This window comes from Manacus candei, unplaced genomic scaffold, assembly GCF_025592945.1.
Source record: "Manacus candei isolate 608988 ecotype Guabito, Panama unplaced genomic scaffold, ASM2559294v1 h1tg000174l, whole genome shotgun sequence".
Classification (NCBI taxonomy): Eukaryota; Metazoa; Chordata; class Aves; order Passeriformes; family Pipridae; genus Manacus; species Manacus candei.
The window spans coordinates 911,798-975,507 of NW_026138222.1; the positions used below are offsets into that span (position 1 = coordinate 911,798).

The 63,710-nt window shown below is 48.6% G+C and overlaps 1 protein-coding gene and 4 long non-coding RNA genes across 30 annotated transcripts; 3 read left to right on the plus strand and 2 right to left on the minus strand.

The window, feature by feature from the left end:
* Nucleotides 1-20,730: 20,730 nt before the first annotated feature.
* UBE2H (ubiquitin conjugating enzyme E2 H) lies at nucleotides 20,731-38,533 on the minus strand. 5 transcript variants are annotated; one of them, XM_051773755.1, is made up of 6 exons: nucleotides 35,075-36,646; nucleotides 34,276-34,350; nucleotides 31,820-31,859; nucleotides 31,471-31,523; nucleotides 27,876-28,004; nucleotides 20,731-22,281 (listed from the first exon to the last, which is right to left on the minus strand). In XM_051773755.1, exons 3-6 carry the CDS (start codon nucleotides 31,852-31,854, stop codon nucleotides 22,157-22,159), a joined length of 342 nt encoding a protein of 113 aa, XP_051629715.1. In that variant the 5' UTR covers nucleotides 31,855-31,859; nucleotides 34,276-34,350; nucleotides 35,075-36,646; the 3' UTR covers nucleotides 20,731-22,156. The 5 variants fall into 5 exon arrangements, 4 of the variants coding, with proteins under 4 accessions (XP_051629715.1, XP_051629718.1, XP_051629716.1 ...); XR_007901016.1 differs by lacking the exon at nucleotides 20,731-22,281 and having other exon boundaries at nucleotides 27,909-28,004; nucleotides 35,075-35,686; nucleotides 35,947-38,508; XM_051773758.1 differs by lacking the exon at nucleotides 35,075-36,646 and having other exon boundaries at nucleotides 34,239-34,279.
* Nucleotides 38,534-40,983: 2,450 nt separating this feature from the next.
* LOC127463843 (uncharacterized) lies at nucleotides 40,984-43,447 on the plus strand. Of its 3 annotated transcripts, XR_007901040.1 has the most exons (6): nucleotides 40,984-41,110; nucleotides 41,365-41,468; nucleotides 41,649-41,802; nucleotides 42,158-42,344; nucleotides 42,500-42,636; nucleotides 42,756-42,864. It is a non-coding gene; the product is annotated as an uncharacterized LOC127463843 (long non-coding RNA). The 3 variants fall into 3 exon arrangements; XR_007901039.1 differs by lacking the exon at nucleotides 40,984-41,110 and having other exon boundaries at nucleotides 41,337-41,468; XR_007901041.1 differs by lacking the exons at nucleotides 40,984-41,110; nucleotides 42,500-42,636; nucleotides 42,756-42,864 and adding an exon at nucleotides 43,313-43,447 and having other exon boundaries at nucleotides 41,337-41,468.
* Nucleotides 42,440-52,389, minus strand: LOC127463840 (uncharacterized). Of its 19 annotated transcripts, none has more exons than XR_007901017.1 (8): nucleotides 52,320-52,389; nucleotides 48,180-51,873; nucleotides 47,544-47,743; nucleotides 47,229-47,447; nucleotides 46,931-47,118; nucleotides 44,771-46,546; nucleotides 44,114-44,667; nucleotides 42,440-43,771 (listed from the first exon to the last, which is right to left on the minus strand). It is a non-coding gene; the product is annotated as an uncharacterized LOC127463840 (long non-coding RNA). The 19 variants fall into 19 exon arrangements; XR_007901020.1 differs by lacking the exon at nucleotides 42,440-43,771 and having other exon boundaries at nucleotides 43,811-44,667; nucleotides 47,229-47,351; nucleotides 47,384-47,447; nucleotides 47,699-47,743; XR_007901021.1 differs by lacking the exon at nucleotides 42,440-43,771 and having other exon boundaries at nucleotides 43,811-44,667; nucleotides 47,229-47,415; nucleotides 47,635-47,666; nucleotides 47,699-47,743.
* On the plus strand, nucleotides 52,001-53,070 carry LOC127463841 (uncharacterized). Of its 2 annotated transcripts, none has more exons than XR_007901037.1 (3): nucleotides 52,001-52,190; nucleotides 52,427-52,723; nucleotides 52,962-53,070. It is a non-coding gene; the product is annotated as an uncharacterized LOC127463841 (long non-coding RNA). The 2 variants fall into 2 exon arrangements; XR_007901036.1 differs by lacking the exon at nucleotides 52,962-53,070 and adding an exon at nucleotides 52,812-52,944 and having other exon boundaries at nucleotides 52,427-52,663.
* A 4,006-nt stretch (nucleotides 53,071-57,076) lies between these two features.
* Nucleotides 57,077-57,525, plus strand: LOC127463842 (uncharacterized). Its single transcript, XR_007901038.1, has 3 exons — nucleotides 57,077-57,216; nucleotides 57,257-57,355; nucleotides 57,396-57,525. It is a non-coding gene; the product is annotated as an uncharacterized LOC127463842 (long non-coding RNA).
* Nucleotides 57,526-63,710: the final 6,185 nt, after the last annotated feature.

Genomic DNA, 63,710 nt, shown 5'->3' on the forward strand with positions numbered 1-63,710 from the left:
CTGGCGGCCTGGGGGGGGGGTGAGAAGAGCGAGCAGGGACGGCTGGAAGGACAGACAGAGGGAGGGAAGGGAGGACAGGGGGGACGTGGGTGCTCCCCGGGAGCAGATCCAAGCTCCAAGCCTGGATATCCAAGATCCTGCACCAGCGGGGAGGTGATTTGGGGTCCGGCACCCCCGGGTACCCCCCCGAGGGGCTGCGGCAGCAGGGCCGGGGGAGGCGGCTCAGCCCCGGCAGACGCTGCGGGCACTTTAATCTCCCTTAATCGGCCTTAATAAGCAGGTCGGGGCCTCCCGCTGGGACGGCTCCTGGAGCTCCGCAACCTCCGCTTCCCACCGGGATGGGCCGGAGGGGCCGGGACCCGCTCCCCCCGCCCGGCATGGGCACTGCGGGGCGGTTTTTTGGGGTCCCCGGGTGGGTTTGTTCCTCTCACACTCCCCCCCCATCCCGGCGCTGCTCCGCCCTGAACTGCACGGTGGGGACACAAATTGCGGGGTCTGAGCCCCAAAATGGCAGGGTTTGAGCTCAAAAACTGCAGGGTTTGAGCCCCAAAATGGCAGGGTTTGAGCCCAAAAATGGCAAGGTTTGAGCCCAAAAACTGCAGGGTTTGAGCCCAAAAACTGCAGGGTTTGAGCCAAAAAATGGCAGGGTCTGAGCCCCAAAATGGCAGGGTTTGAGCCCAAAAATGGCAGAGTTTCAGCCCAAAAATGGCAGGGTTTCAGCCCAAAAACTGCAGGATCTGAGCCCAAAAATGGCAGAGTTTGAGCCCAAAAATGGCAGGGTTTCAGCCCAAAAACGGCAGGGTTTGAGCCCAAAAATGGCAGGGTTTGAGCCCAAAAACTGCAGGGTTTGAGCCCAAAAACTGCAGGGTCTGAGCCCAAAAATGGCAGGGTTTGAGCCCAAAAATGCAGGTGGATGCTTGGGATGAGCCGGACTGCTGGGAAAGGGCAGGATGGAGGGGGGCCTCGGGGGGCTTCCCAGCGGGAATGTTGGGAATGTTGGTCCCGGTGGGCACCGGCTCCATTTTTGGGTGGTTGGGGGGTGGAGCCTTTTGGGAAGGGGTGGGGTTTGGGTGTGGGTGTGGCCTGTTTAGGGTGGGGTTCGGGGAGGAGGCTCCACCCCTGCTCCCCCCACAGCAGGGACCCCATGGAATAATCCCAGAACTGGGGGCAGGGAGGGAGGGAGGGATGGACTGGGAGAGGGATGGGTGGATGTGAGGATGGATGGATGGATGGATGGATGGATGGATGGACTGGTGGGTGGATCACTGTCTGGTTAGATGGACAGATGGATGGATGGAAGGATGGACAGACTGACTGGTAGATGGATCAAAGTCTGACTGGACAGATGGATGGACACTTACATGGAAAGACTGGTGGGTGGATGGACAGATGGATGGATGTGGACAGACATACAGACTGGCAGATGGAGCAACGTCTGGACTGTCTGGAAGCCTGGACAGACGAGTTGGTGGATGGATGGACAGAAGGATAGAAGGATGGATGGATGGATGGAAGGATGGATGGATGATGGATGGATGATGGATGGATGATGGATGGATGATGGATGGATGGATGGATGGATGGATGGATGGATGGATGGATGGATGGATGGATGATGGATGATGGATGGATGATGGATGGATGGATGGACGGAAAGGATGGATGGATGGATGATGGATTATGGATGGATGGATGGACAGAAGGATGGATGGATGGATGATGGATGGACGGATGGACAGAAGGATGGATGGATGGATGGATGGATAGGCAGGTAGGTGCCTGGATGGTTCCACAGCTGGACAGACAGACAGCTAAAGGAGGACGGATGGCTGGACTCACACTGGATGTGTGTCTGGAGGAACAGACAGACGGACCTTTGCTCCCTGGGCGAGCAGACGGATGGATGGACACACGGACAGACACACGGACAGACACAGGGCCAGCCTGAGCCCCCTGCAGCCCCCGCCTGCCCCGGGACCCCCGTGGGTCCCTCCCCACCCCCAGCCCGGGAGGATGAGCCGAGCGTGCAGCCTAATCCCGGTGATCCAATCTGCGCGGGTTTATCTGGTAATCGCCCCGCGCTGCCCTACATACCCAACACACCCAACCCCGGCCCGGGGGCCCGCCGGGGGGGACGGGGCGGGCACAGCCCCCCGCCCCCGGCACGGCAGCCGGGGCTGCCCCTTCCCCTGCCCTTCCCTGGAGCCCCCAAAGAGCCGGGACCATCCCTGCCCCTGCTCCTGGGGACGGGCGGGGACACGCGGAGCTGCCACCGGAGCTGCTCCACCTCCCTCGGCTGCCTCGGGCCTGCCCGCCCCACAAACAGGGGGACCAGTCGCGTTTGGAGCCGGGGACGGATCCAGGAGCAGGGGATGGATCCAGGAAAAGGGGCCGGATCCAGGAGCAGGGGATGGATCCAGGAGCAGGGGATGGATCCAGGAGCAGGGGATGGATCCAGGAGAAGGGGAGGGATCCAGGAGCAGGGGAGGGATCCAGGAGCAGGGGAGGGATCCAGGAGCAGGGGAGGGATCCAGGAGCAGGGGTCGGATCCAGGAGCAGGGGATGGATCCAGGAGCAGGGGATGGATCCAGGAGCAGGGGATGGATCCAGGAGCAGGGGATGGATCCAGGGCTGGGGGCAGGAGCTGCTCCCTAATCCCACCCCCGCCCACGGCCCTGCCCGGATCGGGGCCCGGAGTCAGGCGGGGACACGTGGCCCGGCTGCTCCAATGACCGGGATCCCGCAGGTCCCTGATCCCGCTCCTTGGAGACACGCTGGGATGTCAGACCCCCCCTCCCCGGGCCGGGCATCGCGTCCCCCCCGCCCTGCATGGGCACAGACACCCCCCCATCCACCCCCCAAATCCACGCGGGACCCTCCCAGCCGGGGGTGGGGGGTGCTGGGGGGGTCCTGGGGGGGTGCTGGGCGTCCCCCGGGGCCGGGGGGGGTCCCGTGTCCGTGGCAGTTCCCCGGGGCTGTAGTTGGCAAGTCTAGAACCACCGGATCCTGCTACTGCACCAGTGTGAGTTCTACCATTGCCAAAGGCAGCCCCGGGGCCGGGCCCTGCTCGGGGACAGGGGGGACACAAGGCTGCTCCGCCGGGCCTGGAGAGCTGCAAAAACGGGGGAAAAACAGGGGGAAAAGAGAACATCGTTTCACCCCCCCCGCCAGAAACCCCCCCGTGTGGCTCCTGATCCCCGGGGGATGCTCAGGAGGGGAGGGGACAAGGAGTGTGTGTGGGGGGTCCATCCGTGGGGATGTGGCCTGGCTGGGATGTCCCCGTGGGCTGGGTGGGACACCACATTGGGGTGGACACCCCCTCAGTGACACCAGGGGTGGGGTCTGAGGGACATCCCTGGATGGGGCTGATGGAAATCCCTCCCTGGATGGGGTCTGAGGGACATCCCTCCCTCCAGGGATGGGTCTGATGGAAATCCTTCCGTAGTTGGAATCTGAAGGACACCCCTCCATGGACGAGGTCTGAGGGACATCTCTCGATGGGGTCTGAGGGACATCCCTCCAGGGATGGGCTCTGATGGAAATCCCTCCATAGATCTGAGGGACATCCTTCCCTGGACGGGGTCTGAAGGACATCCCTGGATGGGATCTGATGGAAATCCCTCCCTGGATGGGATCTGATGGAAATCCCTCCCTGGACGGGGTCTGAGGGACATCTCTGGATGGGATCTGAGGGACATCTCTGGATGGGATCTGAGGGACATCTCTGGATGGGATCTGATGGATATCCCTCCATGGATGAGGTCTGAGGGACATCCCTCCAGGGATGGGATCTGATGGATATCCCTGAATGAGGTCTGATGGATATCCCTCCCTGGATGGGGTCTGAAGGACATCCCTGGATGGTGTCTAATGGAAATCCCTCCTTGGATGGGGTCTGAAGGACATCCCTCCATAGATGGGCTCTGAAGGACATTCCTCCCTGGATGGGCTCTGAAGGACATCCCTGGATGGTGTCTAACGGATATCCCTCCCTGGATGGGCTCTGAAGGACATCCCTCCCTGGATGGGGTCTGCAGGACACCCCCCCACAGCCAGAACCCCGCGGCCGCCCCCCCACTCCCCCTCCCCGGCAATCCCAGGGCGTTTCCCCCCTTCCCACCGCCCCGTCCCCGCCCTGCCAGCCCTGCCCGCACCCCCCACCCCACACCCCCCACCCCGCCGCCCCCAGCGCTGCTCTCTCCGCCTCCTCCCATCTTGGCACTACACATAATTGCTCCAACGCTACGGACCAAAGCAAAAATGTGCTAGTGCCAAAAGGGGCCGGGCGGCGCCGGGCGGGCCCCGCGGGGCTCGGGCTCTGTCTCTGCTCTGTTTATGGCCCTATGGTAATTCACTGACCGCGGCGTTGCACAGTGAATTCTACCAGTGCCATACACAGGACAGGAGTAGCGAGCTCCATCTCCCTGCTCCCGCCCCGATCCCACCCTCCCGACCCCGGGAAAAAACGGGAATCGAGGATTTATCCATCGGCAAAACGCTCCCCCGACCCCGGGAAAAACGGGAATTGATGATTATCCATCGGCAAAACGCTCCCCCCGACCCCGGGAAAAACGGGAATTGATGATTATCCATCGGCAAAACGCTCCCCCCGACCCCGGGAAAAACGGGAATTGATGATTATCCATCGGAAAAACACCCCCCCGACCCCGGGAAAAATAGGAATTGATGATTATCCATCGGCAAAACGCTCCCCCGACCCCGGGGAAGGGAAGCGCCCGGTCCCGCGGCCGCCTCTGGGGGAGGAAGAAGGGGGGAAAAATCCGCTGGCCGGCTCGGTTGGGGTTTTTTTGGGATCGGGGTGTGGGGATTCGGTGCTGGAAGGGATTTCCCCCCAGCTCTGCCCAGCTCCGGGTCTGCCACCCCCCCAAAACAGTCACACCCCCTCCTCAAAATGCTGGAGGTCCACGGATGGTTTTCAGCCCCCCCGAAACGGTCACAGCCCCCCAAAATGATACGAACCCCACCGATGGGTTTTGAGCCCCTGAAAAGGGTCCCAGAACCCCAAAATGTTGTAAACCCCTCCCCCAGGTTTTAAGGTCCCGAAAAAGGTCCAACACCCCCAAAATGTTGCAGATCCCCGGACGGTTTTAAGCCCCCCAAAATGGCCCCAGACCCCCGAAATTATGCAAACCCCACGGGTGGTTTTAAGCCCCCCAAAAACGGTCCAAGACCCCCAAAATGATGCAAATACCCGGACGATTTTAAGCCCCCCCAAAATGGCCTCAGACCCCCAAAATGCTGCAAACCCCAGGGGTGGTTTTAAGCCCTCCCAAAATGATCCCAGACCCCCCCAGCAGCTGCAAAGCCCCTGGATGGTTCCACCCTCTCCGAAAACCTAATTTCTAATCAATTCCAAACTATCCAAGCGCCTGCAACCCCACTAAAAATGTTTCAACTCCCTCCCAAAAATGTTGCAAACCCCTCCTAGATGGCAGAACCGCACCCCAAAAAAATCTGCAGCCCCTGTGGATCGTTTCAATCCCCCAAAAGGCCTCCACCCACCCTGGGTGGTTACAGAACCCCCCAAAAAAGTGGTGACCTTCCCTGACGACCTGAATAAACCCCCCAAAAAACTACTGCAGCTCCCCCCAAAATTCCCCACCCACCCTGAACGGCTGAATCCTCCCAAAATCTTGCAAAGCCTCTCGATGGCCTCAGACCCCCCCAAAAAAACTTTGCCACCCCCCGAAAGGAGGCAGCCCCTCCAAATGGTGGTGAGACCCCCTGGGATGGCTGCAACCCCCCCCCAAAATGCCACAACCTCCCCCCAGGTGGCTGCAAAAGCCCCCCAAAAATAGCAAACACTCTTCACTGCTGCAGATCCCCCAAAAAGGTGAAAACCCCCCCCAAAAGATGCGGATCCCCCAAAAGGATGAACACCCCCCTCCCAAAAGATGCGGATCCTTCCAGAGGATGCAGACCTTCCAAATGGTTCCAGACCCCCTGGATGGCTCCAGACCACCCAAAAAAAAAGCTTCCAAGCCCCTCGGACGGTGGCAAAGCCCCCCCAGGTGGCTGCGACCCCCCCCCCCCCAGACCTCGCACGCCTTCCTTGTCACTGCAGATCCCCCAAAAGGACGGACCCCCCAAAAAGCTGCGGATCCCCCAAAAGGACGGACCCCCCAAAAAGATGGACCCCCCAAAAAGCTACAGATCCCCCCAGAGGATGGACCCCCCAAAAAGCTGCGGATCCCCCCAAAGGACGGACCCCCCCAAAAAGCTGCAGATCCCCCAAAAGGACGGGCCCCCCAAAAAGCTGCGGCTCCCCTGGGAAAGTGCAGCCCCTCCCCACGGGAGAGCCCCCCGGGATGGCTGCAGGACCCCCCCAGACGCCTCCAAGCCCCCCCCGGGCGGCCCCGGCCCCGTCCCAGCGGCAGCACTGCAGGAGGAGGAGGAGGAGGAGGAGGAGGAGGAGGAGGAAGGCACAAAGTGTCCTTTGTGTGGGCAAAGCCGAGGCCCCAACGCGCCGAGCGGGCCCGGGATGAGCCGGGGATCCCCCGGATCTGGGCAGAGGAGCTGACCCCCCCCCCCGAGGACGCAGCCGGGACCCCCCAGCCCGCCCGGCCTCGAGTGTGGGGCGCAGGAGGAGCGGTGGGGCCGTGGGACCCCCGGTTGGGGTGTGACACCGGAGGGGACGGACGCGTGGCCCCAACCCACGCCCACCACCCCACCGGCAGCACCCCGGACCCCCCAGGGAAGGGGAGCCCCCCGAGGCCTCGTGGCCGCCCTCCTCACCTGGGGGACCCCTCCTCACCTGGGGGACCCTCCCTGCCAGCCCCGGGGACGCCGCAGGGACGAGGCCGAGCCGGCGCCATCCTCGGCATCGGGACTTTGGGGGCCGCGGTGACCCTGAACCGCTCCCGGCGGGACCGGCCCTTCCCGCTGCCCCCCGGAGCCCCCGGGGAGGGGGTGGCAGCGGCGGGGTGCCCCCGGTGTCCCCCCGTGCCCCCCGGGCGGGCACTGCGGCAGGGCAGGCCGCGGGCCGGCCCCTGCGGAGCCGTGACGTTGGGAGCTGCCGCATTGCGGATGTGCCCCCCCCGGGATCCCCCCCCGGCCCCGCTGCCCCTGCCCCTGCCCCACGCTCCACAGCCTTCTCCTGCAAGGCCCCCGACCCGCCCTGGGGGCACACGGGGGGCTCCCAACCCCCCGGACATGTTTTGGGGCCCCACGAGGCCCAAGGCCGTGGTCGGTGCCGAAGGCGCCGGAGGCATCCAGGGATGCTCGGGGATGGCACCAAGATGGTGCTCGGAGCCGGGGGGGGACAGGGATGGGGTGGCTCGGGGCGGTGGCACTGCCAATGTCACCCCCGGCGTGGGGGGCGGGTGCCCAGCTGTGCCCACACCCCAAATCCCGCGGCTGCAGGTCCCGGTCGGTGGGAACGGCCAGGTGGGAATGGGAATGGGAATGGGAGGGAAATGGGAATGGGAATGGGAATGAGGACAGAGACAAGGGCAGGAGGGGAAGGAGACGGGGATGGGAATGGGATGGGGATGGAGAAGGATGTGAGGATATGGACAAGGGCAGGAGGGGAAGGAGATGGGAACAGGAGGAGGATGGAAATGGAGGTGGGAATGAGGATGGGGACGAGGGCGGGAGGGGAAGGACACAGGGATGGGGACAGAGGTGGGCATGGGAATGGGGTTGAGATGGACATGGGGATGAGGATGGGCATAGGAATAGGGAGGAGGAGAAGGAAGACAGAGATGGGGACAGGGACAGAGATGGGGATGGAAACGGGACCAGGGGTGGCGACAGAGATGGAAACAGAGCCAGGAGCGTGGTCAGGGACAGAGACGAGGACGGGCTTGGGATGGGGACAGGGATGGGGACAGAGACGAGGACAAGGACGGTGACGGTGACAGTGACAGTGAAGGAGCCGCCCGCGCTCAGCCGGGAGCGCCGTTTTGGGGTCAGACCGGGCGGGTTTGTGCCGCAGAGCCGCAGCCACCGGCCATGGCCCCCCCAGGGACCCCCCTCCGCCCACAGCACCCCCGGCCCGGGCGGGACCCGCCCTGCCCCTCCCCACCGAGCTGTCGGTGCCCCCACGCAGGGCTGGGGACACTCCTGACCCCGCGGGTCCCCAAACTCCCCGCGGCTCCGGGCGGGGGGGGCGGACAGGGGGGCTCTTACCGCGGCGCTGGGGGGCTCGGACACCCCCCAAAGCAGGACCCCCCCGTGCCAGGGGGTCTCCTCAGCCGGGCTTTCGTTACCGGCGCTATTTGGTGCCGCCGGAGCCGCCTCCGGGGCTGCAAAGCGGCCCCACATCGCTCCGGGGTGTCGGGGGGGGCACCCCTGAACCCCAAAATACCCCCCCCGGGCCGGGGGGCGGCGGCGGCCGCGGGCGGCGGGGCCGGACCCCGATTTCGTTGTCAGTCCCTTCGCCCCGGTGGGACGAGACCGCTGCGACCCCCCCCGACGGCAGAGGTTTGGGGGACCCCGGGAAGGGTGGGGGGCGCCGGGAGGGGGGGCCGAGGCAGGGGGGGCTCAGCCCGAAGGGGTTCGGGGGACCCCCCATCGAGGAAAAGGGGCGACAGAGGGAAAAACCCCGCCCCGGGGCCGGACCCTGCCGGGAGGGGCCCCGGGGGGAACGGACCGGCTCAAATGGGGGGTCCCCGAGCCCCGGGGGGGTCCCAACCGGACCCGACCCCCCTCCCCGGCCGCACTTACCTCTGCTCCGGGCGCTGCCTCGGCTCCGGGCGGCCGAGCCGGGACCCGACGGGGGGGTCACCGCGGGGCTGGGGGGGGGACAGACGGACACGGGACCCCCCCCCGCCACCCCGCGTCCCCCCGGGGGGGTCCGCACCGCCGGCCGCCGCCCCGGCGCTCGCCCGAGTGGCGGGGAGCGGCAGCGGCGGCGGCCTTAGCCCGGCCGGGGGACCCCCCCTGCGGCTCCCAATTGGCCCAGGTGCCCCGGAAGGTGGAGCCGGGCCCGGGGCGGGGAGGGGGGGGGGGACGGGCTCACCTTGGGCCACCCCCCCTCCCACCCACCGCACCCCCGGGGCCGCCCCGCCGCCGCCCGGCTCGGTCCGTGCCCCCTTCCCGGGACCCCTTCGCCCGCCCCGGGGGATGATGGTGGGACCTTCCCCACCCAGCGCGGAGCGCGGGGCCGGGGGGGGGCTCCTAAAGCTGCTAAACAGGCGGAGAGACCCCCCCGCTCCATCCTTCGGCGAGTGGGAGGCGGTGCCCGCCCATCCCCGCGGCCTCGGGGCGGCTCGTCCGGGCGGGCAGGAGCGGGCAGGGCGCGGGCAGGGAGCGGGCAGGGAGCGGGCAGGGCGCGGGCAGGGCCGAGCCGCGGCCGGCGGCTCCTTCCCCCTGGGGGGGCACCTTTATAGGCGGCGCGGGCCCGCCCCGGGGCCGCCGTCGGGGCCGCTCACCGGCTGTCGGACACCGGACCCCGCGCACCTGAGCCGCCCCTCCAGCGCCGATCCGGTTTCCCGCTCCCGAAACTCCCCCCGAGCCCCCCCCCCACCCTCCGGGGGTTGTAGGGGGGGGGATGAAAACGATCCCGAGCCCCCCCCGCCCCCCCATCGGCGCAACTCGAGAGGCGCAGCTGCCGCCGCCCGCCCCGGGGGGACGGAGAGGGAGGGGGGGGGCGCGACCCTCGGGGTGATGGATGCGGGCCGGGGGCGTCGCGCCCCGGTGGTCCCCGGGGCGGTGGAGGGGTCCCCGGGGTGAGGGACGGGTCCCCAGGGTGGTGGGGCGTGTCCCCAGAATGGTGGGGGGGTCCCCAGGATGATGGAGGGGTCTCCAGGATGGTGGAGGGGTCTCCAGGATGGTGGAGGGGTCTCCAGGATGGTGTAGAGATCCCCCGAGGGACGGAGGGGTCCCGGGGGTGGTGGAGGGGTCCCCAGGAAGATGGAGGGGTCCCCGGGGTGATGGGGGGGTCCCCCGAGAGACGGAGGGGTCCGGGGGTGGTGAAGGGGTCCCGGAGGTGATGGAGGGGTCCCGGGGATGGTGGTGGGAGGTCCCCAGGATGATGGAGGGGTCCCCGGGGTGGTGAGGGGTTCCCCGGCTGATGGAGGGGTCCCAGGCTGGTGGAGGGGTCCCCCGAGGGACGGAGGGGTCCCGGCGGTGGTGGTGGGGTCCCGGAGGTGGTGGAGGGGTCCCCTCCTTGCCTCAGCCCTGCAGCCGCACCGATGGCACCGCTGCATTCTCCCCCCCCCCGCCCCTCCAAAATTCCCTCTCTTCCCCAGATTAAATCCCACCCCCCGCCCCCAAATCGCACCCGAACACCCCCAAGACCCCCGCCCGGGCGGAAAACACGGATCGGAATAGAAATAGAGATATAAATTTGGGAGGGGGGTCACCGAGCGCCCCCGGCCCCAGAGCGCGTGTGCGGCGCTGGGCTCCAAACCAGCCCGACCAGTTTGGGGCCAGGTGCCCGCTGGGACCGGGATCGGGTTGCCGCGGCCGCCGGGACGGAGGGTGGGAGAAACCGGGATGGAGGGTGGGACAAGCCGGGACGGAGGGTGGGAGAAACCGGGATGGAGGGTGGGAGAAGCCGGGATGGAGGGTGGGAGAAGCCGGTCGGGGCTTCCCGGTTTTTTTTAAGGGGGGTTTTGGGTGGAGCACAAGGGGCTGATGGGGGGGGAGAAGCCCCCCCGGGAGAGATGGGGGGAGTGGGGAAGGAGGGACGAGGGTGGGAAGAAGGGGTCGGTGTGGGGGTGAGGGTGATGGATCCTGGGGATTGGGATGGGATCGGGATGGGATCGGGATGGGATCGAGATGCTGCTCTGTGGGATCCCGGGGTGGTGCTGCAGAAAGGAGGGTCCGGGGTGGTCCCTCAGGATGGTTCCCAAACCCTGAGATGATCCCAAGTGGGACACCCTCTGGATGGTGACCCAGAGCCCGGGTGATCCCAAAGTATGGAGGCACCTCCCGTGGTTCCCAAAACCTGGGATGGTCCCCGAGATCCCAGCATGGCTGCCAAGCAAAGAGGGGTCTGGGATGGTCCCCAGACCCTGGGAATAAGATCCCAGGAAAGCTGCCGAGTAGGGAAACACCTCAGGTGGTCCTGAAGACCCTGTGATGGTCCCCGAGATCCCAGGATGGTCCTCGAGTAGGGACGAAACACTGGATGGTCCCCATAGGCTGGGGATGATCCCTATGCCCTCGGCTGGTCCCCGGGATCCTGGGATGTCCCTGACACCCCGGGATGGTCCCCAAGCAGGGAGGGACCCCAGATGGTTCCCAAGAGCCTTGGGATGGTCCCTGAGACCCAAGGATGGTCCTGAAACAATGAAACCCCTGGGATGTCCCCAGAGGTGCAAGGATTGTCCCCAAGGGCCCGGGATGGTCCCTGAGATCCTGGGATAGTCCCTAAGCAGGGAGGCACCTTGGATGGTTCCCAGGAGCAAGGCTGATCCCCAAGAGTGCTGGGATAGGTCCTGGAGACCCCAGGAGAGCTCCTGAGACTCCAAGATAGTTTCCAAGAAGGGAAGCACCACAGAAACCAGGATCATGCCCAAGATCTCGGCATGGTTCCTGAGACTCCCAGATGGTCCTCAAGAGGGGAAGCACCCAAGGTGGTTCCCAGAAGCCCAGGATGATCCTTCCCCAAGACCCTTGGAGAGTTCCCAAGCAAGGAGGAACCTGGGATGGTCCCCAAGAGCCTGGGATGGTTCCCAAGACCTCAGGATGATCCCTAAGCAAGGAGGAACCTGGGATGGTCCCCAAGAGCCTGGGATGGTTCCCAAGAGCCTGGGATGGTCCCCAAGAGCCTGGGATGGTCCCCAAGAGCCTGGGATGGTTCCCAAGAGCCTGGGATGCTTCCCTGAGCCCCCAGGATGGTCCCCAAGCAGGAAAGGACCTTGGATGGTCCCCAAGACCCCAGGGATGGTGCCCATGCCAAGGGACACCCCTGACACCCTGGGGGTCTCCCATCCCAGCCTGGGGATCATATTCCCGGGATGGTCCCGCAGCTGGGAGGCCCCTCGACGGCCCCCACGGTGCCAGCCCCTCACCCCCGTCCCCGTCCCCGTCCCCGTGGGCATTCCGGCCCCGCGGAATTTGGTGGGAGGGCCGGGCCCCGTAAGGCGAGCGCAGCAAATGGCCCCTGTTTAAAAATTTACGGCGGCTTCTTGGGTTCCTCGGCCGAATACTGGATGTGGAAGGACCCGGAGAGGAGCCTCTGGAAAGGCGGGAGGAGGGGGGGGGAAAGTCGGGAAAAGCGGCCGGGGTGGGGTGGGGGCTCTGCCGGGGCCGCCTTTCCTTCGGCGGCTCCTGCCGGGCTCAGATGGAGCCGCGGGATAATGGAATATCGACGTGCAGGGATGAGGTGCATTAGCCGGGAAAACCATCCCACCACCCCCCCCCGGCACGTTTATGGCGCTGGCAAAGTCCCCACACCCCCTTTTCCATGAGATCCCGGTTTAAAAGGGGGATTTGGAGCTCAGGGACGGGGAAGGGGTCGCTGCGGTTCATCCCGGGGGGCGTCAGCCCAAGGTGGGATGTGCCGGGATGAGATTCCCACCCCGGGGGGGGGGGGTTGGGACCACCCTGGGTTTTTGGGGAGGGGAATTCGGTCTGGGGGGTGGGCGAGGGGGGAGGTTGTTGGGTTGGGCATCGAGGTGGGAAAAACTGGGGATGAGGAAAACTGGGGGATTTCGGGAAAAAGAGCTAAAAACCGGGAAGGAGCGAAGCGAGGAGGGAGAAGCCCCGGGTGGGAAAGGCTGGGAATCACCAGCCGGGGGGGAAAACGGGGAAAATGCCGTCAAACAGGGACTGTGAGCGTTCCCTGCGGGAGCGCTCCTGCTCTCCCGGGATGCTCCTGCTCTCCCGGGATGCTCCAGGGCCGCTGGAATCCCGCTGGGAACGGGCACTTCGGCGGCAGAGCACGTGTCACCGGGCCGCGGCTCCTTCCCTGGGAAAGGCGCATCCAGCGCTATCCCGACCCTGGATTTGGGGTCCGGATGATGCCAACCGGGAGCGAGACCCTTCCCGAGGCCGCGTCTGTCCCCCCCTCCCGGGGGGGCACGGGCCCATTCCCGCTCCGGGGGGTGGGTGCCGGCCGCGTCCCTGCCGCTGGAATCTCATGCATTAGTAATGGCCACCGATCCGCCGGCGCTGACGGCATTTCTTCCAGCCGGGAGGAACAATTCGGGCCGTAACCGGAGCCAGCGGGGCCCGGGGGGGAGGCTCAGGTGTCCCCCGGGGAGAGCGGGGTCACCGCCAGCGGCCCCCGCCCCGTCTCGGTGCCCGCTCGGGGGGTGCTCGCCCACCCCACCCCTCCATCCCTCGGGATCGCACCCCCCTGGATGCGCGGCGGGAGCGGCCCCGAGGGTTTTTTGGGATTCCGTGAGGATGGGGAGAGGTTCCCGCGGTGGGAGATCCCGGCACCGGGCACAGGGACGAAGCCGGGAGGGGGGGAATGTCCTGCTCGTCCCCGGGACCCCGCCAGGGCTGGATTGTCCCCTCTGTCAGAGAGGGGGATGGATTGTCCCCATCCATGGGAGTGGCACCTACCAGGGCCATGGGGGTGGCCCCCAGAAATCCCTGGGGATGGCACTGACTGGAGCCAGGTGGGAATGGCACCCAAAATCCCCCGGGGACGGTACCCAGGGCTCGGGGGAAATGGCTCCCAAATCCGTTTGGGGATGGCATCCAAAGCACCACAGGGATGGCAGCCAGGGCCCAGTGAGGATGGCACCCCAAATCCCTGGGGATGACACCCAGATCTCCACAGGGAAGGTGATCAGAACTCCAGAGGGATGGCACCCAAAATCCCTTGGGGATGGCACCCAGAACTCCATGGAGAGAGCACCCAAAATCCCTTGGGGATGGCACCCAAAATCCCATAGGAATGACACCCAAAATCCCTTAGGGATGGCACTCAGAACTTCATGGACAGGACACCCAAAATCCCTTAGGGATGGCACCCAAAACACCTCAGGGATGGCACTGGGAGCCCGATGGGAACAGCACCCAGAGCCCCTTGGGAATGACACCCAAAATCCCTCCGGGATGGTACCCAGGGCCCAATGGAAGTGGCACCCAAATCCCCTTGGAGACAGGTGCCCCAGGGACAGGGTGACAGCCCTGGGTGTCCCTGGGGCAGAGTGACAGCCCTGAGTGCTCCAGGGACAGGGTGACATCTCTGGGTGCTCCAGGGACAGGGTGACAGCCCTGGGTGTCCCTGGGGCAGGGTGACCCCTCTGGGTGTCCCAGGGACAGGGTGACACCTCTGGGTGCTCCTGGGACAGGGTGACAGCCCAGGGTGACCCCTCTGAGTGTCCCAGGGACAGGGTGACACCTCTGGGTGCTCCTGGGACAGGGTGACACCTCTGGGTGCCCCAGGGACAGGGTGGCACCTCTGTGTGTCCGAACCCCTGTCCCCACGTCACCCGAAGCCCTGAGCCCCCCCGAACAACCCCCAGGCCCCTCCCGGGGGTGGCACTTGTCCCCCGGGGGACAGCGGGGCCAGGCAGGGCCGTACTGGGCAGACTGGGAGGCCACTGGTGTGGCGCGGGGGCCACCTGCCGGGCGGAGGGGACAGTGCCACCCCCGCTGGCCCCGGGAGGGCTGGGACTGTCCCCTCTCCTTCCCCTCCTCCTGCAGAGCCCGCAGCGCTGGTGGCCCCCGGGGGTGGCACTGGGACAATGTACCCCCCCGGTCCGGTGTCCCCGGGGGGTGGCACTGGCACAGTGTGTGTGTCCCCCCGGTCCGGTGTCCCCAGGGGGTGGCACTAGCAAAGTGTGTCCCCCCCTCGGTCCGGTGTCCCTGGGGTGGCACTGGGACAGTGTCGCCCCCCTTCCCGGTCCGGTGTCCCCAGGGGTGGCACTGGCACAGTGTGTGTCCCCCCCGGTCCGGTGTCCCCCCATGTCGCCCCATGTCACCCTGTCCCTGGAGCACCCAGAGGGGTCACCCTGCCCCAGGGACACCCAAGAGGGGTCACCCTGCCCCAGGGACACCTGGAGATGTCACCCTGCCCCAGGGCAGGTGGCACTGGGACAGCGTCCTCCCCCCCCGGTCCGGTGTCCCCAGGGGGTGGCACTGGGACAGTGTGTGTCGTCCCCCCGCAGTCCGGTGTCCCCAAGGGGTGTCGGTGGCACTGGCGCGACACGGCCCCGCCCTCCTGTCCCCAAAGTGGGGACAAACAGCCCCAAGGGGAGGAGGAGAAGCAGGAGGAGGAGGAGGAAGAGGAGGAGAAGGAGGAGGAGGAGGAAGGTCTCGCTCGCCTCCAGGGAATTTGGGGCGGGAATTCAAAGCGGGATGAGCGGGACAAGCCCCGGCCTGGGCGGTGTCACCGTCACTGTGTCACTGTCACTGTGTCACTGTCACCGTCACTGTCACCTCCCTGGGGACACCCTCGGCCCCAACACCCACTTCCCACTCCCCCTCACATTCCCCGCGCGCCTCATCCCAATCCCTGTAAGACGCGGAGCCGGAATTCCGTGGGATTATCCCGAAAACCCCCCCGCTCTCCACCCCTGCCGGAATTCCCAGCCCTTCCCGACGCTGCGGAATCCCGGGATTTGACGGCTCAGCCCTCGGCCGGAGGGATGGATTCCCCCATCCCTCACTTCCAGCCCCAAATCCCAAAAATCAGCTTCGGGGCGGCCACCGGGGCACTGGAAAACGGCCGGAGAAGGAATGTTAAGGTTGGAAAACACCTCCAGGATCATCAATCCCAACCTTCCCACCTTGGCCGGGCACAACCGGGGAGATTTGGGGGAAAAAAAAAGATTGGGAAAAAAAGATTTGGGGAAAAAAAGGAGATTTGAGGAAAAAAGAGGGAGATTTGGGGAAAAAACACTGGGGGGGGGAAATGATTTGGGAAAAAAGAAGGAGATTTGGATAAAAAGAGAGAGATTTGGGAAAAATGATTTGGGGGAAAAGGGAGATTTGGATAAAAAGAGAGAGATTTGGGGAAAAAAAGATTTGGGGAAAAGTGATTTGGGAAAAAGGAGAGAGATTTGGGGAAAAAGAGGGAGATTTGGGGGGAAAAATGGTTTAGGAAAAAAAAGAAGGAGATTCGGATAAAAAGAGGGAGATTTGGGAGAAAAAGAGAGGGACTTGGGAAAAAGGAGAGCGACTTGGAAAAAAAGATTTGGGGAAAAAAAGATTTGGGGAAAAAAAGGGAGATGTGGATAAAAAAGAGGGAGATTTAGGAGAAAATAGGGAGATTTCGGGGAAAAAAAAGAGGGTGGGAAGCAGAGCCGATTCCACGCGGTCCAGGGGCTTCCAAAAGCGCTGGGGGGGGGTGTCAAAGAGAAGCCAAAATTCCAGGTTTTATTTAAAATAATAATAATAATTTTTAAAAAAAGGGGGTTAAAATGCTCTGGGATTTTACCCAACCCCGGGAGAGGGGATTCCAGGGAACAGGGGAGATGATCCCGACTTTCCAATTCCCGCTCCGTGACAGCGCGAGGGAAAAGGGGAGGGAAAAGGGAAATAAAGGAAGGAAGATCCCGAACAGGGGCGGGAGGGTCGTGGCCGTTCCCAGGACGTGGAGGAGGGGAAAAAAAACCCCAAACATGGAAAAAAAAGAGGGAAAAACTGTTTAAAAAGTGTGAAGCGGCTCCCAGAATTCCCAGGCTCGGGAATTCCCGGGAAGGAGGAGAAGGGAAACACCCGCCAGGGGAGAGACAAAAACCTCGGGAGGCTCCGGCTTTTCTTCAGGGAAGGGGGGGTTTGGGAGTCAAATTCGGGAATGTTCTTTGGGAAAAAAGGGGTAGGTTTGGGGGGGGGAAAAAAAGAAGGAGATTTGGGGGGAAAAGGCGGAGATTTGGAACCAAAAGAGGGAGATTTGGGAGAAAAGGTTTGGGGAAAAAAGAGGGAGGTTTGGATAAAAAGAAGAGGACTTGGAAAAAAAAAGGGAGATTTGGGGGAAAAGGGAGATTTGGATAAAAAGAGGGAGATTTGGGGGAAAAGGGAGATTTGGGGGAAAAAAGGGAGATTTTGGGGAAAAAGAGGGAGATTTTGGGGAAAAAGATTGGGGGAAAATGATTTGGGAATAAAGGGGATTTGAATAAAAAGAGGGAGATTGGGAAAAAGGGAGATTTGGGGGGAAAAGGAGATTTGGATCAAAAGAGGGAGATTTGGGGAAAAAAGATTGGGAAAAAAAGGAGGGAGATTTGGATAAAAAGAGGGAGATTTGGGGAAAAAAGATTGGGAAAAAAGATTTGGGGAAAAAAAGGGAGACTTGGGGGAAAAAGAGGGAGATTTGGGGAAAAAAGATTTGGGAAAGAAAGGAGGGAGATTTGGATAAAAAGAGGGAGATTTCGGGGGAAAAAGAGGGAGATTGGGAAAAAAGATTGGGGAAAAATGATGTGGGAAAAAAAGAAGGAGATTTGGATAAAAAGAGGGAGATTTAGGAGAAAAGGGAGATTTCAGGAAAAAAAAGAGGGAGATTTGGGGGGAAAAAAAAGATTGGGGAAAAATGATTGGGGAAAAAAAGGGAGATTTGGATAAAAAGAGGGAGACTTGGAAAAAAAGATTGGGGAAAAATGATTTGTGAAAAAAGAGCGAGGTTTGGGAGAAAGAGGAAAATATGGGGAAAAAATGGTTTAGGAAAAAAAGAGGGTGATTGGGGAAAAAAGATTTGGGAAAAAAGATTTGAGAAAAAAGAGAGATTTGGATAAAAAGAGGGAGATTTAGGAGAAAAGAGGGAGATTTCGGGAAAAAAAGAGATTTGGGGAAAAAGGATTGGGGAAAAATGATTTGGGAAAAAAGAGGGAGATTTGGGAGAAAGGAGGGAGATTGGGGGGAAAAGGGAGACGGGAAAAAAGATTTGGGAAAAAAGAGGGAGATTTGGGGGGAAAAAGGGAGATTTGGATAAAAAGAGGGAGATTTGGGAAAAAGGAGGGAGACGGGAAAAAAGGGAGAGATTTGGGGAAAAAAGATTGGGGGAAAAAAGAGGGAGAATTGGATAGAAAGAGGGAGATTTGGGAAAAAAAGATTTGTGAAAAAAGGGAGAGATTTGGGGGAAAAAAGTTTGGGAAAAATATTTGGGAAAATAATTGGGGATAAAAGAGGGAGATTTGGATAAAAAGGCAGATTTGGATAAAAAGAGGGAGATTTCGGGGGGAAAAGAGGGAGATTGGGAAAAAAAGATCTGGGAAAAAAAAGAGGGAGATTTGGATAAAAAGAGGAAGATTTGGGAAAAAAGAGGGAGATGTGGGAAAAAAAAGATTGGGAAAAAAGGATTTGAGAAAAAAAGAGGGAAATTTGGGAAAAAAATAGGGGGACTTGGAAAAAAAGGAGGGAGACTTGGGAAAAAAGATTTGGGATAAAAAGATTTGGGATAAAAAGATTGGGGGAAAAAAGGGAGATTTGGATAAAAAGAGGGAGATTTAAGAGAAAAGAGGGAGATTTTGGGGGGAAAAAAGGAAGATTTAGGAAAAAAGATTGGGGAAAAATGATTTGGGAAAAAAGAGGGAGATGTGGGAGAAAAAGATTTGGGGAAAAAGAGAGATTTGTGGAAAAAAAGAGGGAGATTTGGGGGGGAAAAAAGAGGGAGATTGGGGAAAAGTGATTTGGGATAAAAAGATTTGGGGAAAAAAGAGGGAGATTTGGATAAAAAGAGGGAGATTGGGGAAAAAAGATTTAGGAAGAAAGAGGGAGATTTGGGAAAAAAGATTTGGGGGGGAAAAAAAGGAGATTTGGATAAAAAGAGAGAGATTTGGGAAGAAAAGAGGGAGATTTAGGGAAAAAAAGGAGGGAGATTTGGATAAAAAGAGGGAGATTTGGGAGAAAAAATAATTTAGGAAAAAAGAGGGTGATTTGGGAAAAAATAGGGAGATTTTGGGGAAAAAAGATTTAGAAAAAAAAGAGGGTGATTTGTGGGAAAAAAAGGAGATTTGGGAAAAAATAGGGAGATTTGGGGAAAAAATAGAGAGATTTGGGGAAAAAAGAGGGAAATTTGGGAAAAAAAGAGGGAGATTTGGGAAAAAAGAGGGAGATTTGGATAAAAAGGAGGCTTGGGAAAAAAAGGAGCGATTTGGGGAAAAAAGATTGGGAAAAAAGATTTGGGGAAAAAAGAGAGAGATTTGGATAAAAAGAGGGAGATTTGGGGGAAAAAAGACTGGGGGAAAAAAAGATTTGGGAAAAAAGAGGGAGACGAGAAAAAAGGGAGAGATTTGGGGAAAAAAAAGATTGGGAAAAAAAAGATTGGGGAAAAAAATGATTTGGCAAAAAAAAAAAAAAAGGAGATTTGGATAAAAAGAGGGAAATTGGTGGAAAAAAGGGAGTTTTGGATAAAAAGAGGGAAATTTTGGGGGAAAAGGAGGAGGGAGAGGCCGGAGGGGAACCCGCCCCAGCTCTGCTCCATCCCGAGGGTCTCCCCTTGGACACTTTTCCAGGATATTTTTCCAAGCGGAGTTCGGGCGGATTTTCCTGGTCGGGAATCTCCGGGAAAAGCTCCGGGATCTTCTCCCGCGTTCTCGCTCCCCCCTCAGGAACCCCCCGAGTTTATTTTTTTTCGGGAATTCCCGAGGGGAACAGGGAGAGAAACCCCCCCCTCCCCTTCCCGAGGGAACGGGAGCGCCGGGATTTATCCCACGGGAATTCGCCACCTGGTTTTTATTTGGAAAAATACAATTTTTTATTGCGGTTTTTCTCTCTCTTTTTTTTTTTTTTTTTTTTTTGTTTTTTTGGTTTTTTTTGTTTGTTTGTTTGGTTTTTTGTTTGTTTGTTTTTTGTTTTTTTTGTGTGTTTTTTTTGTTTGTTTGTTTTATTTTATTTTATTTTTATTTTTATTTTTTTTGTCGGTTTGGGGTTTTTTTTGGAAGTTTTTCCAACCGGGATCTCCCCCCCCAGCCCTTGGATCTATCCCTAATGGGAATGTGGAAAGCACAAGTTCATTAAAAGTTCATTAAAAGCGGCCCCTCCCGCCCCCCAATTAACGAGCCCAGCGACACCACCGCACGTTAATTAGTTCATTAAGAGTTAATGAGCCTCCAAACAAGCCACGAACGCTCCGACAGCAACTCCAGCACAGGGAAAAAAAACCGGGAAAAAGGGAAAAACTCTTTGCTCCGGGGCTGGAATGGCCCGGGAAGGGAATGGGGGGGGGGGGAGGGAAATGAAGGAAAATCACGGGAAGGGAAGAGGGATTTGGGAAAAATTCGGGATTTGGGAAAAGTTCGGGGTTTACCCCCGAAGGTCAAAAAAAAAAGGGATGGATTTTGCCGCGGGAATTCGGGATATCGGGATGTTCCCACCCCCACCCCGGCGGAGTTTGGATGGAAAACTCAAGGGAGCCCCGGGAAAATGAGGGATAAGGGAGCGGTTGGATATTCCAGAGGCTGCTCCAGGGCTGGGATATCCCACCCAAACCTCTCCAGGGAACCTCCCAAAATTTCAGGTCCTGCTTGGCTTTGAAAATCCACCTGAGTTGGGATCCCAATTCTGGGATCCTGGTGGGGAGAGACAGAGAAAAATTGGAATTTAAGGGACAAAAAAAAACCCCAAACCCATAAAAATCCGAGATTCCCATTCCCAAACATCCCAGAAAAGGCAAACCCACCAACCCCCCTCCCTCCAATCCCTTCCCACCCCACGGAAGAACAAAGAGAAGGATCCATTCTCTTCCTCCACTGGTGATATTTTTTTTTTTAGGCATTTTTTTTTTTTATTTTCATCTCCAATTTTTTTTTTTTTAAATTTTTTTTTGTGTTTTTTTTTTTTAAATGATTTTTTAAATTTTTTTTGCGTGGGTTTTTTTTTTCCTTTTTTTTTTTTTTTTATTATTCCTTCTTCTTTTTTTTCTTCTTCTTTTTCTTCTTCTTCTTCCCCGGATCATTTTTTTTTTAATTATTGTTTTTTTTTTTTTTTAACTCTTCAGGAATTTCTCGTTTTCCCAGTTTTTTTTTTTTTTTACACACACAAGCAAGATGTGGGAACCAAGCTGGTGCAAGAAAAAGGGGGGTGGGAAAAGGGGGGGAAAAAAGGGGAAAAAAAGGGAAAAAAAACCAAAAAAAAGAGAAAAAAACCAACCAACCAACAAAAAAAAAAATCAACTCAACTCAAATCAGCTCCGAGGGATTCGTGGATTCCGGATAATCCCTGTGGATCTGCAGCTCCTGGATGGGTTTTACCCAAATTCCAAGCGGGAAAAAATCCGAAAAAAAAACAAAAGGAGGAGGGCAAAAAAAAAAAAAAAATAAATCTAAGAGAGAACAACCCAAAAGCCAACTCGAAGCCATTCCAGGGCAGCAGGTCCCGATCCCAGGGAAAGGGTTCTCCCAATTCCAAGCGCTCCCGGGGAATTCCAAAGCGTTCCAAGAGTCCGCCGGGGCCTTCCCTCCCAGCACAGGGAACAGCTCCTGGTCCATCCGGCCCCGAGGGAGCAGAAATGACAACAGCAACATCCCGAGGTTTTTTTTTTTCCAGAGGGACAGCGACATCCCGAGGTTTTTTCTTCCGGAGGGAATCCCGCCGGGGGTCGGCGCAGTCCCGACAGCTCCGGGAGGGATCCGCGGAAAACGACGGGCGAGGAATCCAAGTGGAGACACTTCCAGGCCGTGGGGTGGGATTGGACTCGTTCCCTCTCTTTTCTCCTGGCTGGAGGAGCCCCTTCCATCCCTGTGCCTGCTCCTGCCACCCCAGAAATCCCGGGATCCGGAGGAGGGCGACGCCGTTCCCGCAAAAAGCAAAGACACATCCCAGGTTTTCGTGGTTGTTTTGGGAGGGGGGAGGTTTTTGGTTTTTTTTGGCTGCTCATTCCCTTCCCTCTCCTGGGATAGATAGCCCAGGGAACACCCCCTGGGATCTGCACTCCTGTATTGCTACCAACATGGAATGTGGGAATGCCACCCGCCCCTCGGGACACTGGCTGGGAAAAGAGGGAAGGAAGGAAAGGAAGGGAGGGAGGGAAAAATCTCAGGCTCTAAAGGGGTGAGGTGAGAGAGAGAGAGAGAGAGAGAGATATAGATATAATATATCAATGCTATAATCCATAAAAACCTTGTTTGTTTTTTTTTTTTTTAGTAATAAAAAAAATTGCTTTTTTTTTTTGTTTTTTTTTCTCCTTTTTTTTTTTTTTTTTTTCTTCTGGTTTAAATATGAATATTATAAGTTCTGCTTCTCATGGTTAGGAAATTAGAGTGTCTCTGAAAAGCACGGGAGGGGGGGGGGGCTGCTCATTATTCCTCCTCTTCCTCCTCCTCCTCCTCCTCCTTCCTGCTCATCCCAACTACAATTCCATGTCCTGGGCCTCGTCCTCGGAGAAGTCGGACATGGAGCTCTCGGAGGAGCTGTCCCCGGTGCCTTCCTCCTGCTCCTTCAGTGCTTCTTCTGTTGCATATTTCTGGATGTACTCTGGGGAAAAAAAAAAGGGGGAAAGCAGAGAAAACAGGAAAAAAAAAAAAGGGGTGTTTAGTGTGGGAGGAGGAGGAGGAGGAGGAGGAGGGGGAGACACGGGTGGGGCTGCCCCTGGGTGGGGATTGGGGCTGGGGGAGAGGGGAGTTAGAGCTGGAGGGGAGAGAAATTGTGTCTGAATTGGATAGGAATTGTAGAGAAATTATATAGAAATTGTATAGGAATTATACTGAAATTATATGGAAATTATATAGAAATTATATAGAAATTATACAGAAATTATACAGAAATTATACAGAAATTGTATAGAAATTATATAGAAATTATATAGAAATTGTATAGAAATTGTATAGAAATTATACGGAAATTATATAGAAATTATACAGAAATTATATAGAAATTATATAGAAATTATACAGAAATTATACAGAAATTATATAGAAATTATATAGAAATTATACAGAAATTATACAGAAATTATATAGAAATTGTATAGGAATTGTATAGAAATTATACGGAAATTATATAGAAATTATACAGAAATTATATAGATAATTATATAGAAATTATACAGAAATTATACAGAAATTATATAGAAATTGTATAGGAATTATACTGAAATTATATGGAAATTATACGGAAATTATACAGAAATTATATAGAAATTATATAGAAATTATATGGAAATTATATAGAAATTATATAGAAATTATATGGAAATTATATAGAAATTATATAGAAATTATACAGAAATTATATAGAAATTATACAGAAATTATATAGAAATTATACAGAAATTATACAGAAATTATATAGAAATTGTATAGAAATTATATAGAAATTATATGGAAATTATATAGAAATTATACAGAAATTATATAGAAATTATACAGAAAATATATAGAAATTATATAGAAATTATATGGAAATTATATAGAAATTATACAGAAATTATATAGAAATTATATGGAAATTATATAGAAATTATATGGAAATTATATAGAAATTATATGGAAATTGTTCAGAAATTGTATCTAAATTGTATCTAAATTATATATAAATTATATAGAAATTGTGTAGAAATCATATAGAAATTGTATCTAAATTATATAAAAATTATATAAAATTATATAGAAATTGTATAGAGATTGTATAGAAATTGTAGAGAAATTATATAGAAATTGTAAAGAAACTATATAGAAATTACACAGAAATTGTTCAGAAATTGTATCTAAACTGTATCTAAATTATATAGAAATTGTATCAAAATTATATCTAAATTGTATCTAAATTATATATAAATTACATAGAAATTGTATAGAAAGTATATAAAAATTGTATAGAAATTATATAGAGATTGTATATAAATTATATAGAAGTTGTATAGAAATTATATAGAAAATATATAGAAATTATATAAAAATTATATAGAAATTATGTAGAAATTATACAGAAATTATATAAAAATTATACAGAAATTATATAAAAATTGTATAGAGATTGTATAGAAATTGTAGAGAAATTATATAGAAATTATATAGAAATTCTTCAGAAATTGTATCTAAATTATATCTAAATTGTATCTAAATTATATATAAATTGTATAGAAATATATAGAAATTGTATAGAAATTATATAGAAATTGTACAGAAATTGTAGAGAAATCATATAGAAATTGTATAGAAATTATACAGAAATTATATAAAAAATTGTGTAGAGATTATATAGAAATTATATAGAAATTGTAGAGAAATGATATAGAAATGATATAGAAATTATATAGAAATGTATAGAAATTGTATGGAAATTGTACAGAAATTGTATAAAAATTGTATAGAGATTATATAGAAATTGTAGAGAAATTATATCTAAATTGTAAAGAAATTGTATAGAAATTTTAGAGAAATGATATAGGAATTGTATAGAAATTGTGTATAAATTATATAGAAATTGTATAGAAATTATAGAGAAATTGTATAGAAATATAGAGAAATTGTCTCAAAATTGTATCTCAATTGTATAGAAATATATAGAAATATATAGAAATTGTATAGAAATTATACAGAAATTGTATAGAAATTGTATCTAAACTGTATCTAAATTATATAGAAATGGTATAGAAATTAAACAAAAAATTATATAAAAAATTGTATAGAAATTATATAGAAATTGTGTAGAAATTATATACAAATTGTATATAAATTGCATAGAAATTATACACAAATTGTATAGATATTATATCTAAATTGTATAGAAATTATATAGAAATTATACAGAAATTGTAGAGAAATTGTATAGAAGTTATATAGAAATTATATCTATATTGTATCTAAACTGTATATAAATTATATAGCAGTAGTACAGAAATTATATAGAAATTGTATAGAAATTATATACGAATGGAATAGAAATTATACAGAAATTATATATAAAATTGTACAGAAATTGTATGGAAAATGTATAGAATTGTATAGAAATTGCACAAGTTGTATAGGAATTGTACAGAAATTGTATAGAAATATATAAAAATTGTATAGAAATTGTATCTAAATTGTATCTAAATTATACCTAAATTGTATCTAAATTATACCTAAAATGTATATAAATTGTATAGAAATTATATCTAAATTACTGAGAAATTGCATAGAAATTATATAGAAATTGTAAAGAAATTATATAGAAATTACATAGAAATTGTATCTAAATTGTATAGAAATTACATAGAAATTGTATAGAAATGTATAGAAATATATAGAAATTATATAGAAATTTATAGAAATTGTATAGAAATTTATAGAAATTGTATAGAAATATATAGAAATTATATAGAAATGTATAGAAATTGTATCTAAATTATACAGAAATTGTATAGAAATTGTACCTAAAGTATATCTAAACTATATCTAAATTATAGATAAATTGTATATAAATTATAGATCAATTATAGATCAATTATACCTCAATTCTACCTAAAGTACACACTTATAAATTATAAATTCTCTCTTGCCCAGAGAAACTTGGAATTCCCATCCCTGGAATTCCCCAAGGCCAGGCTGGAGGAGGGACAGTGGAAGGTGTCCCTTCACTTTAAGGTGATCCCTAAATTCCCTCCCATCCCAAACCATCCCGGAATTCCGGGTTTCCCAGCACTGTCCAACACACTGGGAAACAGGGGGAGACCTCCTGGATGTGGAAAACCCTCGGGAACAAGGAGATTCCCAAGGATTCCATCACAGGCGGAGCTGGGAACAACCGAGTCCTTCCCAGGGGGATGGACCTCAGTGAACAGCACTGGATTGACTGATTCCTAAAATTCGGGATTTAGGACAAATCCCAAAGCCATGGAAGGGCCTGACTTGAGGAAATGAAGATCTGAGTTTAACCTGACAGGGCAGAACCATCCCAGCTCAGAGCCAGACTGGAATTCCAGACTAAACTGGAAAGGAGGAGTTGGGATGGACCTCAATGAACAGCACAGGATTGACTGATTCCCAAAAATTCGGGATATAGGACAAATCTAAAAGCCACTGCGGGGCCTGACCTGAGGAAATGAAGATCTGAGTTTAACTGACAGGGCAGAACCATCCCAGCTCAGAGCCAGACTAAAATTCCAGACTAAATTGGAAAGCAGGAGTTGGGATGGACCTCAATGAACAGCACAGGAGTTGATTGATTCCTAAAATTTGGGATTTAGGACAAATCCCAAAGCCATCAAGGGCCTGACTTGAGGAAATGAAGGATTTAGGTGTCCATTCCCTGATCCCAGGTTGGTTCTGAGTCCCTTCCTGGTCCTTCCAACCCTTCCAGGACCTGCCCCGGCCTCTCCCTCCCTGCTCCCCCCCCTCCTGCTTCCAGGGGAAACCATTCCCTGCTTTCCTGAGGGCACTTCCCACGGCTCCAGGCTCAGGATCCCATCTGGGCCTTCAAACTCTTTCCCTCTCTTAAAATTCCAGCCTTTATAAACCCTCTGCAGCTTCCCAATGGGAATTCCTGACCCCCCTTGGCTGCACTAGGAAGTGGCAAGGAAGGAATTCCCTGGGGTTTTCCAGGAATTCCTGCCCTGCCACAGCACCTTTTGCAACAGCACCACCAATCCCTGGATTCCTGCTCCCAGAACTTCCCAAAGAATCCCCAACAAGCCCCTTTTTATCCAGTGATTTTTTCCTGGATGCTCCTGACTGGAATTTTCCTGATATTTTTTCCCATCACACACTGAATCATTCCCCCCATTCCTCAAAATCCCAGGCAATCCTATCCCACTTTTCCTCCAGCTTTCCCTGTTTAGCACCACCAATCCCTGGATTCCTGCTCCCAGAACTTCCCAAAGAACCCCCAACAAGCCCCTTTTCATCCAGGGTTTTATCCAGGAACATGCCTGGATGCTCCCGACCGGAATTTTCCCACCCCTTTTTTTCCATCACACACTGAATCATTCCCCCCATTCCTTAAAATCCCAGGGAATCCCATCCCACTTTCCCTGTTTAGGGTGTGCTGATGATTCCAACCCCTGTCCCACACATGGATCACCCCCATTGGAGCTGGAAAAATGGGGAACCAGCCTTGGCTCTTGGAAAACCTGGCTGGACTAGGAAGTGGCAAGGAAGGAATTCCCTGGGGTTTTCCAGGAATTCCTGCTCTGCCACAGCACCTTTTCCAACAGCACCACAAATCCCTGGATTCCTGCTCCCAGAACTTCCCAAAGAACCCCCAACAAGCCCCTTTTTATCCAGTGTTTGTGCCCAGGATGCTCCTGACTGGAATTTTCCTGATATTTTTTTCAGTCACACACTGAATCATTTCCCCCATTCCTCAAAATCCCAGGGAATTCTATCCCAGTTTTCCTCAGCCTTCCCTGTTTAGCACCACCAATCCCTCGATTCCTCCTCCCAGAACTTCCCAAAGAACCTCCAACAAACCACTTTGTGTTGAATCCAGTGATTTTTTCCTGGATGCTCCTGACTGGAATTTTCCTGATATTTTTTTCCATCACACACTGAATCATTCCCCCCATTCCTCAAAATCCCAGGGAATCCTATCCCACTTTCCCTGTTTAAGGTGTGCTGATGATTCCAACCCCTGTCCCACACATGGATCACCCCCATTGGAGCTGGAAAAATGGGGAACCAGCCTTGGCTCTTGGAAAACCTGGCTGGGCTAGGAAGTGGCAAGGAAGGATTCCCTGGGGTTTTCCAGGAATTCCTGCTCTGCCACAGCACCTTTTCCAACAGCACCACCAATCCCTGGATTCCTGCTCCCAAAACTTCCCAAAGAACCTCCAACAAACCACTTTGTGTTGAATCCAGTCATTTTTTTCCTGGATGCTCCCGACTGGAATTTTCCTGATATTTTTTCCATCACACACTGAATCATTCCCCCCATTCCTCAAAATCCCAGGGAATCCTATCCCAGTTTTCCTCCAGCTTCCCCTGTTTAGGGTTTGATGACCATTCCCACCCCTGTCCCACATCCCACATCCCATTCCCTACTCCACCTCACCCCCGTTTTCCACCGGAAAAAGGTCCCCGGAAGAGCGGGAAAAAGCGGGGCCGTGGCTCCTGGATTTTTCCAGGGCTGGAATCCTGGGAATGCCTCACCTTTGATTTTCTGTTTGTACTCTTCTGGTCGGTGGAGGTACATGGCAGCGGCGTCTCCGTTCAACGGATCGATGGGATTGGGATACGCCAGGAGCTGGGGCAGGAACGACTCGAAGATGTTGGTGAGATCTGCGGGAAAACACAGATCCATTGGGAAAACACAGATCCATTGGGAAAACACATTCCAGGGGGGAATGGGAGAGGGAAAACAAGCCTGGAAGTGTGGGAATGAGGGGGGGAAATGGGAATAAAGGAGAGGAGAGGGCTGGGGAACGCACAGGGAGCTGCTGGAATTCCTGACCCCCACACGTGGGATGGGAGAGCCTGGAGGTCCCTCCCAACCCAATCCATCCCAGGATTCCGGGACTAAATCCAGGGATCTGGAGCACAAAGTGTCTTCCAGGGCGAATAAAATATCAAGCAATCATAAAGGGCTGAGCAGGGAGTGGCTCTCATGGAACTATTCCCCTTCTCCTTCCTCCCTCTGTTCCCATTTTCCAATGTTTCCTGCTCCATGGAAGTTGTCCCTGCTCCTGGTAGGGCTTGGAGATCCTGGAGGTCCCTCTCAACACAAACCATCCCAGGATTCCAGGACCAAATCCAGGGATCTGGAGCACAAAGTGTCTTCCAGGGGGAATAAAATAAAATAAATAAAATATCAGATAACAACAAAGGGCTGAGCAGGGAGTGGCTCTCATGGAACTATTCCCCTTCTCCTTCCTCCCTCTGTTCCCATTTTCCAGTGTTTCCTGCTCCATGGAAGTTGTCCCTGCTCCTGGCAGGGGGTTGGAGATCCTGGAGGTCCCTCCCAACCCAAACCATCCCAGGATTCCACCACTAAATCCAGGGATCTGGAGCACAAAGTGTCTTCCAGGGGGAATAAAATATCAAGCAATCATAAAGGGCTGAGCAGGGAGTGGCTCTCACTGAATTATTCCCCTTCTCCTTCCTCCCTCTGTTCCCGTTTTCCAATGTTTTCTGCTCCATGGAAGTTTTTTCCCTGCTCCTGGTAGGGCTTGGAGATCCTGGAGGTCCCTCCCAACCCAATCCATCCCAGGATTCCGGGACTAAATCCAGGGATCTGGAGCACAAAGTGTCTTAAAGGGGGAATGAAATAAAATAAATAAAATATCAGATAACAACAAAGGGCTGAGCAGGGAGTGGCTCTCATGGAACTATTCCCCTTCTCCTTCCTCCCTCTGTTCCCATTTTCCAATGTTTTCTGCTCCATGGAAGTTTTTTCCCTGCTCCTGGAAGGGGGTTGGAGATCCTGGAGGTCCCTCCCAGCCCAATCCATCCCAGGATTCCAGGACCAAATCCAGGGATCTGGAGCACAAAGTGTCTTCCAGGGGGGATAAAATAAAATAAATAAAATATCAAATAACAACAAAGGGCTGAGCAGGGAGTGGCTCTCATGGAATCCAACTGGGAATTCATCCAGGAGTGTTCCCATCAGGAATTCCATCAGGAGCGTTCCCATCAGGAATTCATCCAGGAGTGTTCCCACTGGGAATTCATCCAGGAATGTTCCCATTGGGAATTCACCCAGGAGTGTTCCCATTGGGAATTCCATCAGGAGTGTTCCCACTGGGAATTCATCCAGGAGTGTTCCCATTGGGAATTCATCCAGGAGTGTTCCCACTGGGAATTCATCCAGGAGTGTTCCCATTGGGAATTCACCCAGGAATTTTTTGGTGGCTGTCCTGGCTCATTCCCACCTTGGGTTGCCTCTGGAATGATCTGATCCACACCCTCTGGAATGCTCTGATTCCCAGGGGTGACGCTCCAAGAACTCACGGGATGTTATTCCTTCCCTCTTTTCCCGTTCCCATTCCATGGATTTCCAGGCAAACCCCCGGTGTAGGAACAAATATTTAAGGAATATTTTTTAAGGAATATTTAAGGAATATTTAAGGAATATTTTTTAAGGAATATTTTTAAGGAATATTTTTTAAGGAATATTTAAGGAATCTTTTTTAAGGAATATTTAAGGAATATTTTTTAAGGAATATTTTTAAGGAATATTGAAGGAATATTTTTAAGGAATATTTTTTAAGGAATATTTAAGGAATATTTTTTAAGGAATATTTTTTAAGGAATATTTAAGGAATATTTTTTAAGGAATATTTTTAAAGGAATATTTAAGGAATATTTTTTAAGGAATATTTAAGGAATGTTTTTTAAGGAATATTTTTAAGGAATATTTTTTAAGGAATATTTAAGAAATATTTAATGAATATTTTTTAAGGAATTTTTTTTAAGGAATATTTAAGGAATATTTTTTAAGGAATATTTAAGGAATATTTTTTAAGGAATATTTAAGGAATATTTTTTAAGGAATATTTTTAAAGGAATATTTTTTAAGGAATATTTTTAAAGGAATATTTTTTAAGGAATATTTAAGGAATATTTAAGGAATATTTAAGGAATATTTAAGGAATATTTTTTAAGGAATATTTAAGGAATATTTTTTAAGGAATATTTAAGGAATATTTTTTAAGGAATATTTTTAAAGGAATGTTTTTAAAGGAATATTTTAGGAATATTTTTTAAGGAATATTTCTTAAGGAATATTTAAGGAATATTTAAGGAACATTTTTTAAGGAATATTTAAGGAATATTTTAGGAATATTTTTTAAGGAATATTTTTTAAGGAATATCTAAGGAATATTTAAGGAATATTTTTTAAGGAATATTTCTTAAGGAATATTTAAGAATTATTTTTTAAGGAATATTTAAGGAATATTTTTTAAGGAACATTTTTTAAGGAATATTTAAGGAATATTTTTAAGGAATATTTAAGGAATATTTTTAAAGGAATATTTAAGAAATATTTAAGGAATATTTTTAAGGAATATTTAAGGAATATTTTTTAAGGAATATTTTTTAAGGAATATTTAAGGAATATTTTTTAAGGAATATTTTGTAAGGAATATTTAAGGAATATTTTTTAAGGAATATTTAAGGAATATTTTTTAAGGAATATTTAAGGAATATTTTGTAAGGAATATTTAAGGAATATTTTTTAAGGAATATTTTTTAAGGAATATTTAAGGAATCTTTTTTAAGGAATATTTAAGGAATATTTTTTAAGGAATATTTTTAAGGAATATTGAAGGAATATTTTTTAAGGAATATTTAAGGAATATTTTTTAAGGAATATTTAAGGAATATTTTTTAAGGAATATTTTTTAAGGAATATTTAAGGAATATTTTTAAGGAATATTTTTTAAGGAATATTTTTAAAGGAATATTTAAGGAATATTTAAGGAATAGTTTTTAAGGAATATTTTTAAGGAATATTTTTAAGGAATATTTAAGTAATTCCAGTTTTTAGAACGCAGCCAAACCCGGAGCAGAACCCGAGCTGTGCTTTTCCAAGCCCAGCATTCCCTAAATCCCATTTAGGGGCTTTTTTTTCCTGGAAAAATCCCTGTGGGAAGCCCAAACCCTCCTGCAGGAACTAGATGCAATTCCAGCTCCTCCCTTCCAAGGAAATCTGGGTTTTCCCATAATTTTGTTGGAATGAGGAGCCTGAAAATTCCATAAAAATTCCCCAAAAAGTGGCCTGGAATCCCATCCATTCCCGACTCACCATAGAGAGCTGTCCAGGTTTGATTGATTACATCTAGACAGACAGTTCCTGACCTGGAAAACAGGGAAAAACGGGATTAAAATGGGATTAAAACCAGGGAAAAGCTGGGATTCAACACGGTCCCATCCCAAAAAAATCCTGGGATCAAATTATCCCTCCCCTTCCCCCTTCCCAGGGCTCTGGATAAGGGATTTATTCCCATTTATTCCAGACAATTCCCATCCTAAAAGCTGCAAATGAATATAAATTGGGATTTAAGGGCAGGAAAATCCCCTTAAACCGAAGGAATGGGGTAAAACCTCGGGAATTCTGCGGGATTTGAGGATGGAAAGGAGGGATTTTTACTCACGCCTCGTCGATGTTGGGATGGAAAATTTTATTCATGAATCCTGCAAGGAAAAAAACTGGGATAAACTCCAGGGAATAGCCAAATATCCAGGTTTTTTATACCAGGAGAAAGGACTGGGATTGGTTGAGGGAAAAGGGGGATTGGGAGGGGAAAGGGGAGGGAAAAGGGAAAAGGAGAGGGGAAAAAGGGGGATTGGGAAAGGGAAAAGGGATTGGGAGGGAAAAGGGATTGGAAGGGAAAAGGGATTGGGAGGGAAAAGGGATTGTGAGAGGGAAAAGGGAAAAGGGGGATTGGGAGAGGGAAAAGGGGTTTAGGAGAGGGAAAAGGGGGATTGGGAAAAGGGGGATTGGGAAAAGGGGGAGAAAGGGAAAAGGGGGGTTGGGAGGGAAAAGGGATTTGGGGAAGGAAAAGGGGGATTGGAAAAGGGGATTGGGAGAAGGAAAGGGAAAAGGAGAGGGAAAAGGAGATTGGAGGGAAAAGGGGGATTGGGAGAAGGAAAAGGGGGATTTGGGGAAGGAAAAGGGGGATTTGGGGAAGGAAAAGGGGGATTGGAAAAGGGGACTGGGAGAAGGAAGAGGGGATTGGGAGAGGGAAAAGGGGAGGGAAAAGGGGGAATGGGAGAAGGGGGATTGGGAGAGGGAAAAGGGGATTGGAAGAGGGAAAAGGGGGAATGGGAGAGGGAAAAGGGAGATTGGGAAGGAAAAGGGAAAAGGGGAGGGAAAAGGGGATTGGGAGAAGGAAAAGGGGGATAGGGAAAAGTGGGATTGGGAGAAGGAAAAGGGGATTGGAAGAAGGAAAAGGGGGATAGGGAAAAGTGGGATTGGGAGAAGGAAAAGGGGATTGGAAGAAGGAAAAGGGGGATTGGGAAAAGGGAGATTGGGAGAGGGAAAAGGGATTGGGAGGGAAAAGGGGATTGGGAAATGGAAAAAGGGGATTGGATGGAAAAGGGGGATTGGAAAGGGGACTGGGAGAAGGAAGAGGGGATTGGGAGAGGGAAAAGGGGGAATGGAGGGAAAAGGGGGATTGGGAAAAGTGGGATTGGGAAAAGGAAAAGGGGGATTGGGAAATGGAAAAGGGGGATGGGGAAAAGGGGGATTGGGAGAGGGAAAAGGGATTGGGAGGGAAAAGGGATTGGGAAATGGCAAAGTGGGATTGGGAGAGGGAAATCCCAGCACTTCCCTTGGTGTCCCCCCCCTTTAGATTTATCATTAATTGGGAAAGATTTAATCCCTAAATCCATAAAAACAGGGGCCAAAAATCCCATTCCCAACTTCCAGGACATTCAGCCCCAAATTCCTCTGCTTGGAATGCAATAAATAAAATATCAGATAATAAAGAAATTATAATAATATATGGAAATAAAATAAAAATATAAATAAAAATTAATGTAAGAAATAAAATATAATAGATAATAATATATGTAAATAAAATAAAAATATAAATAAAAATAATATAAGAAACAAAATATAATAAATAAGTAATAATATCTGTAAATAAAATAAAAAGATAAATAAAAGTAATATAATAAATAAAATATAACAAATAAATAATAATAATATATGTAAAAATAAAAATAAATAAAAATAAAATAATAGATAAAATATAATAAATAATAATAATATATGTAAATAAAATAAAAATAAAAATAAAAGTAATATAATAAATAAAATAACAAATACATAATAATAATATACATAAATAAAATAAAAATAGAAATCAATAAAAAGAATATAATAAAACGGAATCTAATAAATAAATAAATAATAATAATACATGTAAATGAAATAAAAAGATAAACAAAAGTAATATAATAAATAAAATATAATAAATAAAATATATGTAAAAATAAAAATAGAAATAAATAAAAACAATATAATAAATAAAATGGAATATAATAAATAAACAATAATATACATAAATAAAATAAAAATAGAAATAAATAAAAACAATATAATAAATAAAATATAATATTTGCTGGGCACAAATATCACATTTTTACATAAATCCCTTTCTAGATCTTAAACCCAAGGTTTTATTTTCAGTATTTTGAGCAAATTAAATTGAATTTTGAGTCAATAAATTAAATTTAAAGCAAACCCGAGTCAATGAATTCTAATAAATTTTAATAAAATAATTTTTAATTTAATAATTTTAAATAAAACAATAAAATAATTTTAAATAAATTTTAATAAAATAATAAAATAATTTTTAATTTCATAATTTTAAATAAAACAATAAATTAATTTTAAATAAATTTTAATAAAATAATAAAATAATTTTAAATTTCATAATTTTAAATATAACAATAAAATAATTTTAAATAAATTTTAAGTGAAATACTTCCAATTTTACAATAAAAAGGTTTATAAAATGAGGGTTTTTTCCCCACAAAGGGCCCAGAAATCCCGGGATTCCTTACCTATGGATGGGGATTTGAAGGGATGTTTATTCCTTACCTATGGATGGGGATTTGAAGGGATATTTGTCGGGAAGGTCCACTCTGACTTTCCACACTCCGCCCTCGTACGGAGCTGCAGGGCAGGAAATTCGGGAATTAGGACATTTCAGGGCTTGGGGAAGCAACAAATGGAGGAAAACACATCCCTGGGAATAAAATATTCCATAGGGGGAAAGACTCCTGGCAAAATCCCATGGAAATCCCTGATTTTAACTGGGAATCCTGGGATTGGAGCTCTTTTATTCCCTTTTTTTCCCTCCCTTCCAAGGTTTTTCACTCCAATGGAAAAGGTTTCCTGCTTCCCTGGCACCCAGGACTGCAGGAATTCCAGACCCTTTGGAATCTTCAGGACACACCTGGATGCACAGGGACACATCCCAAATATTCCTGATCCAGCAGGAGCAAATGATTCCCAGTGATCCCGAGGGAAATCCACTCTGACTTTCCCTATGGAAAAGGTTTCCTGCTTCCCTGGCACCCGGGACTGCAGGAATTCCAGACCCTTTGGAATCTTCAGGGCACACCTGGATGCACAGGGACACATCCCAAATACTCCTGATCCAGCAGGAACAAAGAATTCCCGCTGATCCCAAGGAAAATCCCGGCATGAGGAGCCTTGTTAAAAACAGGGATTTTGGGAATCATCCACTTACCTTCGGAGCTGTTGCTAAACTGAGTTGTTTTAATGGGAAATTCCCAAAAAAATAGGGATGTCCAGCTCCAAGCCAGGCCTAGGAAAGCCTGGGCTGAGCCAGCAGCTGGAATTTTGGGAAGAGGGGGGGTTTTCCCAAACTTACTTCCTTGTGGTCCATAAAACTTGACGACGAACTCGTTGAGTCCTCCCAGGATCGTCACCTCGTGTTTGCTCTCGATCCTGAGCCCCAAAGTCAAGGAAAACGGGGCATTCCAGGGAAAATTCCCGCTGGCAGGCACGGACAGGGGGGGTCTGGGAAGCCTGGCCACCCAAATATTCCCAACTGGGCACTGGGAATGTTCTCCCACCGGGAATTTCGGGGCCCTGAGGCGCCACAAGGACGTGGATCCCACATCCTGGAAAATCCCTGCCCGGCAGGGAGGGATCCTGGGATGATCCCAACTTTCCTCTCCCAGGGAATACAGAGGGAAAGGGAAACTGGGAATGCAAAGGGAAAAGGGAATGGGAAGAAGGGAAGACAAAGGGGAACTGGGAATACAAAGAGAAAGGGAAACTGGGAAGAAGGGAATGCAAAGGGAAAAGGGAATGGGAAAAAAGGAATAAAAAGGGAAAGGGAAACTGGGAATACAAAGGGAAAAGGGAATGGGAAGAAGGGAAGACAAAGGAAAAAGGGAAACTGGGAATACAAAGGGAAAAGGGAAACTGGGAATACAAAGGGAAAAGGGAAACTGGGAATACAAAGGGAAAAGGGAAACTGGGAAGAAGGGAATACGAAGGAAAAGGGAAAGGGAAGAAGGGAATATAAAGGGAAAGGGAAATTGGGAATACAAAGGGAAAAGAGAAAGGGAAGAAAGGAATACAAAGGAAACGGGAATGGGAAGAAGGGAATACAAAGGGAAAGGGAAACTGGGAATACAAAGGGAAAGGGAAACAGGGAACACAAAGGGAAAAGGGAATGGGAAGAAGGGAACACAAAGGGAAAGGGAAATTGGGAATACAAAGGGAAAGGGAAACTGGGAAGAAAGGAATACAAAGGAAAAGTGAGTGGGAAGAAGGGAATATAAAGGGAGAGGGAAATTGGGAAGAAGGGAATACAAAGGGAAAGGGAAGAAGGGAATACAAAGGAGAAGTGGGAAAAAGGGAATACAAAGGTTAAGGGAAACTGGGAATGCAAAGGAAAAAGTAAGAAGGGAATATAAAGGGAAAGGGAATGGGAAGAAGGGAATACAATGGAAAAAGGGAATGGGAAGAAGGGAATAAACAAAGGGAAAGGGAAACTGGGAAGAATGGAATGCAAAGGGAAAAGGGAAACTGGGAATACAAAGGAAAAAGGAAGAAGTGAATACACAGGGAAAAGGGAATGGAAAGAAGGGAATACAAAGGGAAAAGCAGGTGGGAAAAAGGGAATACAAAGGGAAAGGGAAACTTGGAACACAAAGGGAAAAGGGAAGAAGGGAATAAAAAGGAAAAGGGAAAGAGAAAGGGAAGAAAGGAATACAAAGGGAAAGGGAAATTGGGAATACAAAGGGAAAAGGGAAAGGGAAGAAGGAAATATAAAGGGAATGGGAAACTGGGAACAAAGGGAAAAGGGAATAGGAAGAAGGGAATACAAAGGGAAAAGCAGGTGGGAAGAAGGGAATAGAAAGGGAAAGGGAAACTGGGAATACAAAGGGAAAAGAAGATGGGAAGAGGGGAATATAGAGGGAAAATGGGAATACAAAGGAAAAAGGGAATACAAGGGGAAAAGGGAAAGGGGAGAAGGGAATACAAAGGGAAAAGGGAAACTGGGAATACAAAGAAAAAAGGAAGAAGGGAATACAACGGGAAGAGGCAGTGGCTGAGCTCCTGGCAGGGATCGGGATTGGGAAGCAAGGTTTGGGAACAACCACACTGCTCCTTACCAGGACACAAGGGATCCTTCCCTGGAATATTGGGAAGGAATTGCTGGCTGGGAGGGTGGGGAGGGGCTGGGATGGATTTCCCAGAGAAGCTGTGGCTGCCCCTGGATCCCTGGAAGTGTCCAAGGGCAGGCTGGAGCAACCTGGGACAGTGGGAGGTGTCCCTGGGATTGGCACTGGGATGGGCTCCAAGGTCCCTTCCCACCCAAACCATTCCAGGATTCCAATGGAAAATGAAGTGGATCCCAGCAACACCAACCCACGGGAAACCCCTGGAATTGCAGCAGCAGGAATGAGGAAGCTGGGGAGCCTTTTTCCTGGGAATGGGGTGAATTCCATGGGAATCCCCGACTTCCAACCCAAGGGGGGTGAATCATTCACCCTCTCCCTTCTCCAGCAAGGAATTCCAGATCCTGGAATCCCAGATCATGGAATGCCACCAACACAACAGGGAGAACTCCAGCAGAAGAACACACAGGAGGAGGAACAGTTATTCCCGTTTATCTCCAGGAATTCTTGAGGAAAGGGAGCACTTATTGCCCAGACTGGAGCTCTGGGAAGAGCAGGAATGAGAGGAGACTCCAAGGCTCCTCCATCCCACATTCCCATCCAGGGAACACCAGGGAAAAGCCTGGAAGAACAGAAGGGACCAGCCCCACATTCCCAGGAAAAGCTGCAGGGATGTGTCCGGCAGGGAAGGACACAGGCTCTGATCCAAGTATTCCCTCGGCTCACATGGAATTTTTTTCCATAAGGCAAAAGTCCCACAACCAAATCCCTGCTCCAAACACGCCAGGAATTCCTGGGTTGTCCGGGATCCAGGAATTCCCAGCCTGGAGACCCGTGATCCCTACGGAACCCGGAGAACAACCAACCTCCCATCCCGCCCTTGGAGTCGGATCCCACGGCAATTCCAAGGAAATCCCAGGAAGCAAAAATGCTCCAGGGCTTCCAGCAAAGCGATTCCAGCTTGGGAAAACCCCGGGAAAAAGAGCAGCTGGAGTGAGAATTCCCACAATTCGGGTGACCCGGAATTTGTGCCCGGAATTCCCAGCAATCCCTTTGATCAGATTCCATGCAGGAAGCAGTTGGGATTCAAACTCGCATCCAGCATTTTCTGGGAAGCCCACGACCCCCCTCACCTCGTTTTATCCCGGGAAAATGCCTCTAATCCCGCGTTTTCCCCGATTTCCAAGGAAATTGGAAATTAATGGATAAAAGACTCGGCCATTCCCGATTCCAGGGGCAATCCAGGGTTCATCCCACCTTGTCCCTGCAGGACACACGTCCTTGGAATGAAACATTCCATGGCCAAACTGCCAGGGAAAAGGATTTTTCCGGAATCGGGATCCGAGGGACAAACCCGGCCCCCGACACGTCAAATTCCTGGGAAAACCCCAAGCAAATCCCAAATTCCCAAGATTTTGGCCTTCCTGCCTGGTGTCTCCATCCCCCCGGGATGCCAACGGGACTCTGGGCCGAGGGAAGGCAGCGGAAAAAATCCAGGGAAAAGAGGAAAAGCGGGATGGGAGTCGGGTTGGAACGGGGATGTTCCAAAGGCACGGGAATGAGGAGCCACTCCCAGATTTTACCTGCCTGGGAGAAGGAATTCTTATATATATTATATAAATTATATAAATTACATATATTATATATATATTTGTGTATATATTATATTCTATATATTATATACATAGCATATATTATATATATTCTTAATATATATTATTATATATAATTATAATATTATTTATATACCTATACATTATATTTTATATATTATACTTTACATATTAATATTATTTATAGATATTATATATTATATATGTATTATTTTTATTCTTTATATATTATTTCTATATATTTATAAATTATACTTTAAATATTATTTAATAGCATTTATATATATTAGATATTATATTTATATTATTATTATATTCTCTATATAAAACATATTTTATATATTTCTATAAACAAAAAATAGTTATGCATTAAATATATATTTTTATATTTAATATACATTATTATATATTATATAATAAAATCTTATTTATATACTCATAAATTATATTTTATATATTATACTTCATATATTATTTAAAATTACATATATTATACATTATATTTATATATTTATTATTTTTATATATTATATTATTTTTATATATATATATCATATATACATTATTTCAATATATTATTTTTGCATATTTATATATTGTACTTTATATATTATTTAATAGTATTTATATATTATATATTTATATTATTATTTTATATATTATTTATATATTATTTTTATATATTTATATATTATACTTCTATATTATTTAATAGTATTTATATATATAATATATATATTTATTATTTCTATATACTATCTATACATTATTTTTATACATTTATATATTACACTTTATGTATTATTTAATAGTATTTATATATATTATATATTATATATATTATTTTATATATTATTTTTATATTACTATAAATATATATTCATATCAATTAATATATCAAAATATTATATTTTTAATAAATTATTATAAATATATATTTTACATTATATTATATATTTTTATATAAAATATATTTTATAAATTCCTATAAATAAAATACATTTATGTATTAAATCTTACCTATTTATATATTTAATATATATTCAATATTTTTATATTTATAAATATACATTGATGCATTGTATTTTTATCTATTATTTTTATATATTTATTTATAGACATTTTACATATTTTTATAAATACAAATGTATTTATGTATTAAATATTCTATATTTTCTATTCAGTATATATTAAATATTTTTATATTTATAAATATATATTGACATTTTTATATATTCATATAAAACATCTATATTTCTATAAATAAAAATACATTTATGTATTAAATCCTATATATTTTTATATTTAATATATTAAATATTTTTATATTTATAAATATATATTGATGTACTGTATTTTTATATATTATTTTTATATATTTATTTCTTTATAAACATTTTATATATTTTTATAAATAAAATACATTTATGTATTAAATATTATACATTTTTATTTTTAATATATTATTTTTATACTTATAAATATATATTGATACATCGAAGTTTTATATATTATTTTTATATATTTATTTATAGAAATTTTATACATTTTAATAAATAAAAATATATTTATGTATTAAATCTTATACATTTTTATATTTAATATAAATTAAACATTTTTGTATTTATAAATACATATTGATGTATTTTTACATATTTATATATGTCTTTTATATATTTCTATAAATAAAAATACATTTATGTATTAAATCTTGTATATTTTTATATTCAATAGGTATTAAATATTTTTATATTTATAAATATACATTGATGAATTGTATTTTATCTATTATTTTTATATATTTATTTACAAACATTTTATATATTTTTATAAATAAAATATATTTATGTATTAAATATATTTTTATATTTAATACATATTAAATATATTTATATTTATATATATATTGATGTATTGTATTTTTAGACATTTATATATTTTTATATATTTATATTTGATATATTTATATATATTTATATAATATATAAATATATTTTATATATTTACATATAATTTTTTATATATCTATATTTATAATTTATATTTATATATTGTATTTTTATATATTTATATATACTTATATATTTATATATTTATATATTTATATATTTATATATTTATATATTTATATACTTATATAAATAAAAATACATTTATGTATTAAATCTTATATATTTTTATATTCAATAGATATTAAATATTTTTATATTTATAAATATATAGTGATGCATTGTATTTTTAGCTATTATTTTTATATTATTATATTTCCCTACATTTCTATATTTATATATTATTTATAGATTCTATTTTCTATCCCGCTGAGTTCCCGCTCAGGCCCACAAACCCAGAATTCCATGGGATAAAGCGGGAATCAGAAGGGCTGGGAAGGCTCGGAATCCACCCCACCGACATTCCCTGAGGGAAAAGGAGCCGGATCCGGGAGTATCCAGGTTTTTTTTGGAGTGTCCAGGCCCGGAGCTCCAGGTGTGATCCCGGCGCTGCTCCGGCTCCCGGCAGGAGGAGCCCGTTCCCGTGGGAATTTGGGGATGGATGGAGCATTCCTGGGACAAGGACAAAATTCCAGGCACAAGGACAAAATTCCCGGGCCAGAGGGAAAAGGGGAAAGAAAGAGGGTTGTTAAAATAAAGGATCCTGAGGGTTGTTAAAGGAGGAATCCCAAGGATTTTTAAAATGAAGGAATCCTGAGGGTTGTTAAAATAAAGGAATCCCAAGGATTTTTAAGTGAAGGAATCCTGAGGATTTTTAAGTGAAGGAATCCTGAGGATTTTTAAAAGAGGGAATTCCAAGGATTGTTAAAATAAAGGAATCCTGAGGATTGTTAAAATAAGGGAATCCTGAGGGTTGTTAAAATAAAGGAATCCTGAGGATTGTTAAAATAAAGGAATCCTGAGGATTGTTAAAATAAGGGAATCCTGAGGGTTGTTAAAATAAAGGAATCCTGAGGATTGTTAAAATAAGGAATTCTGAGGGTTGTTAAAATAAGGGAATCCTGAGGGTTGTTAAAATAAAGGAATCTCCCGGGGATTGTTAAAATAAAGGAATCCCAAGGATTTTTAAGTGAAGGAATCCTGAGGATTTTTAAAAGAGGGAATTCCAAGGATTGTTAAAATAAAGGAATCCTGAGGATTGTTAAAGGAGGAATCCTGAGGATTCTTAAAATAAAGGAATCTCCTAGGGATTGTTAAAATAAAGGATCCTGAGGGTTGTTAAAATAAAGGAATCCCAAGGATTTTTAAGTGAAGGAATCCTGAGGGTTGTTAAAATAAAGGAATCCTGAGGATTGTTAAAATAAGGAATTCTGAGGATTGTTAAGTGAGGGAATTCTGAGGGTTGTTAAAGGAGAAATCCTGGGGATTGCTAAAACAAAGGAATCCTGGGGATTGTTGAAATAAAGGAATCCTTGGGATTGTTAAAGGAATTCTGAGCATTGCTAAAATAAAGGATCCTGAGGGTTGTTAAAATCCGTTAAAGGAATCCTGAGGATTGTTAAGTGAAGGAATCCTGAGGGTTGTTAAATTAAAGGAATTCTGAGGATTGCTAAAATAAAGGATCCTGAGGATTGTTAAAATAAGGGAATCCTGGGGATTGTTAAAATAAAGGAATCCCAAGGATTTTTAAGTGAAGGAATCCTGAGGGTTTTTAAGTGAAGGAATCCTGAGGACTGTTAAAATAAAGGATCCTGAGGGTTGTTAAATGAGGAATCCCGAGGATTTTTAAAAGAGGGAATCCCAAGGTTTGTTAAAGGAATCCTGAGGGTTGCTAAAATAAAGGAATCCTGAGGATTTTTAAGTGAAGGAATCCCGAGGATTGTTAAAATAAAGGATCCTGAGGATTGTTCAAATAAGGAATTCTGAGGATTGTTAAATTAAAAGTATCCTGAGGATTGCTAAAATAAAGGATCCTGAGGATTGTTAAAATAAGGGAATCCTGAGGATTGTTAAATTAAAGGAATCCTCAGGATTGCTAAAATAAAGGAATCCTGAGGGTTGTTAAAATAAAGGAATCCTCAGGATTGTTGAAATAAAGGAATTCTGAGGATTGTTACAATAAAGGATCCTGAGGATTGTTAAAATAAGGGAATCTTGAGGGTTTTTAAGTGAGGGAATCCTGAGGGTTGTTAAAATAAAGGATCCTGAGGGTTGTTAAAATAAGGAATTCTGAGGGTTACTAAAAGAGGGAATCCCAAGGAGTGTTAAAGGAATCCTGAGGGTTGTTAAAATAAAGGAAGATTTATTCCTTTATTGAGCAATCCTGAGGGTTGCTAAAATAAGGGAATCTTGAGGGGTTTTAAGTGAAGGAATCCTGAGGATTGTTAAAGGAGGAATCCTGAGGATTGTTAAAATAAAGGAATCCTGAGGATTTTTAAGTGAGGGAATCCTGAGGATTTTTAAAAGAGGGAATCCCGAGGATTGTTAAAGGAATCCTGAGGATTGTTAAAGGAGGAATCCTGAGGATTGTTAAATTAAAGGAATCCTGAGGATTTTTAAGTGAGGGAATCCTGAACATTTTTAAAAGAGGGAATCCCGAGGATTGTTAAAGGAATCCTGAGGGTTTGCTAAAGGAGGGAATCCTGAGGGTTGTTAAAGGAGGAATCCTGGGGATTGCTAAAATAAAGGAATTCTGAAGATTGCTAAAGGAGGGAATCCTGAGGGTTGTTAAAATAAAGGAATCCCAAGGATTTTTATGTGAGGAATCCTGAAGGTTATTAAAATAAAGGAATTCTGAGGGTTGTTACAATAAGGGATCCTGAGGGTTGTTAAAGGTGGAATTCTGAGGACTGTAAAGCAAGGAGCCTGGGGATTGTTAAAATAAAGGAATCTTGAGGATTGTTAAAATAAGGAATTCTGAGGATTGCTAAAATAAAGGAATCCTGAGGGTTGTTAAAATAAAGGAATCTTCAGGATTGTTGAAATAAAGGAATCCTGAGGATTTTTAAGTGAGGGAATCCTGAGGGTTGTTAAATTAAAGGAATCCTGGGGATTGTTAAAATAAAGGAATCCTGAGGGTTGTTAAAATAAAGGAATCCCGAGGATTCTCCCACCAAACCCTTCCCTCCAGGATTCTCCAACGAAATCCCTGCAGCCCCCCCTGCAGGGAACTTCCCACACCTCAGCCTTGAGGAAGGAAAACATTCCCAGGGGGAGGCAAAGCTCCCAGTCCTGTTTGGGCTCCGGCTGCCCTGGAATTCCGGGATAAGGGATCTCAGCTCCCCTGGGGGGACGGAATCTGGCGGGATCTTCCCAGAGCACGGAGTTATCCGCTGGGCTGGGGTGGGAATGAGCCCTCAGGGAGGCTTTGCTGGGCCAGGTTTTGTTAAACCACCACCTCCAGGGCTGGGGCAACGGGAATTCCAGCTGGAAAAACCTGGGATCCAGCTGGAAGTGCCATGGAAAGCAAGGAGTTGGGAAGTGCCAGGGAAAATCCAGCAGTTCCAGCTTCAATCCAACCCTTTAATCCCGGGTTTAACACCCCAACTCCCCTCTGGAGAACTTCCCACCCTCATGGATGTTTCCTGCACCATCCAAGGTGGGAATAAAGTGTCTCCAAGAGATTCTGGAAGTGGTTTTTCCCCTCTGGAGAACTTGGAATGACTGATATTTCATGGAAAAGTCAGGGATCTGAAGCATTGCTGGGTCACACCTGGGCCAGGCTTTGTTAAACCACCACCTCCAGGGCTGGGGCACCGGGAATTCCAGCTGGAAAAACCTGGGATCCAGCTGGAAGTGCCATGGAAAGCAGGGAGTTGGGAAGTGCCAGGGAAAATCCAGCAGTTCCAGCTTCAATCCAACCATTTAATCCCGGGTTTAATCTCAAAAACCTCCCCTCTGGAGAACTTCCCACCCTCGGGGGTGTTTCCAGCACTGACCAGGGTGGGAATAAAGTGTCCTAAAAGGATTCTGGAAGTGGATTTTCCCCTCTGGAGAACTGGGAATGACTGATATTCCATAAGAAATTCAGGGATCTGAGGCTTTGCTGGGTCACACCTGGGCCAGGCTTTGTTAAACCACGACCTCCAGGGCTGGGGCAGCGACAACCACTGGGAATTCCAGCTGGAAAAACCTGGGCTGGAGCTGGAAGTGCCATGGAAAGCAGGGAGTTGGGAAGTGCCAGGGAAAATCTGGCAGTTCCAGCTTCAATCCAACCATTTAATCCCGGGTTTAACATCCCAACTCCCCTCTGGAGAACTTCCCACCCTCGGGGATGTTTCCTACACCATCCAAGGTGGGAATAAAGTGTCTCCAAGAGATTTTGGAAGTGGTTTAATCTCAAAAACCTCCCCTCTGGAGAACTTCCCACCCTCATGGATGTTTCCTGCACCGACCAGGATGGGAATAAAGTGTCTCCAAGAGATTCTGGAAGTGGTTTTTCCCCTCTGGAGAACTGGGAATGACTGATATTTCATGGAAAATTCCGGGACCTTAAAGCTCCTCCAGTTCCTCCCACTATCCCAGGTTGCTCCAGCCTGGCCTTGGACACTCCCAGGGATCCAGGGGCAGCCACAGCTTCTCTGGGAATTCCATCCCAGCCTCTCCCCACCCTCCCAGGCAGGAATTCCTTCCTGAGATTTAATCCAAACTCACCCTCTCCAGCTCAAGGCCATTCCCAAGTTGTTTATCCCAACAGTAACTCAGCTCCTGGATCCAGGAGCTCCAGCATTCCCGAGGGAAAGGATCTGCCTGAAAGGATCCTCAATAAAAAAAAAAGGAGCTTTCAAAGGAATCTCCAGAGCACTGGGAATTCTGCAGGGCGAGGGAATGAAAGCAAACTTTGGGAATGAAGCTGGAGATCAGGAAAACTCCCTCGATCCCAGGAAACACGGGGGGGGAAGGAGGGAAAGGAAATCCTGGAGAGCCTTCAATCCCAATTTCCCACCTGGAAGGAGCACAGGGAGCTCCAGGTGTTTGGTTTAGGGAGGATCATTCCCTGGAATTCCTGCTCCTTTATTGGGAAGAGGGGGTTTTTTTTTCCCCCCAAAATAAAAGTTCAGTTCTGCTGATTCCCGGGAACAGGTGGAAAATCAGGATAAGCATCCACATCCAGCCTGTGGAAGGGGGTTGCTCCCAAAATCCTTGGCTTTGAACCCAAAATCCTTGGCTTTGAACCCAAAATCCCTGGCTTTGCTCCCAAAATCCCTGGCTTTGAACCCAAAATCCGGTCCCCAAGTGCCAAGGCAGCCCCTGCCCCTTGGAAGGGCACATCCCAAATGGATCATTCCCAAATCCAGGAGGATCAGAACTTCCAGAGGGATGGATCAGCTGTGCTGCTGCTGCTCCTGGGATTTGTCCCAAGGGATGGGATTGGGTTTGATCCCAAATTCCAAGCCTGGATCACAGAATCAGGGAAGTCCCAACCAGCACAACTCCCAACAGGGACCGTTCCCGGGTCGCTCCCAAAGCAAAGGAGAAAATCCCAAGGGATTTGGGAACAAACACCTTCCAATCCCAAGGGATTTGGGAACAAACACCTTTCAGACCCTAGTTAAAAATCCCAGGTGATTTGGGAACAAACACCTTCCAATCCCAACTGATTTAGGAACAAATCAGTTCCCATCTTGGGTAAAAATCCCAAACTTTTAGGAACAAACACCTTTCACACCCTGGTTAAAAATCCCAGGTGATTTAGGAATAAAAATCTTTCAGACCTTGGTTAAAATCCCAACTGATTTGGGAACAAACACCTTTCAAACCCTGATTAAAAATCCCACATGATTTGGGAACAAACACCTTTCAGACCCTGGTTAAAAATCCCAAAGGATTTAGGAACAAATACCTTTCACACCTTGATTAAAAAACCCAGGTGATTTGGGAACAAACACCTTTCAATCCCTGGTTAAAATCCCAAGTAATTTGGGAACAAACACCTTTGAGACCCTGGTTAAAATCCCAACTGATTTGGGAACAAACACCTTTCAATCCCAAGTGATTTGGGAACAAACACCTTTCACACTCTGGTTAAAAATCCCAGGTAATTTAGGAATAAAAATCTTTCACACCTTGGTTAACACCCCAGTGATTTAGGAACAAACACCTTTCAGACCTTGGTTAAAATCCCAAGTGATTTAGGAACAAATACCTTCCAACCCCAAGTGATTTGGGAACACCTTCCAATCCCAAGTGATTTGGGAACAAACACCTTTCAATCCCAACTGATTTAGGAACAAACACTTTTCAATCCCTGGTGAAAACACCAACTGATTTAGGAACAACCCCCTTTCACAGCTTGGGTAAACATGCCAAGCAATTTGGGAACAAACACCTTTCAGACCCTGGGGAAAAATCCCAGATGATTTAGGAACAAACACTTTTCAATCCCAAGTGATTTGGGAACAAACTCCTTTCACACCTTGGTTAAAAATCCCAAGTGATTTGGGAATAAAAACCTTTCAGACCTTGGTTAAAACCTCAACTGATTTAGGAACAAACACCTTTCAATCCCAAGTGATTTAGGAACAAACACCTTCCAATCCCAAGTGATTTGGGAACAAACACTTTTCAATCCCAAATGATTTGGGAACAAACACCTTTCAATCCCTGGTTAAAAATCCCAGGTGATTTAGGAACAAACACCTTTCAATCCCAACTGATTTAGGAACAAATCAGTTCCCATCTTGGGTAAAAATCCCAAACTGATTTAGGAACAAACACCTTTCACACCCTGGTTAAAAATCCCAAGTGACTTGGGAACAAACCCCTTTCAATCCCAAATGATTTGGGAACAAACAATTTTCAATCCCAAATAATTTAGGAACAAACACCTTTCACACCCTGGTTAAAAATCCCAGGTGATTTAGGAATAAAAACCTTTCACACCTTGGTTAAAACCTCAACTGATTTGGGAACAAACACCTTCCAATCCCAAGTGATTTGGGAACAAACCCCTTTCAATCCCAACTGATTTAGGAACAAACACTTTTCAATCCCAAGTGATTTGGGAACAAACTCCTTTCAATCCCAAATGATTTGGGAACAAACCCCTTTCAATCCCAACTGATTTGGGAACAAACAACTTTCAATCCCAACTGATTTGGGAACAAACAACTTTCAATTCCAAATAATTTAGGAACAAACACCTTTCACACCCTGGTTAAAAATCCCAGGTGATTTAGGAAAAAAAACCTTTCACACCTTGGTTAAAACCCCAAATGATTTGGGAACAAACACCTTCCAATCCCAAGTGATTTGGGAACAAACCCCTTTCAATCCCAAGTGATTTAGGAACAAACACTTTTCAATCCCTGGTGAAAACTCCAAAGGATTTAGGAACAAACCCCTTTGGCATGTTTGGGTAAACATGCCAAGTAATTTGGGAACAAACACCTTTCAGACCCTGGGGAAAAATCCCAGATGATTTAGGAACAAACACCTTCCAATCCCAAGTGATTTGGGAACAAACACCTTTCACACCTTGGGTAAAAATCCCAGGTGATTTGGGAATAAAAACCTTTCACACCTTGGTTAAAACCTCAACTGATTTAGGAACAAACACCTTCCAATCCCAAGTGATTTGGGAACAAACACCTTCCAATCCCAAGTGATTTGGGAACAAACACTTCTCAATCCCAAGTGATTTGGGAACAAACACCTTCCAATCCCAACTGATTTAGGAACAAATCAGTTCCCATCTTGGGTAAAAATCCCAAACTGATTTAGGAACAAACACCTTTCACAGCTTGGGTAAAAATCCCAAATGATTTAGGAACAAACACATTTCAGACCTTGGTTAAAATTCCAAGTGCTTTGGGAACAAACACGTTTCAATCCCAAATAATTTGGGAATAAACCCCTTTCAGATCCTGGTTAAAAATCCCAAATAATTCAGGAACAAACCCCTTCCAATCCCAAGTGCTTTGGGAACCAGCCCCTCCCACCCCCTGGATCGGATCCAGTTTTCTCTCTTCTCATCCCCACAACCCACAAACAATTCCTGGATCCCAGAAGCCGCAGGCGGACGAGGCAGGAATTCCCTGGCCAGGGATGATCCCAACAATCCCAGGGCTCCCTGGCACGGCTGTCATCCCAATTATCCAAATTATCCTCCCTCTGGAATGGGGCTCCCTGGGTGGATCCCACCCCCAGATCCCACATCCCACTGTCCCACATTCCAGCCCGTTCCCACATCCTCCTGGAAAGCTGGAATTCCCAAATGTGGGAACGTGGAATCCCAGCCTGGATGTGACCCCTCGGAATTCCAGGGCACCTCCCCTGGCTCTGGAGGCTTTCCCAGACCCCCCCTGATCCCAGATTTCTGTAGGGAATGGGAAGGAAGGAGCCTGGAAACACCTGAAGCTGTTCCAGGGGACAATATTGGGAATTCGGGAAAAAATCCCAATGGACCAGAGGGATCTGGGAAGGAGGAGAGGCCTGGAATTATCAGGGAAGGGAAAATAAAGGTGGGAATCTGGGAATAATTGGGAAGGGGAAATAATGGTCAGAATTTGGGAATTATCAAGGAAGGGAAAATAAAGGCCAGAATCCCAAAATAATCAGGGAAGAGAAAATAAAGGCCAAAATCTGGGAATAAGCAGGGAAGGGAAAATAAAGGCCAGAATCCTGGAATAATTGGGAAGGGAAAATTAAAGCCAGAATCTGGGAATTATCAGGGAAGGGAAAATTAAAGCCAGAATCCTGGAATAATTGGGAAGGGAAAATTAAAGCCAGAATCTGGGAATTATCAGGGAAGGGAAAATTAAAGCCAGAATCTGGGAATAACTGGGAAGGGAAAATGAAGGTCAGAATTTGGGAATTAACAGGGAAGGGAAAACAAAGGTCAGAATCCCAAAATAATCAGGGAAGAGGAACTAAAGGCCAAAATCTGGGAATAAGCAGGGAAGGGAAAATAAAGGCCAGAATCTGGGAATAACTGGGAAGAGAATTTAAAGGCCAGAATCCTGGAATTATCAGGGAAGGGAAAATAAAGGCCAAAATCTGGGAACAGTCAGGGAAGGGAAAATAAAGGTCAGAATCCTGGAATAATTGGGAAGGGAATTTAAAGGTCAGATTCTGGGAATTATCAGGGAAGGGGAAATTAAAGGTCAGAATCTGGGAATAACTGGGAAGGGAAAATATCAAGTCTGGAATCCTGGAATTATCAGGGAAGGGAAAATAAAGGCCAGAATCTTGGAATAATTGGGAAGGGAAAATAAAGGTCAGAATCCTGGAATATCAGGGAAGGGAAAATTAAGGGCAGAATCTGGGAATAACTGGGAAGGGAAAATAATGGTCAGAATTTGGGAATTATCAGGGAAGGGAAAACGAAGGTCAGAATCTGGGAATAAGCAAGGATTCCTCTTGGATCTCCAAGAATTCCTCGGGGATTCCTCTGGAATTCCTTGGGGATTCAGGCCTGTGATCCACGTCCTGTCACCCTCCAACTCCTCCCTGGAATTCTGCCTCCGTTCCCTTCTCCAGGAATTCCACGGACAAAAGGAGGTTCCAAAGGAAAGAGGGATTTTATCCAGGTGCAGCCGGATGTGGGATGTCCCAAAAAACCCCAGGGATGAGGCAGGAATTTGGCCCCAAAGCCTCAGCTCTGGCTCAGGGGCTAAATTTAGTCCAGGCCTGACTAATCCAGCGTTTGAGGGATGACCTAAAAATCCTGGGATGCAGCTTCCAGGACATTTGGGATGGGCTGGGGTGGGTTGGGCAGCTCCAGCCACTTCCTGGCATCGGGAATGTGCCCCTGGAAAAGTCCTCCTGCCTCCAGGAGCCCTGAACCTGGAATTGGGAATTCCCACCTCTGCTCCCGACCCAGCCCTCGGCTCCCAAAACTCAGGGAATATTCCCCAACTTCTCCCTCTTTCCAGGGAATTCCCTGCCTGAGATCCCGCGGGATCCCGGCCCCAGGATATCCAGCAGCAGATTCCCAGATGGTGTTGGAATCCCAACACGCAGAAGATTCCAGAATTCCCCCTTCCCAACCTTCATTCCTTGTGCCTTCCAAGCCCGGAGGAAAAGGGGGAGAGGGAATCACAGGGGGAATATCCCGGAATGTTCTCGTTCCACTGGAATTCAGGAACTCGGGAAGCCCTGGAGGACAGTTTCAGGGCTCCCACGTTCCCAGATTCCCAAAAAAACCCAAACTGTTGCGTTCTGTGGTTAATTATGGAATTAACTGACCATGGAATTTATCCTGTTGTGTCCCAGCAGACAAAAATCCCAAAAAACCCCTGGAATTCCTCATTTATCGGCGCAGGGCTGGAAGTTTCGGCACAAGACGACACAAAAATTATGGAATCATGGAATGGTTTGGGTTGGAAAGGACCTTAAAGGTCCCCAATTCCAAGGATTCCAAGGGAATCTCCCACCGGAGCGGGTGTGCTGTGGCATTCCCAAACCATTCCCACACCATTCCCACACCATTCCCAAACCATTCCCACACCATTCCCAAACCATTCCCACACCATTCCCACACCATTCCCACACCATTCCCAAACCATTCCCACACCATTCCCATGCCATTCCCACACCATTCCCACACCATTCCCACACCATTCCCATGCCATTCCCACACCATTCCCACACCATTCCCACACCATTCCCATGCCATTCCCACACCATTCCCACACCATTCCCACGCCATTCCCACACCATTCCCATGCCATTCCCACACCATTCCCATGCCATTCCCACACCATTCCCAAACCATTCCCACACCATTCCCACACCATTCCCACTTATCCAACCTGCTCCAGAGGAAAATTCCCAGGGGACAAAGGCCCCAAATCCACTCCCACTTCTGGCCTTTATTCTCCCTTCCCTGATTATTCCTGGATTTTGGCCTTTATTTTCCTTTCCCAATTATTCCAGGATTCTGGCCTTTATTTTCCCTTCCCTGATATTCCCAGATTCTGGCCTTAATTTTCCCTTCCCTGTTTATTCCAGGATTTTTGGCCTTTGTTTTCCTTCCCCAATTATTCCCCAAGTTGGGAGCCCCCGGACTCTCCCAAAGCACCTGGAATTCCCTTCCCAGACCCCCCAAACCCCCTTTCCCGCTAGGAATAAACCAGGACAATGGGAAAAGCTCGGCTTAACCCCGACTGGTTCCCAACACGGCGATGGAAAATCCTGGTTTTTCTTGGAAAGCTCCAGAGGGTCCCCCAATGGCTCCACATCCCAACACAGGGAGCCAATCCCGGAATTCCGACCAAGGAGTCCAAACCTCCCCCCTGAGTCCCTAAAACCGGGTTTAGGAGCGGCCTAAAAGATGGATTCAGAAGGATTTTGCCCAAATAAAGCGGGTTTAAAACACTACTTTGATTTAGAACCAGTTTTAAAGCACCATTTTGATGTAGGACCAGTTTTAAACCACCATTTTCACTTAGAACCAGTTTTAAAGCACTATTTTGGTGTAGGATCAGTTTTAAAATATCATTTTGATGTAGGATCAGTTTTAAAACACCACTGTGGTGTAGGAGCAGTTCTAAAACACCATTTTGGTGTAAAATTAAGTTTTAAAACACTGTCTTAGGGTAGGGTCAGTTTTAAAACACCGCTTTGACTTAGAACCAGTTTTAAACCACCATTTTGATTTAGAACCAGGTTTAAAACACCACTTTGGTGTAGAACCAGTTTTAAAATATCATTTTGATGTAGGGTCAGGTTTAAAACACCATTTTGGTGTAGATTCAGTTTAAAACACCATTTTGGTGTAGGATCAGTTTGAAAACACCACTTCAATTTAGAACCAGTTTTAAAACACCATTTTGATTTAGAACCAGGTTTAAAACACCATTTTTGATTTAGAATCAGATTTAAAACACCACTTTGATTTAGGATCAGTTTTAAAACACCATTTTGATGTAGAATCAGTTTTAAAATATTTTTATGTAGAACCAGTTTTAAAACACCACTGGTGTAAAATCAGGTTTAAAACACCACTTTGATTTAGAATCAGTTTTAAAACACCATTTTGGTGTAGGATCAGTTTTAAAACACCACTTTGATTTAGAACCAGTTTTAAAACACCATTTTGGTTTAGAATCAGTTTTAAAATATTTTTATGTAGAACCAGTTTTAAAACACCATTTTGGTGTAAAATCAGGTTTAAAACACCACTTTGATTTAGAACCAGTTTTAAAACACCACTTTGGTGTAGAACCAGTTTTAAAATACCATTTTGATGTAGAACCAGTTTTAAAACCATCATTTTGGTGTAGCATCAGTTTTAAAATATTATTTTGATGTAGGATCAGTTTTAAAACACTATTTTGGTGTAGAATCAGATTTAAAACACCACTTTGATTTAGAACCAGTTTTAAAACACCATTTTGGTTTAGAATCAGTTTTAAAATATTTTTATGTAGAGCCAGTTTTAAAACATCACTTTGGTGTAGCATCAGATTTAAAACACCATTTTGGTGTAGGATCAGTTTTAAAACACCACTTCAATTTAGAACCAGTTTTAAAACACCATCTTGGTGTAGAACCAGTTTTAAAATATCATTTTGATGTAGAACCAGTTTTAAAACACCACTTTGGTGTAGAACCAGTTTTAAAACCATCATTTTGGTGTAGGGTCAGTTTTAAAACACCACTTTGATTTAGAACCAGTTTTAAAACACCACTTTGGTGTAAAATCAGTTTTAAACCACCACTTTGGTTTAGGCTCAGCTTTAACCCCCCGTTTTGGTTTAGGCTCAGCTTTAACCACCCCTGTGACCAGGAGTAACCCCAACCCCCTTTCAGACCCCGCTGGTTCCCAGCCCCTGCCCAGCCCAGGCCCAAGTTCCCCCCCGTTTTCCCGCTGGGAAAGCTCCGCTGTCCCTGGGCCAGGCCCGGATCTGCCCCTGCCAGGCCAAAGCCAGGCCCAAGAGGCCCCCAAAACCTGCTCTGAGTTACTCACTGACCCACTAATCCAGGCTGGGGAGGTTAGTCTGGGACACAGGCTCAGCAGCACACACTGGTTTTTACCTTTCTGGGGGAAAAAACCTGGTTTGACCCCAAAAACTGGTTGGTTTTAGGCAAAATCTCAGATTTTAGGCCCAGTCTGAGTGGGTTTTCCCAGGGCAAACATCCCTAAGCTCAGCTTTCCGGGCCAGTCCTGGTTTAAGGGTGGGAGCAGGGACGTGGATGTGGATTTTCCCCTAAAAACTGGGACCCATTCCAAGGATTTCAAGGGTATCCAACAGCTCTGAACAGCCCAAGGAGGGGAAAACGAGAGGGGAAAAAGGGGGGAGGAAAAAAGGGGAGAAGGAAAGAAAGGAGGGGGAAAAAATGGGGGGGGGGAAGGAGAGGGAAAAAATGAGAGGGGGAAAATGAGAGGGAAAAAAGGAGGGAGGGGAAAAAGAAAGGGAAGAAAAGAAAGGAGGGAAAAGAAGAAAGGAGGGGGAAAAATGAGGGGGGAGAAATGGGGGAAAAAAAAGGAGTGAAAAAAATGGGGGGAAAAGACAGGAGGGGAAAAAAGAAAGGGGGAAAAAAAGAAAGGGGGAAAAAGAAAGGGAAGACAAGAAATGAGGGAAGAAAAGAAAGGAGAGAAAAGAAGAAAGGAAGGGGAAAAAAGAAAAGGGGGGAAAAAAGAAGAGGGGGGAAAAGAAAAAAGGGGAAAAAAAGAAAAAAGGGGAAAAAAAGAAAAAAGGGGAAAAAAAGAAAAAAGGGGAAAAAAAGAAAAAAGGGGAAAAAAAGAAAAGGGTAAAAAAAGGAAAGGGTAAAAAGAAAGGGAGGAAAAGAAAGGAGGGAAAAGAATAAAGAAGGGGGGGGAAAGGAGGGAAAAAGAAGAAAGGGAAGAAAAGAAAGGGGGGGAGAAGAAAAGAGGGAAAAAAGAAAAGGGGGAAAAGAAGAAGAGGGAAAAAAAGAAAAGGGGGGGGAAAGAAAGGGGGGAAAGAAAGGAGGGAAGAAAAGAAAGGAGGGAAAGAAGAAAGGAGGGAAAGAAGAAAGGAGGGAAAGAAGAAAGGAGGGAAAAGAAAGGGGGGAGAAAAGAAAGGGAAGAAAGGAAAGGAGAGAAGAAAGGAGGGAAAAGAAGAAAGGAGGGGGAAAAAACAAGGGAAAAAAGAAAGGAAGGAAAAAAGAAAGGGGAGGAAAAAGAAAAGGGGGAAGAAAAAGAAAAGGGAGGAAAAAGAAAAGGGGGAAGAAAAAGAAAGGAGGGAAAAAAAGAAAGGAGGGAGAAGAAGAAAGGGAAGAAAAGAAAGGAGGGAGAAGAAGAAAGGAGGGGGAAAAGAAGGGGGGGGGAAATGAGGGGAAAAAGAAAGGGGAGAAAAGAAAGGAGGGAAAAGAAGAAAGGGGGGGGAAGGAGAGAAAAAAGAAAGGAAGGAAAAAAGAAAAGGGGGAAAAGAAAGGGAAGAAAAGAAAGGGGGGGAAGAAAGGAGGAAAAAGAAGAAAGGAGGGGGAAAAGAAGGGGGAAAAATGAGGGAAAAAAAGAAAGGGGAGAAAAGAAGAAAGGAGGGAAAAGAAAGGGAAGAAAAGAAAGGAGGGAAGAAAAGAAAGGAGGGAAGAAAAGAAAGGAGGGAAGAAAAGAAAGGGAGAAGAAGAAAGGAGGGGAGAAAAAGAAAGGAGGGGAGAAAAAGAAAGGAGGGGAGAAAAAGAAATGGGGGGGGAAAGAAAGGGAAGGAAAGAAAGGAGGGAAAAGAAGAAAGGAGGGAGGAAAATGAGGAAATAAAAAATGAGGTAAAAAAAGAAAGGAGGGAAAAAAAGAAAGGAGGGGAGAAAAATATGGACAAAATCCAAGTGCCCAAAGGAAGGGAGCCTGTTCCTCTGGATTCCCCTGGATTCCCCTGGACTCCCCTGGATTCCCCTGGGATGTGGGGCCAGGCTCCCTCTGGAATGGTCAGGATGTCACGGGAATCCTGCCGTGGGGAGGGCACACAAAGAGCCCGGCCCTGAGCTCGGCATTCCAGAACTCCATGGAGCACAAATCCATGGAGCCAGCGGGAAGGGGAGCAGGGACAGCAGGAGAGCCACAGCTCCCACAGGGGTCTGCACCCCAAATAATCCCGGGGGGAGCCAGGATTTAATCCCTGCCGCTGGAATAAAGGGCAGGAAGGGCAGGGAAATCCTGGCCCCTCTCCCTCAGCTCTGGGGTAAGGAGGCAGTAAAAGCAGGAGCTGTTTTCCCGGGAATCTGCTTTATCCTACGGGATCTCTCTTGCCTGAACAGCCTGTGTTTATCCCAGTTAGGCTGGGGTTAAAGCTTGGCTTAGGAAGGGAACACTCCGTTATCCTGGGATGGCTCCAGATGCACCTTCCCTTCCCAACAGCCCAATTCCTGCTGCTCTGACTCCAGGGCAGGGAAAAAACTCCAAGGAAAACAGGGAAAAAACCCAGTCAGGAGCCTGGATTTGCTCTCACTTCCCATGGGATACAGGATAGGGATCCCTGTGGGATGAGGGGTTGCAGCCACCCCTGTCCTCAGCATTCCATGGAGGAGCTCCAAGGGATGAGCTGATCCAGGTGTTCCCATCCCTTGGAAAGAGGCCCTTGGCACAGGGCAGGATTTAATCCCTGAGCTCCCAGAGTGTCTGCACTCCCTCTCCTGGGAATTCTGGCTGGGACAGGAATCTGGGATGCATCCAAAGGAGGAATTATGGGATGCTCTGAGGGAGCAGAGCTGCTGCTCCCCACCAGAGGAAGGGCAGGAGCAGAGCAGGGATCACTTCCCAACAGCCCAATTCCTGCTGCTCTGACTCCAGGGCAGGGAAAAAACTCCAAGGAAAACAGGGGAAAAAAGCCAGTCAGAGCCTGGATTTGCTCTCACTTCCCATGGGATACAGGGCAGGGATCCCTTTGGGATGAGGGGTTGCAGCATTCCATGGAGGCAGTAAAGTTGGAGCAACAAGGAATGAGCTGATCCAAGTGTTCCCATCCCTTGGCACGGGGCAGGATTTAATCCCTGAGCTCCCAGAGTGTCTGCACTCCCTCTCCTGGGAATCCTGGCTGGGACAGGAATCTGGGATGCATCCAAAGGAGGAATTAGTGGATGTTGTGAGGGAGCAGAGCTGCTGCTCCCCACCAGAGCAGGGATCACATCCTCCCATTTCCTGGGAATCATGAGGGCCCAACGACCTGTCCAGGCTTTGCTTTCCCTGAGATTTAAACCAACACAACCCCCAAAACACCCAAATCCCACAAAGAACATCCTTCCCTGGCAATAACCAGGGCTGGAATTCCCCAAAAAACATCCCTTTTCCCTGGCAAACGAACACCTCCTGCCTCAACCCCAGCTCTCCAGCCCTGCCAGGCTCTGGCAGGATTGGGAGTGCTCCGAGCTCAGGAACGTTGGGAATGTGGGAGTCACTTCCCAAAGGTTCCCTGGGATCAAAAGGAGGTCGTGGCGACACTTCCAAACAATCCCCTGCCATGGATCCATGCCCAGTTTCCCTGGAAAAGCCCACAGGAACACCCCCAGGGGAGCAGGGAACGCCGTTATCCCGAAATCCCGCGCTCGGTTTTTTTTGGGGGGTGGATTTTGGAAACTGCCACGACAAAGAGACGGCTCCTAAAACCTGTTAAACCTGATGCCACTTTAGAACCAGTACCAGGAACATAATCCCACTGCTCAGAATTCCCGAATCAATTCCAGAATCAATTCCCAAATCAATTCCCAAATCACCGCTCCGAGGCCGGGAACGAGGCGAGGAAAGAGTTAACCCCCCCCCAAAAGCAGAGTAGCACAAAGAGCTGATTTTTCCCTGTTTTCCTTATTTTCAGCAGGGCCAGGATGTCCAGCTACAACAGGAACACTCCGGGCATTCCCAACCCCAGCCAGAATTCCCAATTTTATCCCCGTGACCCCAGCAATTCCACGACGGAGCAGGTGGTTCCTGGGATTCCAGGTCTGCTCCATGATGGAGCAGGTGCTTCCCAGGATTCCAGGTCTGCTCCATGATGGAGCAGGTGCTTCCCAGGATTCCAGGTCTGCTCCATGATGGAGCAGGTGCTTCCCGGGATTCCAGGTCTGCTCCATGATGGAGCAGGTGGTTCCTGGGATTCCAGGTCTGCTCCATGATGGAGCAGGTGCTTCCCGGGATTCCAGGTCTGCTCCATGATGGAGCAGGTGCTTCCCGGGATTCCAGCTCTGCTCCATGATGGAGCAGGTGCTTCCTGGGATTCCAGGTCTGCTCCACGAGCCTGAGCTTGAATATCCACACCACAATCCAACAGACAACAGGAGAGAGAAAACTTGGAATTCTGGATGATTTTCCAGGATAAAACCCATCCAGCCACCGCCAAAGACACGGAATTCCACTGCAGGAGCAGCAGGGATACCCCTGGAAGTTTTTTGAGGCACCAATGCTGATTTTTGGGTCTGGTTTCCTCGGGTTGGGAAGAGATTTGGGGGGTTTAAAGTTCTCCCGACAACAGGAGCCACGATTCCCTGGATTTAGGGATCGTTTCCCTGGATTTAGGGTCGAGCCCTGAGCTGGGCCAGCATTCCTGATGGCTCTGGGAACACAGGGGGGGCTCTCCCAGTGCTGGAAGGGGGTCTTTGCCACATCAGGGGGGGTTTGGAAGCATCTCCACCCGGTTCCCCCTGGAACGGCGCCGTGGAGCGGGAGCGATCCCGAAATCCCAAAATCCCCCGCTGTGACCCCCGGCAAAGCTTCCCAGCAAGGCCCAAGTTTTATAAAAACCAACCCCAAGCAAGCCCTGCCCAAACAAACCCTCCCAGTGCCAGGGACAGCAGGGGCCACCACGTGATTCCCAATTCCCGTGGCTCAACTGGCCCTGGGAAGGGTGGTGTGAGCCTGGAAAAGGGATTTATCCCAAAGGGAAACTCTGCCCTCCCCTCGGCAAACACGGAGCGGGGGGAGGGGGGGAGGGCAGCGATTACAAAACCAAACCCCGCAGCTTTGGACCTTTATTCTCCTTGACTTTAGGCCCGAGCCTAAAATTAGCCGAGGTGTGCTCCGGGCACTGGGCAGCGCTCGGAATTCCTTTCGGGAACAAAACGGGGGGCGACAACTTCCCTCTCCCGGTTACAAACAGAGCGCGGGGAGCACGGAATTCCAGAGGGAAGGAGGGCAAAGGAACCCGGCAGAGAAGGGGAAGGGAGTGGGGATGGGAGCGGGAACAAGGAGCTGTGCGGGACGCGGGGAAGGGTCTGGGGGAGGGTTTGGGGGGCTCGGGAAAGGGTTCGGGGTGTTCCAAAGGCCCCGGCCGGGGCAGCCCCGGGAGCCGCCGCTCGCTCCGCCCCGGGTTTGGTTTCCGGGTAGTAACAGAGCAGCCAATCGGCGGAGTTGGGAGCGCTGCTCCGGGGCCTCTGCCCTGCCAAACACCGCTCCCAGGCCGCCCCTCGGGCCTAGACCGGCCAAGGGAACCCCCATCCCGGCTCTCCGGGAAGCCCGGACAGGCCTGGGATGAGCCGCGGCGCTTCCCGCAGGGATAACGGGAGCCCGCCGGGAAGGGGGTTTGGGGGGCACGGAACGTTCCCGGCGTCATTCCCGGCGTCATTCCCGCATTCCTGCCCTCCATCCCCTGCTCTGGGGGGACGCGGCTCACCCGGGAATATCCCCCCCTTTTCCCAGGATCAGGGCACGGACAACGAGGGTCCGGATTAGTAAAGCCCGGCTCAACAAACCCCGGCTCGACAAACCTCCCCGCTCTGCCCACCCCCTTCTCCAGGGAACAGGGACCTCTCCCCTTCCCCGCTCACAAAGAGGGAGCCACAAAAGGACACAACCGGGGACGTGTGGGGATTGGAAATGGGAACGGGGAGGAGAAGGAGCTCGCCGGGCTCCCCGAGCTGTCAGAGCTGGGGAAGGGCAGAGCGTTATTCCCGCTGGGAAAAAGGTGCCCCCCCTTGGCAGGCCGTAAATCCATCCATCCATCCCGTTATCCCCCCCCCTTCCCGCTGGAGAAGGGATGAAAAGAGGGAAAAAACGTCGTGAAAACGGCAGGAAAAAAAAGAAAAAGAGGAAGGGGGGGGAAAAATCCTCATAACAAAAAGCTCGGCGGGGAACGACACAAAAAAAAAACCCCCGGCAAAGCCGGGAGGAGCCGCCTCGGGGACATTCCTTCGGATCAATCCCTTCCCCAGGGGTCAAAGGGAGCCCGATTCCAGCTTCCAGGGAGGGAGATTCCCGAGGGGAAGCGGCGGAGCCGGGGCCTGGAAGAGCTGCGGGCGAGTCAGGCAGGCAAACAAAAAAAAGGTTGGGAAGGGAGGGAGGGAGGGAGGGAGGAGTGGAGAGGAGTCATCTGACACATCCAACTTCCTAAGTTTGTTGTCCGCAGGAGCCCGGCTGCTCCAACACTCACCCCTCGGAAAACAGGGAATGCTGCGCCTTGGTTTTTTTTTGGGAGGGGTGGGAAGGATCCTTTTGTCAACAGAAAGGGGGGTTGGAAGAGCAGAGCCCCGCGAGGAACCGCGGGGTATCCAGGGATTTCTACTGGGAAAACACCCAGCGGAGGCACCGGGGGGGGGAAAAATAAAACCTGCTCTTTGTCTCCCAAAAATGCTGCGATCGCCGGAACAAAAAAAACCCACAAAAAAACAAAAAGGGGAAAAAAAATAAACAGAGAGAGGGGGGGAGGGGAAAGGGAAGCTCGGGGAGCAGGTCGGGGCTCGGCCCCCCCTCTCCGGGCAGGGGATCCCGAGGGAAGGCTGGTTTGGTCCCGGGACACAGCTGGAATCGCCGGGAATCACCGGGAATCGCCGGACCCTCCTCCCGGCGCGGTTTAAACATCGATCCCCGAGCGGCGTTCGGCGGAGCCTGACCCGTGTAACTTTAAACCCCCGGATAAAAATAGCCCCGATTCGAGCGGCGGCACCACCAGGAGTCATTTCCTATTTGCTTCAAAACAGGCCGAAAAAACCACCCCGAGAGCAGCTTTTTTGTGTGTTTTTTTTGGGGGGGGGTGGGAAAGGAGGGGGAGGGAGAAACGTCACACTCAAGTTTCCTTCGATAAGCCACAAACAGGAGCTGCTGCTCCTCCCTCCCTCCTTCCCCCCCCCTTCCCAAAAAAACACCATCGAATCCAAGGAAGTTTGTTTATATCTCTCTCTCTCTCTCTCCCTGGAAACTAAACCAGCCCCGTTTCCCCCCACGGCACCACCAAAACCCCAAATCCTGCCCGGGGAGAGGTCGGGAATATCCTCCCCCCTCTCCCAAAAAATAAAAAACAACCCCCATTTCATCCCCTCTTGTCATTCCCAAGCCCTTTTTCCCCCGGCTCACGCCGCCACCTTGTAAACAACAAAAAAACCCCAACTATTAATAAAACAAGCCCTAGCACCGAATTCCCGGTGATATTTTTTCAACGCCACCCACTCCCCAGACGGGAGAGAGAGAGAGAAAGAGAGAGAGAGAGAGAGAAAAAAGGGATTCACCGCCCCGGGGGTGAAAAGGGCCTGGGGAGGGAAAAACAAGGAGGAGGAAAAAAAAAAAATAATAATCAACAGATAAGAGAAAAAGGGTTTGAAAAATGGGAATAATAAAAGGCCGAGCGAAGCTGGAGGTTACATAAACCCCCGGGGGGAGAGACGCGGGCCGGGGGAGCGATGCCCCTTCGCCCACCGCGGGAGGGGGAGAGACCCCCCCAAAATAGGGCCCCGAGCAGGGGCTGCGGGAGAGGAGGGGGGTAAATAATTAATTAATGCTCGTTTTCCCCCCCCTCTCTGCCCAAAGCCCTTCCCCGGGCCGCGGCCGCTGCCCGGGCCCCCCGAGCCCTGCCCGGGGCGAGCAACGGGACCCCCGGGGGGGCATCGCCCAGGGGGGAATTCGGGGACACCCCCCCTGTCAGGGCAGGGGGAGAGGGGTGAAACCCCAAAATCCGGGAGCGGGTTGTGCGGGGTGAGGCCTCTCCTGCCCCCCCACACAGGGGGGACACCCCGATGGGCCGCGCGGGGAGGGGGGTATAGGGGTATGGGGGGGTGACCCCCCCTCCTCGGACCTTCCCCTCCCTCCTCCCCTCCCCAAACCCTCCCCCCCCAAAGAGCCCTCCCGGCGAGGGCACGGCAAGGATACAGCTTGACCACGTCGGTGTCCATCCGCCTCTTGCCCGGGCTGGGGGACGACATGGTGGCCGCGGCCGCCCCCGGCGCTCCGGGCGGGCTGTCAGCGCCGCCGCCGCCGCGGGCCGGGGCCGCCCGGCAGCGAAGGGGAAGGCGGGCCGCGCTGCGCGGGGTGGGCGCGGTGGGCGCTGTCGCCGCCGGTGTCGCCGCTGCCGGTGTCGCCGCTGTCGCTGTCGCCGCCGCCCGTGGCCGCCAGGGCCGCTCCCCCCCCCCCCCGCTCCCTCACGGCCGCTCGCGCTCCCTCAGCCGCCCCGGCCGCCTCTGCCACAGCCTCTCTCTGGGCCCCTGACGTCACCCCTCCGCACGCGGTGACGTCACCGCGCCGCCGCGTAACGCTCGAGGGGGCGGGGGCGGCGCCGCGCGGGGCATGACGGGAGATGGAGTTCTGGGGCCGGGGGGGGGGAAATGATGGCGGGGTCCGGGTTCGAGACCCCGCCCGGGGTGACGCCTCCCGTTCCAAGGGTTTTCCCGCTGTTCCCCGTAGGAATGGTTCTCCCCCCCCGCCCCGTTCATGTTCCTCCGTGAGTTCTGATGCCTGCTTTGCTCGCCCTGTCCCTGCTTTCCCTGTCCCTCCAGGGTCAGGGAGACACCCCGGCCAGGCGAGGCCCAATGTTTTCCCCCTTTTCCCTCTGTTTCCCCCATTCCCTATGGATTCTGACTCCCCCTTTATCCCCCCCATTCCCCACTTTCCGTGTCCCTCCAGGACCAGGGAACCACCCCCCAAATCCTGGGATACACCCACGTCAGGCCCAATGTTTTCCCGCTTTTCCCTGTGTTTCCCCCCATTCCCTACGGATTCTGACACCCTTTATCCCCCCCCATTCCTACTTTCCCATCCCCACCAGGGTCAGGGAACCCTCCTACCCCAGTGAGGGCCAAGGGTTTCCCAAAATTCCCCCCGGCTCCCCATTCCCATTGGTTTCTTGCAATTCCACACAGCTCCCCCTTTTCCCTGCCTCTCCCACATTCCCCCTGGATTCTGACACCCCAATTCCATTTTCCCCATCCCTGCCATAATCAGGGAACCATCCCCCAAATCCTGGGATACACCCATGTCAGACCCAAGGGTTTCCCCCTGTTCCCTGTGTTTTCCCCCCATTCCCTATGGATTCTGACTCCCCCTTTATCCCCCCCCCATTCCCACTTTCCCATCCCCACAAGCCTCAGGGCCAAGGGTTTCCCAAATTTCCCCCCATCTCCCCATTCCCACTGGTTTCCTGCAATTCCACAAAGCTCCCCCTTTTCCCTGCATCTCCCACATTCCCCCTGGATTCTGACACCCCAATTCCATTTTCCCCATCCCTGCCATAATCAGGGAACCATCCCCCAAATCCTGGGATACACCCATGTCAGACCCAAGGGTTTCCCCCTGTTCCCTGTGTTTTCCCCCCATTCCCTATGGATTCTGACACCCCTTTATCCCCCCCCATTCCCACTTTCCCATCCCCACCAGGGTCAGGGCCAAGGGTTTCCCAAAATTCCCCACAGCTCCCCATTCCCATTGGTTTCCTGTAATTCCACAGCTCCCCCTTTTCCCTGCCTCTCCCCCATTCCCCATGGATTCTGACACCCCCTTGCTCCCAGATTTCTACTTTTCCCATCTCCACCAGGGCCAGGGAACCACCCCCAAATCCTGGGATACACCCATGTCAGGGCCAAGGGTTTCCCCCCATTCCCTATGGATTCTGACTCCCCCTTTATCCCCCCATTCCCCACTTTCCCTGCCCCTCCAGGACCAGGGAACCACCCCCCAAATCCTGGGATACACCCACGTCAGGCCCAATGTTTTCCCGCTTTTCCCTGTGTTTCCCCCCATTCCCTACGGATTCTGACACCCTTTATCCCCCCCCATTCCCACTTTCCTATCCCCACCAGGGTCAGGCCCAAGGGTTTCCCAAAATTCCCCACAGCTCCCCATTCCCATTGGTTTCCTGCAATTCCATAGCTCCCCCTTTTCCCTGCCTCTCCCCCCATTCCCCATGGATTCTGACACCCCCTTGCTCCCAGATTTCTACTTTTCCCATCTCCACCAGGGCCAGGGAACCACCCCCAAATCCTGGGATACACCCATGTCAGGGCCAAGGGTTTCCCCCCATTCCCTATGGATTCTGACTCCCCCTTTATCCCCCCCATTCCCCACTTTCCCTGTCCCTCCAGGACCAGGGAACCACCCCCCAAATCCTGGGATACACCCACGTCAGGCCCAATGTTTTCCCGCTTTTCCCTGTGTTTCCCCCCATTCCCTACGGATTCTGACACCCTTTATCCCCCCCCATTCCTACTTTCCCATCCCCACC

Coding starts and splice junctions, on each gene's coding strand:
- UBE2H (XM_051773756.1), bottom strand. CDS start 37,169: ATGGAATTCACCCCATTCCCAGGAAAAAGGCTCCCCAGCTTCCTCATT. Junction 34,351..35,074: donor GTTTTATGGACCACAAGGAA/GTAAGTTTGGGA, acceptor CCTGCCCTGCAG/CTCCGTACGAGGGCGGAGTG.